General features: G+C 49.2%; 1 long non-coding RNA gene across 1 annotated transcript; it reads left to right on the top strand.

Moving 5' to 3' along the window:
- The first annotated feature begins 15,418 nt into the window (after positions 1–15,418).
- LOC119089214 lies at positions 15,419–32,400 on the top strand. The gene is made up of 3 exons (XR_005093083.1): positions 15,419–15,644; positions 31,603–31,779; positions 32,054–32,400. It is a non-coding gene; the product is annotated as an uncharacterized LOC119089214 (long non-coding RNA).
- The last annotated feature ends 39,354 nt before the right edge of the window (positions 32,401–71,754 follow it).

The raw sequence follows: 71,754 nt of genomic DNA, 5'->3' as shown, positions 1-71,754 counted from the left end.
AATTATGGAAGTCTGGGAGAGGTAGTACCTGGGTAGAGGAAGTTGGTCACAGGAGGTGGGTTCTTGAGGTCATATTATCCCTGAGTGCTTCCTGTCCTGCTTGCTGTTTTCCTGTCAACTATGAGAGGAACCAGGCTTCTCTGCCAGGCCTCCTCCGTGAGGGACTGAATCGCTGAGACCGTAAAATAAATAAGCTAAGTTATTTCTGCCAGCTATTTTCGCGTAGTGATGGAAAACTAAGGATACAGTACTCAAGCCTGCTGGGTAAATGGTTCAGAATTAGTCAGGGATACTGGCCAAGCAGAGCCTTTCTGGAATGTGGGGGAAGACAAGACAAGAAAGTGCAGCAGCCAGGAGGAAGAGGTGAGAGAAAGGAGGATGGGTGGTGGATGGGGTGAAGAGTCACAGGCTTCGGGAAGGATCTGTGAAAGCCCAGTCAGAGTGAAGGGCTGTGAATGATGACTTCGGAAACTCGGGGAAAGGTGTGGTTAAAGAGGAGCTGGGCAAAGGCGGCAACTGTGACGTAAGGGAACCGAGGGCACAAACGAGGGACCATGTCCCCGCGCAGAGGTCGGTGTTGCCGTGGCAACACTGGGGGAGGAGAGGAGATTGGGAATTGAGGTCAGCACTCCAGTGATGTGATGCAGCTGTAAACCATACCACTGGCTGTAGGTAGCAGCTGACAAGGACAGGAGGGGGACGGCGTGTGACATGGTGAGGACACAGAACTAAACACAAGCCCCATCTTCACGTTGACGGAGAGTACCATTGCACTCAGGGACAACCTACTTGTCTCATTTAGGGGTCACCTGGGTCATCGCCCCAGATGGCATAAAGGTTTAAACGGTACTGCCACATCCATTATGGCAAACATAAGCACTGCCCGGTGAAGACCTGTGTCATCTGCAACAAGTGTGCATGGCCTTGTGGTAGAAATGGCGTTTAAGAGCAGGTGTGTGTGTGTGTGTGGGGGGGGGGTCATGCTGTCCTGGATTTGAACCCCACAACCCCACAAATCCCTGGCTATGAGGCCTCGAACGAGTTTCTTCTCTCTCCCCTTTTCCTGTCAAATGGAGTAGAGCCACGTTGAGGGTTACATGAGCTAATCCCAGTGACCAGGAGATGAGCCTGGAGGCAGCTGTGGCTGTTACTACAGTACAAGGGAGGGGGATATTCCAGAGGTCAGGGGATTTGCCTGAGGCCACACATCACAGTGACAGATTCCATTCACATGTGGTCAGTTTGACACCCGGAGACTTGTGTTACAAAGTCACATGCAACACATGCAACACATGCAACCCAGGTACAACTACTCAGAAAACATCAGTTGTTCTTGTTCAGCTATTAGTAAGTGGAGGAGTCTGGGTGACCTTTATCCACTGTGTGTGTGTGTGTGTGTGTGTGTGTGTGTGTGTGTGTGCATGTATGCAATCATACATGCATGTGGTGGTTTGAAAAAAAAAATGGCCCCCATAGGCCCATAGGAAGTGGCACTATTAGTAGGCGTGGCCCTGTTGGAGTTGGAGAAAATGTCACTGGGGGCGGGCTTTGAGGTTTCAGAACCTCAAGCTAGGCTTCGTGGCTCACTGTCTCTTCCTGCTGCCTGCGGATCCAGATATAGAACCCTCATCTCCTTCTCTGGCACCACATCTGCCTGCATGCCATCATGCTTCCCGCCATGATGATAATGGACTAAACCTCTGAACTGTAAGCCAGTCCCAGTGAAATGCTTTCCTTTATAAGAGTTGCCATGGTCACAGTGTCTCTTCACAACAATAAAACCCTAACTAAGACAGTGTAGTTGAAAGTTTTCTCTGGTCTGCCTGCCTCGAGTCTCCTCCATGTCTGCGGTCAAGAGGTTTTGATGAAATGCTGTGGATATCCTCTTTTCCGTGTCCTGCAGGGGCCCAAGTTAAACACACAGAAAGCAAATGTAAAGACACGGTAGCACAGCACGGCGGTTAGATTTATAGATTTATTTAAGAATAAACTTGTGACTACTGAGCGCTCTGCTGCGTGTGCGGTCAAGGCAGGCTCTAGTACATTTTGCTGTGGGTCATGGCTAGCTCTTATATCTTAAATTAACACATGACTATTAATCTATATATTGCCACAAGTTCCGTGGCTTTACCTGCATCCCATTACATGTTGCTCGTTGGGCGCTGGCTTGCATCTCTCCCTTCTGCCTTTCTTCGTTCTGTCTATCTGCTTGTATTTCCTGCCTGCCTCTAAGCTGCCCTGCCAGAGGTCAATACAGCTTTATTTATCAACCAATCAGAGCAACACATAGTCACAGCATACAGAAAGACACCGCACAGCATGACAGTGGGTGTGCACCTGTGTGTATCACTGTTTACCTTATCCCCCCAGGACAGAGACGCTTACCAAATCTGCAGTGAGGTCAGCAGCCGGCAAAAGCCCAGCGACCCTCCCTCCTCTGCCCTCTCACAGCCCTAATTGTTACACAGGTTCTGGGGGTATGAACTCGGGTCCCCAAGCTTGCTCAGCAAACACTCTTACCCACTGAATTATCTCCCCAGCTTCTTTCACACAGTCTTTTCTGTCAAGTTCTAACTGGCTTCTAGTAGGCAGCATCAGTGCTATCTGGACTCTCCAGGACTCCCCAGGGCCTGTGAAAACAGGAGAGGAGACGCATTCACTGAACTTTCTGTCGGCCAGCTGGTTTCACCTTCCAGATCAGTCATGGGAACTAAGCTAGAGTTCAGCCACATGCAGGCCTCGCAGGGGGCATCTTGAGCTCCAGAGGACATAGATCGGAGCTTTACTGCTAGTGTGTTCCATACACAGCGTGTCTGGCTTCATCGTGTCGTCTGCTGTGACACAGGGACAGCAATTGCCTGAGCGTCTCCTAAGATTGAGGCGAGGCCCAAATGAGATGATGTAAGGGAAAGTTCTTCAAGGAGCAAGGCACCCTGTCAAGTTCTAGGTAAGACAGGCTTTCCCTGGAGAGGAGATCTGGAGTTGGTCCCGGGAGTCTGGCTTTTTCTTATCTTGCTCCTTGTGGGGCCTTGTGGGCAGCTGATCCCTGCTCCTCCCTGTGTTTTCTCGGCTCCACCCCGTCCTCCGCAGCTGTGAGGTTGTGTACAGGCGCAGCCCCCTCAGGGGACAGAAGAATTGACTCCCTAGGTGAGTGAGGAGCTGCCTTTTTCTCCATCCCTTGGGCACTGAGCAGAGACTTGGAGAAGTAGAAGAGCTTTTCCTATTTTTGGCTTGGGAGACTACTCCGCTTGGGAAGGCTAGGACGAGATGACCTGTCGTAGGATCACCTTTGGTACCTGGTAGACATAGCAGTGGAGGAGAGGCGGGCCTGGGAGGAGGGTGGACATCATCCTTCCTTTCCTGTACCAGCCAGTGTGACCCGAGTGATGGAGCATTGTCAGGTTTGAGTTAAGTTTCTGCTCCCGGAGGTGGCAGAGGACAGGAAGCTCCAATTGGAGACCAAGGCTTCAATGTATGCTGGGATCAGTCATGCGTTTCCTCTCTCGCTAGGCTTGCAGCCACCCTGTCGCCTCCAGAAAAGTCTGGCTGAGTTCTCAGGAAGCCAATAAGGCAACTTAGTCATGCCAGGGCATGGGAGTCTCTGACTTTGTCTTTTCCAGGAGTACCCAAGGGGGTTTTAATATCCCCTCCACTTTTTCATCTTTCTTGGAACCCGGTAGAAGCAACTGGAACCCCTGAGAGCCATGGGTCTGGAAGGAGGCAGACAAGGAAGGAAGATGGGGTTTATCTGAGCCCCGACAATATACCAATTCCAAGCAACTCCTAACCAGTCCCATTCAAGTTATGAGGAGTCTTGGAACCAAGAAGACCTTGAGAGTGGAAAGGGAAGTCAGCAACCATTGAGTCTGACCTCCATCCTTTGCTGAGGAGGAAGTGACTCGCTCGTAGGCCCAGAGCTAAGTTTGGTTTTATATTGCTAGGAAAGCCATTATCCTATAGTAATTGTCCTTTGTAGGCAGTGGTGTCTTGTGACACACCGGATTCCCTCACTGGGGGAATGACAGTCTGTAGAGCCTTGTGGACCACGGGGGCCCAAGGCTCCCCCATTGTGCATCAGCCTTTGGAGTATCTGCCTTCTCCACACATGCTTCCTGTGTTCTTGTGCCAGCTGCACCCCTGCCCTGCCCCCCAAATCCTTCCACTCATTGCCAGATCTCCCCACCCCATGTTGTCTCTTGGCACCTTGCCCTCCACAGAATTCAAGGGATCACCGGGAATAAGGTTGTCCAATCTCAGACGAAGGCTTGGCTTTGCCTGGGGTTACCAGCTGAATTGTGCTTGCCACACTGTGCCCGAGGGAGGCCTGGCACAGACCCCCCCCCACCAGAAGAAACCAAGACCGTTGATACCTCAACTGCAGATCTCTGCACTCCAGATCTGCAGCAAACCTGCTTCTGTTGTAGAAGGTACCCCATTTGTCATGGCCTAGGGGACAATGTTGTTCCATAGCCTCCCGGCTCCGGAGCGCTTCCTTCCTATCAGGAGCTTCTGGGACCAGGAAGTGGTGAGGAACCACACGGGCAATCTTGAGAGAAACAATGAGAAATGACCAGCCCTCTCTCTGTGAGCCAGACAAACTGAGGGCCCAGAAACTTGTTCTTAGGGCACCTCGTTCTTACTGTGCTATGTCTTCTGGAACTTCACGGGGTCTCGGTTTCTCTGTCTCTGGGATGGGAAGAATCATGCCTTTCTGATTCGCCTCACAGGCTGTAGTATGGCTTAGGTAATCAAAATGTCTGAGTGCTTTGGAGGCAAGTCAGCGACAGGGTAAACAGTGCCCATGCTCTCTCTCCCTAGTGAGGACATTGGCTACTCGAAATAATCAGCTTAAAATGGAGGAAGGTTTGTTTGAGCGATTTCGAAAGTGTCAGCCAGTTGGCCTCACGCTTGGGCCAGTGGTGAAGGGACACTTCATGACAGAGAAACATGGCAGGAAAGCTGCTTACCTGATGATGGACAAAAAAGAGAAAAAGGGAAGGGCCTGATCCACTTTCCCCTCACGGGCAAGTCTCCTAGGACACAAAGACATCCTATTAGGCCCCGTCATGATGCCAAAGGTTCTGTCCTATTCCAATAGCAGTGAACTGGTTCTAAGCCACTACCACGTGTCCCTTTGGAGGGCATTCCCGAGCCAAAGAGTAGCAGAGACATTCCTGGTAATGTCACAGTGAGCTTAAGGAGGGGTCAGGGTTGGTCTGTAACGTGGGAGTTATCATTACACGGGCCCAGGGTCCCGTACAGAAAACCATGTGGTGGGGAGACTCACCTCGCTCACATTTCTTCAGTAAAGAGAGAGAGCCCCAAATCAAGCCATCCTCAGGGAGACATGAAAGGGTTTTATATCTGAAGCCAGTGTCTTCCAGGTCTTAACTGCTTTTCTAAATTAAAAGTGTATGTGTTTTATGGAACAGTTCATACACACACACACACACACACACACACACACACACACACACACATACACAGAATTAAAAAGAATATGTTCATTTTGGCTAGTAAGATGGCTCAGTGGGAGGAAGTGTTTGGCTATGCAGCCCTGACAACCTGAGTTTGATCCCTAAGAACTCTGCTGAAAAGAGAAAAGCCAATTCCTAATAACTGCTGTTTGACCTACACACACGCACTGTGCCATGCCCATGCCTGTGTTCGTGAACACTCAAAGACAATAATATTAAAACATTAAAATTTCCATTGTCAACACTAAATGCATACCCTTCTAGTCTCTTTGGTGTCTATATATTTTTCCATGAAACCCAAATACTATTGTGCGTAATTTATTACAGCTTATTTTTAAAGTCAGCAAGGCGGGCTGGCAGGATGGCTCAGCAGATAAAGGTGTTGGCTACCAAGCCTGGAGACCTGAGTTTGATCCCAGGGGACCCACATAGCAGAAGGATCAAACCAACCCTTGAAAGTTGTCCTCTCACCCGCACTGGTGTGCCGTTGACACATGTGTACACGCACACACATAGTAAATAAATAAAATGCAATTTTAAAAAAGCCATCAAGTCAACAGTGTCTCCTAAGTATCTTCCCATATTGTCCTAGAGCTTTTCCTGAGACCAGCAGGACTTACTAAGGAGTTCTAGCAGTCAGTTCTAGAGTACCCCCTCGGTGAGAGAAAGTGGAAAAGTCACAGGAAAATGACCCCGCCTCTCAACTCTCAATTGGGCATCACTAGCTCTTCCCCAGGTTTATATTCTCCTGGGTCTTCGCGCACATGCGTGCGTGCGTGCGTGCGTGCGTGCGTGCGTGCGTGCGTGTGTGTGTGTGTGTGTGTGTGTGTGTGTGTGTGTGGTAGGTGGGCTTCAGAGAGGATCCTGGATTTAGTGTCAAACAATTCAGCTGTAGCTCTGCCCCCCACACACATTGTGAACAGGAAATTCAAGGCGGGGGACACATTACCATTAATGGTGCCATCATGAGTGAAAGAACAGCCATGGTTTCTTTTTTTTTTTTATTCATTTCTCAGCCATTGTTTCTAAACTCCCAGCTGAATAAAGGATATGTTGCCTGTTATGCAAGGGAAAAATATATCAATTATTGGGGGTGGATCATAAGGTACCATGAACAAACGAGGATCTGGGAGTTTGCAGAAGAAAAATCATACTTTGGCTTTGAGACATGATGAGGAGTATGAGGATGAGACACTCCAAGAGACCAACAGGCTCCAGTTTCGGGGAGAGTAACTCTTTTTTTTTTTTTTTTTTTTTTTTTTTCGAGACAGGGTTTCTCTGTGTAGCTTTGCACCTTTCCTGGAACTCACTTGGTAGACCAGGCTGGCCTCGAACTCACAGAGATCCGCCTGGCTCTGCCTCCCGAGTGCTAGGATTAAAGGCGTGCGCCACCACCGGCCGGCTCGGGGAGAGTAACTCTTAAAGGTTCTGAGACAGGGTCTCATGGAACGCTGGCATCAGACACACCATATAGCAGAGGCTGGCCTTGAACTCCCCATCTTCCTGCATCTACCTTCTGAGTGAAGATCAGGATTTAAAAAGCCAGAGGGGGGGGGGTGTTCCTAAAGAAACGGTATTTGTTCATTCTGCACGGGGCAGGCTTCTAAGTAAATGCCAACTCAGTAAATCCTGTAAAGCAACTCTGTGACAGGAACAGAATTAGAATCCCCATTCTATTATGAAGGAAACTGAGGCACAGAAAGACTGGAGTCTTTCTCGGGGGTGGCGGAGCCTGAGTCTAATTTGGCTTTCACCCTAATGAGCTCATCTGGGCCTAAGTCGTTCATGGTGGAAACCAGGGCATTCCAAAACGGGTGGAATGTGAGGACACTACCATAATGTCTGTTTGCTGTTGTCTGTGTGGAGACCACTGTAGCGAAGGGGGTACTTTTCCTTACACACAGGGAGAGGCCCAGAAGACACTTTGATTTGTGGCAGCGTGGAGAGCATGGGAAGAGGGAGGAAGAGAGGCAGCAGCTGTGTCCAGTCATCTGTGCTACCCAAGGAGGTGACCTGTGGTGATATTGTGTTCCCCAAAATGTTGTGCACCCTAATAAACTTATCTGGGGATCAGAGAACAGAACAGTCACTAGATAGATATAGAGGCCAGAAAATGGTGACACACACGCCTTTAATCCTGTCACTTGGGAGGCAGAGATCCATCTGGATCTCTGTGAGTTTAAAGCCACACTGGAAACAGTCAGGCATGGTGGCACACGCCTTTAGTCCCAGGAAGTGAGCCTTTAATCCCAGGAAGTGATGGCAGAAAGTAAAAAGGTATATAAGGCGTGAGGACCAGGAAGTAGGCTGGTTAAGCTTCAGGCTTTCGAGAAGCAGTTCAGCTGAGATCCATTTGGATGAGGACTCAGAGGCTTCCAGTCTGAGGAAACAGGATCAGCTGAGGAATTAGCAAGGTGAGGTGACTTGTTCTACTTCTCTGATCTTCCAGCGTTCACCCCAATACCTGGCTCCAGGTTTGTTTTCATTCATAAGACCCGCTAAGATTCCTGCTCCAGTGACCAGGAAAGAAGCTGCCTGCTCCTTGTTCCTGCTGTTCCTGGTGCGTTTCTCACCACCAGCCTGGTCAGGAGGAGCTGTGACTGCTGAGCTCTCCCACTGAGGTCTGAGGTGCGGCCTGGGGCCCAGTGTGGGGTCCTGCTCTGGCCATAACTTGGTTTGGTGTCTTTGGTGCCTCCTGGTTCATACGGCAGCCACAGCCACCAGCTTTTTCTTCCTTTCCTACCCACTCTGACACCCTGCCCCCCATCCAAGCATCGCCTATAGCCTATCAGGTGACAGGCAGGATGGCTGGAGGGAGTGGAGATTATGGGCTGGCACTCTCTTGGAGGGTGTTTGTCGGCTTCCTGTGACTATGACGAATAGTAACTTTTAAAGGGGGAGCGGGCTGATTTGGGCTCACGAGTTTGGAGGTTTCTTCTGGTGCTCAGTGGGGCCTGTTGCTTTTGGGTCTGGCGGCACACCACAGACAGGGCGCACGGTGGATAAAACCACTCACCTCACAGCCAAGAAGTGGGAGAGAGTGGGGTTCTACAACCCTCTTGGAGGGCAGACCCCCCAGTGACCCGAAGACCTTCTCCCATCAGGGCCCTCCCTGGTTAAGTCTTTACAAATCTGGAACCAGGCCTTTAACATATGGAATTTGGGGGGTGGTATTCTAGGCCTAAACTACAGAAGTCGTAGCAGGTAGAGGTTGCCCTTAGGTTCTCAAGAAGTTTGGAGGGAACTGTGTCCCTTCTACTGTGCTGTCAAATGTGGGGTGGAGAAGAGGGTGCCAGCACGCTATGGTTACCTTCCTGCCACCGTGGGAAGCTGCTGGGGGAGAGGCTGGCCTCAGATGAACCGGGGCATGGAGCAGCATTGTGTGAAGTATGAAAGGCCATCAGAAGCACCTGCCTGTGCCCTGTGAAACAGAGCCAAAGCCTCCCCTGGGCCTGCACAGGCACCTCGGATGCTGGCATCCTTCATTCACTGGCACTGCTTGGACGACTTCTGTGGGTGATGGCCCCAGGCTTATATTCTAGAGAAGGACCAGCAGGGTGGAAGGTGCTGGAAGTTTTCCTAGCCTCGTGGCAGGGGGAGGTGCTTGCAAGGAGTGGGTTCGCTCAGTGTGTTCTGGGTGTCAGGGCCTGAGGTCTCATAGCACAGACTGTCCCTGCAGACTGCAGGAAAATGGACCAGTCACCACCCTGTCACATCAGTGCCCGCCTCAAGGACTAGGGAGGATGCTGGGCCTGTCGGAAAAGGTTGCATGGATACCGCATGCAAGATACCTTGGAGACAGGTACCCATAGGGAACTCTGTCTCTTCTCCATTGTGGGACCTTTCCCATGGAACACACGGACACACAGACGGATACCCCTACATCTGCCCTACTGCAGGTACTTCTCTACAGAGAACACACACACACACATACACACACACACACACACACACACACACACACACACGTACTTTATGAGCCGATGCAACTTTAAAAAAATGAAGTTGGAAAGAAAATTTAAACAGATCAAATTAGAGATGAACGTCCAGTAGGTTCCCATGTACCCATCTCCCAGATCCTCGACGATCAGCATTCCAGCGCGTTCTCTCCACCTCTCCTCAGTGCATTGTTCCACTCACTCAACATTCTCTGAATGTCTCTCCTCATGCCTCCCTCTCTCTCTCCTTAGAACAGCCCTGTTGAGTTTTACCAGATGGTTATGATTACTCTCTTTTTTTTCAAAGACCAACCCTGTTTCAGAGAGGCCAAGAAAATTTCCAAGGTCGTAGATCGAGGGGTGGCAGAGCCATCTCCCTCAGGCCTTCTAGCACCTAATGGTGTGTGTGTGTGCGTCACTAGTCCTTTTCAGTCATGTTAGGGTGCCGGCAGAGTGTGTGACTTGTCGGGGACACAGCTGGTTTGGGGTCTCTGGGACTCCTAGTTGATCGGGTCAGGCCTTCCTTTCAACCCCTGAGTGTGTGTCCTGCCCCGCTGCCAGGCCCTGTGACTTGGGGGATTAAGGAGAGAAGGGAAAACTCGGCTTTCCTAGGCCTCTTTCATCTGTGGCTTCCTTGGATCATGGCTGCGGGATGTTTATGAAACTCTGAATCAATTTGAGGCACAGAGATTTTCAATCAGGGAAGCAGATTGCGCTGATAGGGTCAAAAGGCCTGTCGCCAGCCAGGATCGCGGCATCTGACATATTAATTTGAGCTGTCAGAACCAATATGTGTAACCGAGGTGTGGAGGCACAGGCCCCTGTTTCTGGAAAGGAGTTGGGGGGAAAGAGAGGGAGGGGAAATACCACCCTAGGAGGGCCTGACATTTCACAGATTCCAGCCGAGCTAGGCTTGCCTCCCGTGACCACCGTGGCCCCCTGCTCGCTGGAAAGGGCAGGGGGCCAGGCTGGAGGTGGTGGAGGCTCTGAGCTTCTCAGCAGGGGCCTGTCGCTCTGTAGATAGAGTTTGCTTGGCTTGCCATAGACACAGCAGTTCTCTCCTCTTATCTGCGCCTACCTGACTTCCAAAGGCCTCTTGCTGGCAGAGGAGGCAGAGCTGAGCCCCAGCGGGAAGCGCCTATTCCTTAGAGCCTTTGATAGTGGCCTGTGAACTGGCTAGCCAGAGTCAAGCCTCTGGAAGACGACTGCCTGGGCCAACGCCACACCCATATCACACTTTGGGCCCTTAGCACTGCTTTCCTGTCTTCTCTCTCCCACTTCTCTTGGGGTCCCTCCTGCCTTTCTTGACCCTCTGCTCCCCCAATTCCTTTCAAACTTCGGTGAGAAACTGTGCCATCCCTTCAAGGTCCATACCTTCCCTTGGCAGGAGCTGGATGCTGCTGTCCGTGGTTGATGGGAGGATCCATGTGAGGATATGGCCTGAGATGTCTGTCTGTATATGCTGCTACTGTGTAAGCAGCCTGAGCAGCTTGTCTTCTGGGGTTGTATATGGGAGTCAGGGTGGACCGGGGGAAGCTCAGTGGTACTCACACTTCCTATGTGAGTGCATGAATGTAGGTCACAGTGTGACCAAAATACAGCAGGGAATTCCCTGGGTACCGGGCCTGGCTGTATTGGTGATCTCTGTGTTGGTGATCATGTAAAGAAAGAGTTGTTCCCTATCCAACAGAACAAAATTCATACTTATAAAACTAGGCATACGGATAGCTTTTGTTACCTCTCGAAAGGTGACAAATGTCCTTAGAGTGACATCTGGGCAAAGATTCCGAAGCTTGAGTACCTTGCACGCTGCTGAAGTCCCTGGTGGGAGGTGGGAGGAATTCACACTCCTGTCAGGGTGATTACAAACGGATGACCACCTGGGTCAGCCTCCATCATGCCTGGCCCTCCCTTCCTAGTGGTGAGGACTAATTTTGATCGTCCACTCGATTGGATTAATAAGTGCCTGAGATCACGGAGGCGCATCCTGGGGTGTGTCTGCACAAGCATCTCCATAGAGTGCTGGATCCTGAGGGCCCCGACATGTTGAATGGGGTTCACCCTTGACAGAGTCAGACTGTGACATTTTTGGAAAGTAGTAAAGGGTGAGAAGTGGGGGCTATTGGAGGCTGTGGGTCTCTGGGGGTGCCTTTGGGGTCACCAACTTCTGTCTTTGTGCCTATTTTTCTACCCTGTGACCATCATGAAGCCCCTGAACCGCAAACTCCTGCTACCATGATATTCTGTCTTAACAGCAAGCCCAGAAACATGGGACCCAGAGATCATGGACAAGACTCTCTGAAATGTGAGTCAAGAGAAATCTCCCGCCCTTTTTAATGTCAGGTATTTGGTTACAGGCGCGAGAGAAGTATGCCATACCCGTGGGTAAGATGGCAGTTTCTCTGGGCCACCACTTGTTGGAAGGCCTCATTTGGGGACTCGAAACTCCATCTATTCTCAGATGGGTCTCCTCTCTCACAATCTAGCTCCTCACCTGTCAAGTGTAATTTATAATTGCATTTTACCAATAAATTTGGCAATCGGACCACAGAAAATTGAAAAAAACGATACTATAGAAAGTGCTGTCTGGGGCGATAGGTCACACAGCTGATAGAGTGGTCGACAGACAAAGCAGGAGCACAAGTTTGACACCCAAAACAAACATAAAAAAAAAAAAAGGCTGGGTGTGGTGGTGCGCTCTTGCAGTCACAGTGCGAGGACGCAGAGACAAGAAGATCCCGGGCTCTCTGGCCCACCCCAGAGTCTGCTTGGCAAGTTCTAGGTCAGTTAAGAAATCTCATCTCAAAAATAAAATAAAGTCTAAAAAATTAAGAACTAGAGAGAAAAAAAGGCAGGTGGTGCCTACAGAATGGCTCCCGAGAGCACACCTATGAACCTGCACGTACGTGAATAGTTGTACACACACACACACACACACACACACACACACACACACACACACACACACAGGCCAATGAATAGTTGTATACACACACACACAGGCCAATGAATAGTTGTATACACACACACACAGGCCAATGAATAGTTGTATACACACACACAGGCCAATGAATAGTTGCACACACACACACACACACACACACACACACACACACACACACACCACACAAAGCCAAGGGAATCAGTAGGCCACTCGATGCCAGAGGCATTTGAACCTCACATCATAGTCTTGACCAGGCATGCCTCATCTTCTTCTGGAAATATGGAGCATGGTCATGAAGTAACATTGGTGATGGTGAGCGAGTCGGGCAGAGCGTAAACATGTGCATGGATCTCTGGTTATAGTTACGGATGCACAGAACAAGATGGAAAGAAATACACATCAGGAGGAGTGGATCTGGGGGAGAAGGGGCGTAGAGAGAGGGACTGGGAGGAGAGGAGGGAGGGGAGACTTCTGTCAGGACGTAATATATGAGAGAAGAATAAATGAATGAATGAATGAATGAATGATTTAAAATAAAAGGAAAAAAGAAACACACGTTTTTACAAATGGTCGCCACTGAAATCTTTAAACCCCAAGGCAGTCAGAACCCTTGAGTTCCTTTGCTCATGGTCCTCTTGGAGACTCCTGGGGACCTCTCTCTCTCTCGTGTGACACAGAAGGACACACTTATCTGTGAAAGTCTCTACAGTCCTGTTCTTGCATGTTGGCCGATGTCAGGAGGGGAACAGAGGGGAATACGTCACTGTTGCGGTTGCCATCTTGATAATCTCCTACAGGTCAGCGTGTTAAAGGCTTGGCCCTCGCAGTGGCCCTCTTAGGAGGTAGTGATCCTTTAAGTGGCGGGGCCTAGGGGGCGGTTTGACATCATTGGGGTGATACTCCCGAAAGGGATTGTGGGAGGAACTATGTGCTGCCTTACCCCAAGGCCAAGTCATCACAGCCTGGAATCTCCCAACGGTGAGCCTGAACAAAGCTTTCCTGTTCATGAGTCGACCACGGGCTGAGGTATTTGTTGTAGCGATGGGAAGTCGGCTGGCACAGTCGCCGTTCTCACTTGAGGTTTCCTGAGTCCTGCCTGTGAGTTCCGTATGATGCGATTTGCTGCGAATACTTCCTGCTTACATCTACATTCTGAGCTGTGCAGCCCTGGACACGCTGGCCTCTTTAGGCCTCACGTTATTCGTGTCTGAAGTGAGAGAACCACCGTGTTGACCTTATAAAGCTTTGCAAAGTTAAATGAGAACCCAGGTAGGATGCCAGGCACAAGAAGTCCTCAGCTGCATTAGTTATTCTTACGCAGGAAAGCCGGGAAGAGTCAGAGCTCGGATGGCTTTCTAAGTTACTGGAATTTAAGGGAGGGCCCCCTTCCCCAGGTGCTCTGGGGATCTCAGCCAAGCCAGGCTCTGCCTCCTTGACACATGCTTTCCCCATCCAGTTTACCTTGGCACAAAAGGACAATTCATGGGTATGTTCACATCCTGGCCCTCAACATCAATCTTCCTTCCCAGGCATGTGGTGACAGCTCCTGGGTCTACTGGACTTTGGTCTCCGAGGCTCCCATTAATGTTACTATAGGAAGAAAAACCTGGTGTATTTGCCTTCACCTGAAGCATATTCCATGGGGGAAGGGGTGAGAGGTGGGTGCCTGAAGAGAGGGAGGCGGGAGAAAGATCATCTTGGGGGCAAATGCCATCTTAATATTGAGGGTTAGGGGCTTTGCCAGCAGCCTGGCATAGAAACACACAGGCCAGCCATCTTCCAACGGGGCCATCCTGTGCCAGCACTGCCTCCAAGGGAGCCAGGGGAGGCTGCCTCTTCCACAGGTCTAGACGAAGACTTGTGCTGGCCCTGGGGAGGAAGGGAGTGAATATGTGCAAAGCCCGTGTTTGGGTTGGATTTTTTTCTCAAGTGTCACATTTCCCTCTTCTTTCACTAAACAAGTGTCTACTGGTCATCTTTTGTCACCCATTCCCAGCCCCAGTGGTCTACCAGATGGGCTCATATGAGCAAGTCCTTCTCTTGGGTCCTGTTGAAGTTTGAATTCCCAGTTGAGATCCCAAGAGTGGATGAAGAGAATCATCCTATTTCTTTCCCAGATGTTTAGATTTGGGTCAGAAGCCATGGTGAAAAACAAAACAAGCCTCAGGGAAACGGGCTTCGTTTTTTTGGACAACACCCAAGAGGCAGTGGGAGTGTGAGCAAGGTTTCTTCATTCACTTATTGATTCATTTGAAGAGAACGTATTGATTCTTTTCAGCAACAGAGGCAGTGTTTACAAGATCAAACCAGTCAATAATTCCAGCATGGATTGGGGAGGGTGGGTCATGAGGTTCTGCCCCTAGCTGAGGAGCTCCTGGTAAGTGATGGCTGTCGGGAAGGAGGAGGTCCTTTGGGTGGGTAGGTGGGTGTCCACCGGTAGCTTGCTAATGCTCATGCAAGCAGCATTAATTGGACTTAATGGGTTATTAAAAAAGGAAAGAACGTGAAGATATAAGGACGTATTTTGGAGGGGGTGCCCCGAGAGAGTAGGAAGGGTGAGGTTGGGGTGGATACGATCAAGCTAAGTTGGCTATAGGTATGAAACTGTCAAAGAATAAATACAAATCTTTGAAGGAGAACTGGTCTGTTTAATGAGGTCATATCAGAACCATTTTTATAAGGATTGGAACTGAAGTTCACAGAGATGCATTTGTTGACTCAAGGTGTCCGTGCTACTGCAGGGTGTTGGCTGGTATCCCAGCATCCTCATTTCTAAGCCATAGGTCAATCATGGCCTCGCTATGCGCAGCGTTTATGGAGAAGCACAGGCAGCCCTGAACTTGCAAATGAGTCCTATTCTTTTTTTTTTTTTTTTGGTTTTTTCGAGACAGGGTTTCTCTGCGTAGTTTTGCGCCTTTCCTGGAGCTCACTTGGTAGCCCAGGCTGGCCTCGAACTCACAGCGATCCGCCTGGCTCTGCTTCCCGAGTGCTGGGATTAAAGGCGTGCGCCACCACCGCCCAGCGAGTCCTATTCTTGAAGTTCACTGGGAAGTCAGTTGTCTGGAACGTTTTCCTCTATGGAAACAGCGCGGTGCAGATGGTGACTAGCTTTCCAGAGCAGCCCACCGTAGCCTGTTGAATCCACAGTGTGCTAGAATTATGAAACTACCTACCCTACTGTGTGTTAACAGACTGCAGACACAGGATATTTACTGCTAACGGGACAGGAGAGTCCTCTGTGGGGAATGGATCTCCTGACCTTGTTCCAATGGAACGCAGAAGTCGGTAAGTGAGCAGAAATGGTGTTTGAGTAAAGAACGGATTTCACCGGTTTACCGCGATCTCATTACAATGCAAAGGCCATGAAAGGTTTTCAATCGGCTTTGTTTTTCTTTTCTTTTCTTTTCTTTTTTCGAGACAGGGTTTCTCTGTGCAGCTTTGCGCCTTTCCTGGAACTCACTTGGTAGCCCAGGCTGGCCTCGAACTCACAGAGATGAGCCTGCCTCTGCCTCCCAAGTGCTGGGATTAAAGGCGTGTGTCACCACCACCTGGCGGTTTTGTTTTTCTTGAGACAGGGTCCCTTTATATAGTTCAGGCTACTCTGAGCTCATTATATAGCCTAGGGTAGCCCTGAACTCTGTAAGCCTTTCTGGCACTGGGAGATGGCCATGCGCCATGATGCCTTTTTTTTTTTTTGTTATGTTTTATCTTGTGTCTCCAACACATAGTACAGTGTGTGTTTGATAAATTATTGTTGAGTTAAAGAAATAGACTCCAGTTTCATGGATTTCCCAAGGAAGAGGCCCTCAGACACTTGCTTACAACCTAGTTACTGGTATTTAGCACGCAATTCCAACAAGCCTGTTGCTTTTGTTTCCAAGCCCGTTTTTTATGTAGAAACAACAAAATGAAAACTGATGGAGACGGGTCACACCAATGACAGTGAGGGGTGGCCAGCATTAAAGGAAGAGACAGAAAGACTCTAAAGCTGACATGAACGGCGAAGGCCCAGTTGCCTGGGATCATTTATCTCAGCAATCCCGGGAGTCATTATTGCAAAATAAACACTAGTTAGTGCTCTCCAGTTTATCACTGCTGTTTAAGGAGGGAGGAAAATATGCGTGGAAACTGTAGGAAGCTTAATACAAAGCTATGCTTTTTAAAGAAATAAACTCTTGCTATCTGGGAAAACCCTTTAGATCATGGAGCTCCCTGGCCTACGACATCAGCAAAGCTTGACTAGTATGCTTAGTTGCCGTACAGGCTATCTGGAGCTTCCGTTGGTGTTCTCGTCATGTTCTGACTGGAAATACGATCGGATAACAAATAGGAAAACTCCACATAAAGCAAGGAAGAAACGGACATGGCTTGGGGACATCGGTCTATCATTCCAGCTATTTGAGGGACTGACACAAGAGGACCGAATTACCTTGTCCAGCCTGGGTTACACAGTGAAAGTCAGGGCCCTGTCTCAAAGTGAAAAGTGAAAAGAGGGTTGGAGGATATAGCCCAGAGTTAATGCTTAGCTAGCATGTGTGAGGATCTAGGTTTAACTCCCAGTAACGTGTGTGCGCGCGTGCGCGCACGCACCCCCCCCATACAAACACACACACACCACACACCACACACACACCACACATACACACACCACACACACACACACCACACACACACACCACACACCACACATACACCCACACACCACACACACACACACAAACACCACAAACATACCACACACACCACACAAACACACACACACACACACACACACCACACATACACACCACACAAGCACACACACACCACACACCACACACCACACACACACACACACACACACACACACACCACACATACACCCACACACCACACACACACACACAAACACCACAAACATACCACACACACCACACAAACACACACACACACACACACACCACACATACACACCACACAAGCACACACACACCACACACCACACACCACACACACACACACACACACACACACACCACACACACACACACACACACACACACACACACACACACACACACGTACACACACACACCACACACATCAAAGAACCTGGAAATGGCTGGTGTAGATAGGAGTGTTTCTCAGATGACTCCATGTGGCCTTTCTGGTGGCAGAAGGTAGGAAGGGAACACTTTCTGTGGAGTGTACATGTTTAGGAGAATGGGATTTAATGGCAAAGCACGGGATTCAGATCAAGAGAAACCTTCATTGAGAAATCAGTTCATCTGTGCATTCATTGTGTAACCTTGGATGGCATACCAGCTGCCCTGTGCCAGAGAACCTTCTGGGTAAAGTTCTGAGGTTTCACTGAAATAGTGTGAAGGGTCTAGTAGTGTGCTTGCCACGTAAAACATACTCAACAGACGTAATCATCTCTTCCGGTTTTCCAGAGTCATCCTCTCCCATCTGGTGTTGCATTTATACATGTGTGTGTCTGTGTGTCTTAACTCCTAATAACTCTCCTTTTCAGCATCTCATTTATTCCCTGACCGTCTCTACGTCTGATGATCAGGTGGGTGGGAGGACATAGTCTAAGAATATTTCACCTAGATATTTGAAGTCCCTTACTCTTAGGTCAAGTACCAGTGCTGAAGCATTGTTTCTATGGATAAATGTGCTTTGGATGTGCCCGATTTCATCTGGACTCCTGTAATAAAATTACCGTAGTCTAGGTGGCTTAAACATGTGTTCCTCAGCATTTAGAGCTGTGGATCCCAAGATGAAGGCATTGGAGAATTGGTGTCGAGGGACAGCCCACTTCCTAGTCCCTAGATCCTTACATGTTGAAAGATATAAACTATCATTCCAGGGTTTCCATAATAAGGAATCTTATTCATACCCTCATGACCTAACCATGTCCCAGTCTACCTCCAAACACCAGGATGACTTTGGGGGTTATGTTTCAATATATAAACTTTGGGGCTACTAAACATTCATTCTGTAGTGGCTTGGCAATAGGAAAGTGAAGCAAAGCCTCGTGTACCCTACTCCTCTTACTATGACCAAAATATCTATTAGGTGACGGTCCACACGAGGCAAGGTGCACTCACTGAACAGAGCTCTCTTATCAAGTCTGTCACCTGCCATCGCCTGGAGGCAGAAGCCAAAACTTTTCCACAGACCTTCCATATACCTTAATGACTGCATGAGTTTGAGCGTTGTAGTGAGAGATTATGCATTACCCAGATATTGGGGAGACCAAGGCCCCATAGCTGCTGGAGTATTGTGATCACAATGACTCAGTCTCTCTCTGGGCATTGCTGGTGGGGAAGGGAGCTGTCTCACACAGGTTGTATCCTCTCCTTAGAGGAAGCCCTTATCCTTATAGCTTGGCAATACGTTATTTAAGGATGTGGTCCTCTTGTCTCAATATGGGATGTCTCTGACACCATCCTAGCTCCAGAACTCTCCATGGGATTGACTAAGGTCCTTGTTTGCCTCTACATGCAGATTGACTTTCGCTTCTAGCCAACCTGCTCCCCTCATTCTATCCAAACTACTTCCCGGTGAATCACCTACTGGCTAATCACACCTTAAAGTCCATTTCCTGGGGAATAGACCTGGAACACGGGGTACGAGATGAGGTTCTGGGGAGCAGATCCTGAAAGAGAACCTGAGAGATGAATGATCCATCTGCCAGCATCCTGTGAGGGTCCTGTCTCTGAAGGTAAACTGAGTGCTAGCAGAATCTAGGACAGAGGAGGAGCTGGTGGGAAGAGGGATGGGATGTAGGAAGAAGGACCTATTTGGGTAAGTATAATGTCGCAGGTATTTGAGGGGTTTGGGGGCAGTGGCAACTGAAAGGACAAAGGGAACCTAGCAGTTAATGCACTGGTGACAGAAAATGGAAGCTTGATCACTAGCTTCAAAGAAGGGTCTTCTTTAGCGAACATTAAGAAGCTTACTGCTTAAGGTTATAGAAGGTAGAAGGAGGCAAGGGTTAGGCTCAGGGCTTTAACATTAGGATGGTGGAGCTCCAGAGAAAGCTGAGTTCTCCTTTGTTGCCGATCTGTTGGGCCCCAATCAAGCTCTGCTGGGAACCAATGGGTCTGAGGATTGGAGTGGGGACATTCGAGTTGGTGCACTAAAGAAATATCTAATACCGGTCTCCTTATGGCTCAAGGCTAACACTTCCCACTTGCTTGAACACAATGAAGGTGCCTCCCATCTTCCAAGACAATGTTGATTCCTCCCAAGACTTAACGTTCATTCCTTCTTGGCCACCAGCCTAGGCTCTAGGCATAAGGTAGTATAAGACAAGCTGTTTGTGAAAGTGCTAGGTCTGCCATGAAGAAAAAGAATGTTCTTCCAAGGAGCTGCAGGATTTACCCAGCATGCACCACCCAAGTGTGTGGAGGCCTGGTTCTAAACATGCTAGATCAACAGATAGAAAACATACAGGGAATGATGGGTTGTAGGCGTTGGTTTGCTCTTGCCATGGGAGCATGTTCTAGTTCAGGGTTTAACCACATACTAAGGACTGGAAGACTGAGCTGACATCTTTCTAGGGTGACTCTTGGGTGTTAGAGAAGTGAAGGCCTATGTTCAATGAACTAGAAGCTCTGGAACTCCCATGCAGGCTGTGGGGGAATGAATCAACAGACTTATAGACGTGGAAATGCTGGAGTAGTTCTATCATGCTAGAACACCCTCCGCTTATGATCTAAGAATCCACAGAAGGGGGTGTCCCAGGATGCTACCCTATTTATCAAAGTGGTATTCTAATCACTGAGTGCCATGAAAACTCTAAGAGTTGGAGTTGTCTGTGGGCTAGGAATAATGGCATAGGATGTTGCTGTAGGACTTCACTCTCTTATATACATCTTATATACATCTCTTATATACAGTCTTATAACATGTCTGGAAAGATCTGTAATAGGAGAGGGCAGATGATATCAGCTAATAATCAGGAGCAAAGTAGGCACAACCATCATTAGGAGCAAGGTGAGAAGTCACAGAGACCTGTTAATAATTACTTAGCATGGTCCCCAGGGGCAAGGTCGCCAAGCTGAACATCCTACAAGGGTATTGCAGAAGCTACACAAGCAAAAGATGATTACTCAGGGGACTAAGGCCAGTGCCCTCATAAGTTATGATTCCTCGCTCAGTTTCTAGACCTGAGCCAGTGTTTGGACCTGGGATACTCAACTGAAAGAGAGATCAGGTCTCTAGAGGAAAAGACCGCAAGATACCATAGTAAATATGGTGTCTATAATTTCTTCAGTGCTTTCTCAAAGGCATGCGTGACCATGCACATGGATATCCTTATCTCAAGGAGCACGAACTACTCAGAATTGTCAAAGACTTTTGGAGACAGGATCTAAGTTGGCAATGACACCTGGGAAATGAACAGATCAGTGTCATCTTTCTGGCTAAGTTTCATTCACTCTGGGCTCCCTGGGATCTCAGACACTTCCCTCACTGTGTTCCTGGAGGAATAATTGAAATAGACTTGAAGGCAGGATTATAATTTTGGCTCTTTATCATATTTGGAGGAGCTATTGAATAAGAATGTTCAAGTGGTCTCTGACTTATCCCCCACTTTCTGCTCCAAAGAGTAAATAAAAACCAATATTTTATGCCAATGGGAAGGAACTGGTGGAAGTCAGTGCCATTAAAAAAAAAAAAAAAACCTAAACCATGTAGGGTTCGTTGTTGTTTTCATCATTTCCCCTTTAGTTCATCAATCTAGTCCCCACAAAACCCAGATGGATTCTGGAGGATGACAGTGAACTACCCTAGACTCCTACTCCTAAGTAGGAACCCTGGTTGTCACTGCTCTTCCAGATGTGGTCTTTGCTAGACAGATCGCACAGCCTCAGGCATGGAGTGCACGGCCATCAGTCTGGTGACACATTCCTTCATAGCTGCAAAGGAGTAGGATCAAAACATCTGTGTACTGAGATCATGACATTGTACATTTGTGACTTGGCCTAGGAATACATGGACTCTTCTGTTCTGTGTCAAAAGCTAAGAGACCTGGGCCATCTGGATATTCCAATGGAACCGTATGTTAGTCATTGTATTGATGCCATTTTGATAGTCATGCTGAAGATTAAAAAGAAGCAGTGATTATACTAGAGGAATTCACAAGACACATGAGCTGTAAACAGTAGGAGATAACCCTACCGATATTTAAGAGCTTAGCTGAGTGGAGTTTTTGGGGTTCAGTGATCCAGAACATGCTGACACGTCTCTATCCTAAGGAAAACATGATTGCATCTCTTATCCTTTACAACTTACAAGTAAGAACAACACATGGCAGGTTCCCTGCGAACTTGAGGTAGTGTGTTCCAGACTTGGCACTGTAGCTTTGATCCATTTGGCTATTGACTCGGATTGCTATTCGCATTCTGTGAAGACGAGGGCAGCAAGCGGTTGTTCAGAAATTCAGAGGTCCCGAACCCTAGCTTCCTGGATCGTAAGACCAGACGGACTCCATAATGTTAGAATATTAGTTCTGTGGAAGAGAGGGGAGTGGGTGTGAAGTCTGACCTTGGTGTTGCATTAGAGCCCAGTTAGTCCTTTGTGGGAGAAGCACTTGGCATGATGTACATGCTGGCAGAATCACCCCACTCCCTGTGTTAGCACAGTGGCAGCGATGGAGAATATATCACCCCAAAGCCCTTGCTGCCACTCACCCACGAGCTTGCCTTTTGCTGCAGCAGAATGTTTACAATGGTGACAGAGGATTCCAGTACCAAACTCCCTTGTCTCCCCAAGAACTATTTGGTGGGAAGTAGATTGCTTTATGCTCCCTCTTCCCTAAAAGGGGCAATGACTTATATTTGCTGCCATTGACACATGTTCCGGGTATGAGTTTAGCCATTTTGCCCACAAGATCTCACCTTATACCACTATCTGAAGACTAGTTGGCTCTGATCCACCAGCATGGTCATCTTTTCAACCCTGTCCTAGACCAAGCTGTCCAATTTACTGTAAAGAAGAGGGTAGCAATGGCCCTGAGACCATGATGTCTATTGGTCCCGTCATATACAGTTGTTGGTTTGATAGAATCCCTGGTCTTTGCAGACACAGCTGAGGTACCACTGGTGATACCCATGAAGATGAGATATTCCTCTGGGACACAGCATCCTCTGAAGTTAGTGATTGCTGCGGCACATGTCTGCAACAGACAGAATGCATATTTGACAAGGGGGTAAAGTGTGGTAGGTGCTACTCTGCTTACCATCGCTTGGTGTTACCATCTGGGGAATCTCTCGACAGCCTCATGTACGGCTAAAGGTTGCATGAGGTTGAAGGTCACTGCTCAGAGCAGAGGACTTGTAGCCATAGGATTTCTCTGGTCCTGCCCGACCCGCAATCCCACAGATGCTTATAAAATAATTACTCAGAGGCTTATATTAATTACTAATTGCATGGCATATGGCAGGCTTCTTGCTAGCTAGCTATAACTTAAATTAACCCATTTCTATTAATCATTGCTTTGCCACATGTTCCGTGGCTTACGGGTCTGCTAGCATGTTGTTCCTTGGCCAGCAGGCTGGCGTCTACCCTGCTCTCCTTTCTTCTCTCACTATCTCTCTTGGATTTTCCCACCTGGCTCCATCCTGCCCTGCCATAGGCCAATGCAGCTTTATTGATCAACCAATCAGAGCAACACATCTTCACAGCATCCAGAAAGACATCCCACAGCAAGGGCTTCAATCAGGAAACAAAGCAGACACCCCACTTAGCTCTAGCTTTGGTGGCTTTAGGTTCCTTATACCAAGCAATGAGAAAGCTGGAACAGAAGTCTTTCCGGGTGTCACCGAATCAGGTCATCAGCACAGATAAGGCCCCGGACACACAGCACGGGACACAGAAGAATGAGAGTTTTTGCTAAGTTGTCTCTGGGCAGATACCAATTGTTGATGTGAAATGGACAAGCACAACACTTACAGCCTGAGATGGGCACATTGGCCTGGTCAAAGAGGAGGATCTGGACTACCCCACCAGGCCACGTAGACCAGTAAAAGTGCAAGAGAGGGCAAGGAGAATCTTGAGTTGGCAGTGGAAGAGATGGCGATGGGTCTCAGAAGCAGCCCCAAAGCTGGCTGTCACAGAGGGGGCTACTGCTCCTGCTGAGAGGAGACCAGCCAGAAGAAGAATGGTTGGCTCACGGCAGGTGAATAAATCCTAGTGGCGCACACGTGGTCCATAGCGACCACTGTGAATCTTCCTGGCCCCTTTAGAACTTACAACACGGACCGCCTGGGAACACAGAGAAGTGTTTACTTAGGGCAGTGGTTCTCAACCTGTGGGTCGTGACCCCCAAATGACCTTCTCACAGGGGTCGCCCAACACCATTAGAAAACACAGATATGTATATCACGATTCATAACAGTAGGAAAATTGCAGTTATGAAGTAGCAACAAAAGTGATTTTATGGTCGGGGGTCATCACAACGCGGGGAGCTGTATTAAAGGGTTGCAGCATCAAGAAGGTTGAGAACCCTGACTCAGGGCCTTGCTTTCCAGGGAAACATGGTGTTTAATTCACACTGATATAAATGCCACAGGAAGATGTATCTGCGATGTCACGATTCTTTTCCCACTCACTGTTCTGTCTCTGGAGCCTGAGTTCTTAAACCTGAGCAGACACTGGGTCATCCTTTGAGAGTAGACTCTCTGTGTAACCTTTCTGCCCTACAGGCTCCAGCATGGAGCAGCATGTTTGCAAGGGTGGAAGATTGAGACCTTAGACAATCCTCGTTAGCCATGGAGGTTCGGATACAGTCTCTGTCCTAGTTAGGTTTCTATTACTATGACCAAACACCAAAAGGAACTTGGGGAAGAAAGGCTTTGTTTTGGCTTGCAGCTCTCAGGGCACACTCCACACTGAGGGCGATCAGGGCAGGAACTGAAGCAGGGGCCGTGGAAGAACACTGCTTACTGGTTTGCTCCTCAGGCCCTTCCTCAACCTGCTTTCTTTACGACTCAAGACCATCGGCCCATGGGTGGTACTGTCCACAACTGGGCTGCCCACCCAACCATTAGTCAAGAGTGTGTCTCAGAGGCTTGTCCACAGGTCAATCTGGTAGGAACATTCTTTCAATGGAGGCTCTCTCTTCTCAGATGACTCTAGCTTGTGTCAAGTTGACAAAGACCTAACCAGCACAGTCTTCAATTTAGTCTACCTAGATGCATGCGTATGTGAACATGTGCATGCATATACACATTAATTCTGAAGGCTTATTCCCAAGATCTCCTTCTAAATCCTTTTTGAAGGTTGAGGCCCAAGGAAATGAATTCTTGTCTAGCCATTTCCTCATTTCTCTGAGAGGATAAACTCCACTGAGCAGAGCTATTGGATCCTGTCCCTCCGAGTTCTCTGCCCTGGGCCCCCACCTCTCTGGCTGGCACATCATCAGACAGACTCAGTCCCTCAAAGTCAAAAAACTTGTCTTAAATGGGATTTGCTGGTGGCTTTGTGTTCTCCATGTCCTCCCTCTTTTGTTTTTTGATTTATCGTTTTTAATCAGCTCCAGTCAATCATTCCCTTTCTGTCTTGCTCACCATAAACACAACCCCTTGCCAAAAAAATTATGACTGTATTAAATGATTTTATTACAGTAAACTGCAGATTGTACAGTGTAAACACAGGTGCCGTTCAAACTCCACACCCTCCAGCTCTGTCCAGACTAGCTTAGTGAGGGGGAGGGGGGAGGGGGCACTGCAGCACGCGGGGAGGGGGGTCAGGGGTCAGGAGGTCACGGTGTTCAAGCCTTAACCACAGAGATGAGGACACACGGAGCCTCTGGGATGACGCTATTGGTTTCAGGTCACACACACACACACACACACACACACACACACACACACACACACACACCCTAGTGACAGAGTCACCCCTGAGTCACATGGTTTAAGATCCTTGGGATGTCACTTTTCCTTTATCCCCCTAAGCTTATTTGGGGGGGACTTCATTCCAGGACGAGTTGGGAGGGATTCGAATATGGCAACTTGCAAAAGAGTGAGTCTGACTCTTTTTGCCCTCCCACTAGGGGGGTAAATATGATATAGGTAACAAGTGAATAGGTCTTCCTGCCTTCTGACCAGGGGATGGAAGTCATGAAGACCTTTCATTCTACAAGGCATTGTTCTGGGGACAGGCATGGGGGCGTCCCTGGGGAGCAGACATAGCCAAGGGAGGGGTTTCCTGGGGCATGGCATTAGTGAAGCTGCGCGGACCAGCGTCCAGTGACAGAGAGCGGTAGAATGTCCAGGCTTTTCTTGAAGGCTTTGAGGCCTGAGCTTCTGGAACATCTTGCCCAGTCGCTGCTGACAGAACCGCGGGGCTTGTTTTCCTGTGGTATGGTTATAACAGAAGAGTAAGAAACATTTGGGGATAATTTCTCCAGGAGACTGACTCTGAATAGGCTGTCTCACTAAGCAGGAGAAAGACACTGTCTAAGTAGATGGTTTCTATGTGGAGGGGACTTGTTGAGAGAAGTGAGTTCCATTCGAACGTGTCACTCACGTTTCATCAACGTGACAAAACACCCGAGAGAGACAATTTACAAGGACAAGGATCTGCTTTGCCAGCTTTAGAGAGCTCTCGTCCATGGCTGCTGGCTTCATTGCTTTTGGGCCGTGATGAGGTAGAGCATCATGGGGGACCCTGTGGTGGAGCAAAGCCATGCCTCTAGTGGGCAGCAGGAGGCGAGGAGAGACCCGAAAAGAGATACACCTTTCAAAGGCATACACTCCGGTACCCCACTTCCTCCAGAAAGTTCCACCGCTCACGGCCCATTCAGCTACAGACTCGAAGTGTGTTGTCCACTATGACATTAGCACCCTCAAAAGCGAATCATCTTTTAAGGTGTCCTTCCGAACACTACTGCATGGAGGACCAAGCCTTCAAGACAGAAGTTTTGAGGGGCATTTCACATCCAAACCACAAATAACAGTGGACATTCGCCATTGATAGCACCCATTTCCCAGCCATTTAGGAAGCAACACACACACACACACACACACACACACACACACACACACGATTGTTTTTCTTTTTTTCTTGTTGCCTCTCGACCCCTGTTAACAGATTCAATATTCAAACTAGCTCCAAAGGTTACACTTGCTTCCCCAAATTTTAATTTCTCCTTCGTTTGGGTAAGTTTGGGCTGCCTAGAGAAGACATTTCTGCTGAGCTGGGACTGCGCGAGAGAGGCAGGAACACAGAACCCATCTGTTGAAGATGAGAACATAAATAGCCCCCTTTAAAAATAAATCTCCACTTTTAACTCTGCAGATAAAAATATCCGAATAAAGGACAGTTCTTCATCTCCACCTTCCCCTCTGCTTGGTCGAGCATTTCTAAGTGGAGGCTTTTTTTTTTTCCCTTCTCTTTTTACAGGTTTCATTTTGGCTTTGATTCTAGTGAGTTTACTGACAGATTACTTCATTTTAACTATATGGCTTTCCTGTCTAGTGGGAGGCATATTTCTAAGTATCATATTTATCAAAAGAGCCGTGCAAAACAAGGGCCAGAATTACTCTTTTGATGGTTCCCCCTCTAACTACAACTACAATAAATTTTGTGAGAACGAATGCCCAACCGGGGACCTTTTATGTTAAAGCCGAGAACCAGGGTGCGGGCACTGTCACGTTCAAGTCTCCACCAGTTAGGCTGTTTTCCTCTTCTTCTCCCCTCCCTGGGCAGAAATCTCACATCTGGTCTCACTTGCAAGGCTGGTCCTGGACTCCCAGGGGCTCTATATTTTCCCCCTATAACTTTAAATCAGAAGAGCATTTCAGTAAATCACAGGGACACTTATTTATTGGACATAGTTTGGGTCTCTTAAAGCATGGAGAATAAATTTAATGGAGCGTTCCGAGCGTTCTCCAATCTTTTGAGGGATTACTTGGGGAATTTGTCAACTGCACCGGGGCCCGGCAGCCTGATCCAGGGAGATGGGGATGAAATGACGGGAGAATCTTCTCAGAGGACCCAGGTGGATCCTAAATCACCCCGAGGAAGATTAATCTAAGAAGCCAGTTGCCAGCAAAGTTGATGGGCAGCGTTGCCGTTTATTTAATAAACTATCATTTCAGCTGGAGGGCGACTTTAATCTGAATTACACTTTGTTCTTGTCATCCACTGTTGCCAAGTAATTTATGGAATACCATAGCATGTTCTTAACCTCCAACGGCAGAGCGGGGAGGAGACAATGGAGGCTGGGCTAAGAACAAAGAAAGATGTCGAAAGGAGAAGGAAGGGGAGGTCTGGGAGGCCTGGGGTGAACGGAAGAGCCAGGTGGAGAGGGGCAGGAGGACAGACAGGGAGCCTGGATGGGTGAGGATGGGCGGCTGGAGTCAGAGGTGGACAGAGAGTGGATGGGTGGAGAGAAGATGGGTCAAGTGGGTGGGTGGAGAGAGGGGGTGTGTAGAGGCGGTCTAGTCCGGTAGGAAGCTTCAGTTCTTGGGGCCTTTGAGAAAAGAAGGTTGTCAGGGCTGGTCTTTCTTCCATTAGGAAAATAGGTCAGGGTGAGTTCTATAGGCTTGAAGAATCCAGGGTTCTACGTGGTAGTAGGAGTATTTCTACAGGAGAGAAAGATGCAATGTGGACAGCTGATGGAGTTGCAGGGTGGGATGGGCGTCAGAGACAAAGAGATCTTTATGTTTCAGAAGGGCTTTACTGTGTTTGGAAGCATAGGAAACAATAACTTTTTTTTTTTTTTGGTGATCATTAACTGTCACAGCTGCCATAACCACACCCTGAGACTGTGGGTCTGTCGATCCTGATGTGTTCTCCTCCTAGTCTTAGTTAAGGAAGCAGGGAGGCATGCTTGGTTCTAGGACACCATTAGTAAGGTAGCCGCGGTGTAAACAGAAGCATGGCGGGGGAAGGGGGGGTGAAGGTCCCCAAGCCATAGTTGGTCAGGGGCTCAGGGGGTGCTCTTTCAGCCATCAGACCCTTAGGTTTGGCTTTCTGGATGCCGGGGAACAGCTGCTCTCCATCATTTCTTGGAGCATCTCTGGCACTGTGGGAAGAAGGTTCTCATCCTCCACGTGCCTGTCTTACACTCCAGTCCTGACCCCAAGGCAGCCTCCGAGACAGTGGCTCCTCCCTTGTTATTTCACTCTTTCCCCTTTCAGCTTAGGGAGGCCAGTCCCGGCCTTGCACCTCCTGGATGGCAACGCCAACGCTGAGGATGGGTGGTGAGAACTGGGGTGAGCGTTGGGTGTGGGGTGGACCCAGACATGGCGGAAGAGGCCGGGGAGAGTCAGGATGACTAGACTGCTAGCCTGGGAAGAACTCCGCCATTGTCTTTCTTGAACGAAACTCAAAGCAGAGTACCAAGGGAGACCTCTGTCTGGCCCTAGGCTCTCATGGAGGTTGGGGTAGGCACGGAGAGGGAAGCAACTGTAGGAAGAGGGCGTCACTGGTCAGCACTGTACTGAAACCCCGCCCTTCCAGTGACTGCTCCCTGCCTTTGCTTATGAACCTTATAATTTAGCTCCGTCCTGGACCCCTCCCTGTCTCCTCCTAGTCCTGTGCTCTGGGCCCCCTGCAGGGTCGTGGGCACACTGGAATCAAGCTACCTTTTTTCAATCATTCGTTTGCCCCTGCACACACTTCAAGGTTGAGAGCAAGGTTTATGTTTTCTCAGAGCATCCCCCTGGCCACTCTGTTCTCCCTGACCAACTGTGGTCCAAAGCATACCAGTTTCCTATTTCTTCTGTTGGTTCCTTGATCCTCTGACTGTCTTATCTCCTGATTGGTAAGTGAGGGCCTGAAATGGGTGAGCTCAAAGGTCTTTGCAGTTCTAGGATCCTCCGTCTATTTGCTTGACTGAGTAAGATTGACTGCACATGCCTACAGGAGCAGGAACAGCATCTTTTCCTTATATGGAATCCTACAATGTTCTAGCACAGGACGGGGCCCTGACTGAGTGTTCTACAAGGGACTTACTTGGTTTACCTGACTTCTAGATGTCCTTTTCTCCTAGTAGAAGAAGTAGAAGTAGCTTAGGTGTCCCAGAAGCCTGTTCGTGCTAGGTCTACAGTAGAACTGTTCTGCAGTGGGTGGATACGGGGTGGGGTTGGGAACTAGGATGTTTCTGCTTTCAGTGTGTTTAGTAATTTGTTCAGGGGAACTTTCTCGAGACAAGGGGGAGGGGGACACTATTATTAAACGACCAGGGCTCTTCCCTGTAGCAAATGCGTTTTGTAGCACATTAGAAACAAGTGCCCTGGTGGTACAGGCCCATAATCCTTAAGTTCAAGTTTTGTGTGGGGCTCCAAGGCAAGGTCAGGGCCAGCCTGAACAACTTCATGAGACCAAAGTAACCAAGGGGAGAGGGGGCTATGGCTTTAGTGGTAGAATATCTACCACGTGAGACTGTAGATTCAATCTCCGGAACTGCCAGGAGAAAAGATGATCTCTTTGATTCATATCTGAATCCCCGCCCCCAAGACTTGGGCAGGTCTCTTGATTTGTGAGTCTTGTTTCTTCATCTCTTTGTCAGTGATCCCGATAGATGCCCTGTCTACCTCAGACGGTTGTTGTGGGGACGGAAAGACGAGTGAGCACGTGACAAGGCTCTCTAACTTGTGACGTTAATAGCGGTGCAGGCCAAGAAACATCTCAGCCTTAGAGGTCAAAAGTAAAACACAAAGAAGAATAGAAAAAGAGGCACCAGGGGTTTCTTCGTCTCTGTCTTGCTACTGGACAGAAAAACAAACTGTTTTTGTTTTTGTTTTCCTGGAAGATACTGTTCGAATTGCTTTCCTCCTCCTCCCCCCAAAACATGGAAAAGAAAAAGTCGAGTGTGAAGGAACATTCTGGTATATTCTGAAAGTTGACTCTGGAAGGAGAGGAAAACACGAGCAAACAAAAGCTGTCACTCACTGGCAAGCTGCTTCCCCTGGGGAATAATCTCTGTGAAGGAAAACGAAATCTCCGCCGCGCCTGCCTTGAGCTCGGTGCAGACAGTGCGGGGAACGGGGCGCCTCTGCGCCACACCCTCCCCCACCCCCAATCCGGGCTTTTACTGTCTTTTTAGAGTTGGCCTGCTGTCTCCCAAGTGAGGACTGCCTCCTTGTCCTTGGGTGCTCCTGTGATTTGTACAAACAGGCGCATCCAGGGGTGTCAGAGCTTGTGCCCGGGTCTCCTAGGGCTGTGTCTACCCTCTGGCTGGCTGCCACCCCCGTGACTCCTCATCCAAGCTCCGGCTTTCTCTTTGAGCTCATCCGTCACCCTCACCCTGCCTTGTCAACTTTTGCCCCATGATTCAGAAGTTAGAGGGACCCTGGAAGCTGGCAACGGGGACTCCAGCCTTCTAGAAACCTGTTTGTGTGCAAACAGACAAAGGCCTTCCCCTCCCCACGCGCACCATCCCGACTTTCCAAGATGATGATTGAGTTTTTCCCTCTTCAGATTGATATTTCTGCCAAGGCAAGAAAAATCCTTGTTGAAGTCTAGCAGGAAATCCAATAAAAATTCTTCAAAAGATGGGCTTGACATTGAAAAACAGCAAAATTATAAAATAGGCCTTAGAAAAGAGAGAGGAGAGTTATTGTATCTGGCACCGAGCAAACGCCCCGAGACCCTGTCCAAATGAGCCATCGCAGATTGAAAGTGTTTAGCTTCCCGTTGATTAAATATGGAGAAGGACCCAGGGCCTGCCAAGCCTCGGGGATCCAAAGTTTGTTTTCAGTCAGAATGTGTTTTCAGTCAATGGAAAAAATGGTCGGCCTGTGCCGGGCTATGTAACCGAGAAGCCCCAGGTTTGCAGTGAGTAATGGCTGTGAAGCAGAAAACCATGAGGGCTGTTAATCATCCCTCGCAGGGCCCTGTAATTTCACTCAGCGACTCAGGAGGCTTGGACCACGCTCCCACCCCCTCTCATTTTCTTCCCCCCCCCTCAGCTCATTTTGCTCAAGAGAGAAGAGAGGAGTCCTTCCAGTGCTGGGCCCATGTCTCAGGAGTTCTTACACCCCGTTTTTCTCCCCTCTGCCCACAATGTCCCCTTTTGCCAGCGGCTGCTCTGAGCGTTCAGGGCAGATGTGTTCGCGTCTATGGGGCTCTGTCAGGGGAACTTCCCTCGTCCCGTGAGGGCTCTGGCACCAAGGTCTGGAAAAACCCCTTCCTCCCCATTGCCTTCCAAGGGCGGTCTGCGGAGCGTTCCTAGATGCTCTTGAGTGGGCTTGTCTAGTTCTGTTTCACCGTATTTTCTTTCCCCTTTCCTTTTCAGGCAGGGTCTTGCTCTGTAGCCCAGGCTGGACCCGAAACTCTTGGGCATGCGCCACTCTGCCTGGCTGGACAGTTTCCATTTCTCCTGGGCTCTTACGGATCCTACCCCATTCCCTTCCGATGAAGAGGCTGAGCACTCTAGTTACTGATGGCGTCGAAGTCCTCCCTCAATGAGGAGGTACGTGAAGGCTGAGGGAGGGAGAGGAAAGTAGAGGGGGGATATGGGAGATGGGGAAGAGAAGGGAGGGAGGGAGGGAGGGAGGGAGAGAGAGAGAGAGAGAGAGAGAGAGAGAGAGAGAGAGAGAGAGAGAGAATATGAATCTGACTCTTGGAGATGGCTGCTGGGCACGAGGCAGGCCTGGAATTATGGCAGGCCAAACCTCCTTTCCTATTAAAGGCCGCCCACACTCTCTTTTCTACTTTCTCGAATGCCCCCTCCCCTTCTTTTCCAGGACCGTTTACCCAGCAGAAGCAGACGAGCAGCGAGAGGGTGCTGGTGTGGTTCTCGCTCTTTCCTTGTCTGCTCGCAGGCGCGGGTTCCGGAACCTTCAAGGTCACCGTGGGTGACCATCAGCTTCAGGCCCCTGTGTGATCCCCCTCCAAATAACAGTCACTCAAGGGTCCCATGTCACTGAACTCCGTTTCAAATGGCAGCAAGAGGCCCAAGGGAATACTCTTCTGGGCGGTTGTTTATTTCAAACGGGGGTCATTGTGGGTGGGGCCTGTCTCAGTCTCTGGGCACGGAGGCGGCTCAGTACTTCTCAAGGGCACCAGCGTTCAGTTAAAAGAAGTCACTTCACCCAGGTGGTTTTTTTTTTTTTTTTTTTTTTTTTTTTTTAAGGACTTGGCAAATAAACTGAAGTAAATTCGTAAATACATGGCTTTAAGGCTACGGCATGAGAATGCTTGGTGGCTTAGTGGAGACACATTTTTCTGCAGGGCGAGCAAGTACGGCCAGCAAACACCCTTGAGTGACCAACGGCACTAAGAATGGAGAAGGAGGCAGCTCCACAGGACTGGTCTGCCCCAGAGAGCCAGCTAGAGAGGCTCTGGGCAGGGCCAAAGCGAAGTCAAAAGCTGTGGACAGGATGATGGGGTGTGGGGGGGGCATGTTTGGGATGTAGTCTTTCTGGGGTAAGTGTTACTGTAAGGAGGGAGAGGCAGATCGGAACGGTATACAATCCACTGCTTCCATAGGGCTTTCCTCTCAGAAGCCGTCATTTAATGAGTAGTTGCAATGGAACGGCCTTGGGCCAAGAGCTTTATACGTCACCCAATGTGCAAGCTCAATCCTCTCAATAACTCTCAGGAATGTTCCTTATGTCCCTTCATTCCCATAGGAATCTGAGAAGAAGAGCTTGAAATGATAGAGTTGGGATTCGAACCCAGGTCTGTCTTGTTTCATGTCCTGAACCACACACACACACACACACACACACACACACACACACACACAGAGAGAGAGAGAGAGAGAGAGAGAGAGAGAGGAATCTGGTGAGTATATTATGGTCAGTTATTCTATGGCCCAAACATTTGGAGAGGATCCAGTAGGGCACATCTCAAAGATTCTACTTGGCAAGATGAAGAAAACCAGCCGCCCATGAAAACAGGCGTCAGCATTTCAAATAGCTAGTACGCAGCACCAAAGGCCTTGTGGGTAGCAGCAGGACCCAGGTTGGGGAGGGGGGGTTCAGTGGCAGGTCACTGTCATCATCAATCACTTCCAAGCCTTTTGTCCGCAGGGGAAGGGTCTGAACTAGGCACCAAGCAGAGCAGGTGAACCAGCAGTTTAAAGGAGTCACTGGGTGGGCGGCGGCAGGAAGGAGCTTTCGGTTTGGGGAAACAACCTCCCGTGGGGAGGGATGTGCTGTTCCTCGGTCCTGTCCCCACGTCTGAGGAGAGCTTTGCAGGTCACAAGCCAGGTCATCCCAATGCTGAGTCGCTCTTGACGCTGAGTTCTTCTGCCTCTACCCATCGCTTTTTGGAATATATCTTTTACCACAGCATTACTGTTCTAGAAGGTACTAAGAAACACCTTGCTACACTTGATTCAGAGAAACTTAGAGTCCAATGGGAAAGAGGATAGTCAGGAGGGATAGGACATGTGCACACACACGCTTGTGCCCTGTGTACATGTGTTCATGTGTTCACAGAGGCTATGCTATCAATGGCTGGCTGGGAAAGAAGCTCATATCATCATCCTTTGCCAGAAGGAGACACACTAACACAATGAACTGCAGCAGCTTGCTGAGGCTCCATGGCCAGAGGCTGGTGGGGCCAGAATTCTGCCTCAGACTGCCAGGCTCCCCCAACCCGGGGCACACTACATAACTTCGGTAGAGGAGATAAAGTGTGTGGGGGGTGTGGGGGGGGGGTGGATTCATGAGTCGAATGAAAACTGAAGTGAACAGGCAGGACCCAGTCACCATGGCGAGGGAAGAGGGCAGAACCAAGCCAGGCTGGAGATGAATGGGGAGAAAGCTTTGGAGAGAGCGGGAAGTGTAGACGATTTGTGAGGGGCCTTTCTGAGGTGGCCTGGGTCCACACACATCCTGGTACCCGTTGGGGAGAGAGCGGGTGCGCATTGTGAGAGGAGATGGTCCTCAGGGAGCACAGGAAAGTCGGGACGAGATTGGGTCTGTTCCTCATGAGGGGGTGGGGTTGGTTGGGCGCTGAGCGGGAGCTGGCACCGCCCAAGGAACAGAGTGCCAAGGGACCTGCACTGCAGGCCTGGTTCTGTTGGAGGCATCTAGGCCAAGGTCACCAAGCCAAGTCATGTCTTGGATTCCAGCGACCTTGCTCTTTAAATAAAGGGATTAGGCCAGATAATCCCCTGACTATAAAGTTCTGTGGGGAGAGCAGAGGAATGGGGTGTGGGGGGGTAACCAAGGACAGAGTGGTGGTGGTGGTGGTGGTAGTGTGTGTGTGTGTGTGTGTGTGTGTGTGTGTGGCAGAACCCCAAAGGGATGGGAACTTGGAGTTAGAATGGAGAACAGGGAGAGAGCTTAAAAACAAAACAACAACAAAGTCTTCCACTTTGTTTTGCAAGGTGGAAACCGAGGCACAGGAAGGCTAGCTGCTTCCCGAGTCAGGTGGCTAGCTCCTCATTGGTAGGATTAAGACCATCAAGCAGGCTCCGGCCTTTAGCTTGCTGGACTCACCTGGGTCCGATCCCCTCAGACTAGAGCCGGTGGGGGCAGATTTAAACCAAGAGCAAGGTTGCAGAGGATCGAGGACTAGACTGTGTCCTTACCCACCAGACTCCGTTTCCCCAGCACAGGCTGAGGAACGGTGGCCGCCTCAGGTGGGTCGCTCTGTAGCCACAGGTCAGAGCTGCCGCCTCTGCTTCCGGTCTCCGCCCTGCCCAGCCCTGTCTCTGTGGGGGTCCCCCCTTGCACATTCATCTATAAAATGGTGGGGCAGACTCTGCCTAGGAGCTGAGGCCCTAACATCCTAGAAGCAAGTCATCTGGAGAGGAGGTTGAAGCCTGGGTGGGCGCTGGAGCTTATGCCCAGTGTGGTGGCAGATCCTCCTGGCCCGTGCTTCTCTCTAGGCCCAGAGTCCTGCTCCTTCCACTTCCTGTGGCCGGCCTGGAGGAGTGGGTGGTTGGTCTGCAGCTTGGGTTGGTTGGGTGGAGGCAGCCAGGCTGAGTGTGGCCTGAGCTCTGACACTTGTGTGAACCTCACTGCCTCTGGGTTCCGTTTTGCATGCTACTCCAAGGGAGGCTGGTAAAAGTTAACTGGCCTCCCCGCCTTTAGCCGGCTAGGGGGTCAGGGAAAGGTCACTGAAACCTGCTGGATTGATAGTCTAGGAATCTGTCTTTAACCCACGTCTTCCATAGTGAGAGCTGGGCTCTTTTTCCTAGGCATCCTTTTTTTTTTCTAGGGGCCCCTTTTCTGTGGGCCTGTTCTCCCCCAGCCTTTAGACCCACATCTTGGGGAGTGAGTGGGCAGACTCTGGATGGATGACAGGCCTTGGAATTTGGGGGCCTGGCCAGGTGTGACCCCAGTCTCTGACCCCTGGTGGCCTGGAGGGTAAAGAGGTGAGAGGTGGAGGGGGCGTTGGGAGGAGGCCACTGGCTAACATTTACCAGGACCTTTGAAGCTGTAAATGCTTCCCCGGCCCCTGCTGGGATCGATGGGGTCAGAGTTCACAGGCATGGTTGGCCTGGCTCTCCAAGGGGGCTGGAAATCTTGTAGGCAGATGAAGTAGAGACCCATGTGATGGGACATTCCCCAGAGGTGGAAGGCTCCTGGGAAATGCTATTTCTGGTGTTTGCTTGGATCAGGCCCAGCCACTTGGAGGCCTTGGGAGGGGGAGACAGAAGTTGTTTTGTCAAATGCTCACTTGTCTCTTGGGTAGGTTTTCCAGGTTGTGTTTGGTCACACTAAGCTCAACTACTGGAAGATGTAGGACAGCCTCCTTGGCCTGCCTCTACCTGGGCTGCAGTTATTTATTTATTTATTATTATTATTATTATTTTGGTTTTTCAAGACAGGGTTTCTCTGTGTAGCTTTGCGCCTTTCCTGGAACTCACTTTGGAGACCAGGCTGGCCTCGAACTCACAGAGATCCGCCTGCCTCTGCCTCCCGAGTGCTGGGATTAAAGGCATGCACCACCACCGCCTGGCTTGGGCTGCAGCTTTTAGTTGACCTGTCCTGGACTGCCTGAGGCTTCTGGTCCCACTTAATGTTCTTTATTGCCCTGGTATCCCTCCTGTTCGATTTTTGTTTTGTTTTTTGTTTTTTGTTTCTCAAGACAGGGTTTCTCTGTGTAGCTTTGTGCCTTTCCTGGATCTCGCTCTGTAGACCAGGCTGGCCTCGAACTCACAAAGATCTGCCTGCCTCTGCCTCCCGAGTGCTGGGATTAAAGGCGTGCACCACCACCACCCGGTTCGGTTCCCGTTCGATTTTTTCTGCATACCCGGGCCTTCCCCTTCTCAGCACGAACTCCTGTTTACCCTGTTTCAGCACCTCTTGCAGGAAGCCTTCTGGGAATGGAACCTGCTGCTGTCCTGCTCCAGCGTATTCATTAAAGTGCTCACCCAGCTAAGATTGATAATGGTGGGGCAGCCCAGTTTTAAGCCACTGCACATAAAGGCAGTCCCGAGTCCTTCCTTCAGAGAGCTTGTATTCTCCAAGACAGTAATAGCTAACATGTATCCAGCTCTGCTTGAGAAGTTTTATATGGACCAACGCATGTAACCTGTAGACCATCTCTTTGAGGTAGAAATATCCTCCACATTACATGTGAGAGACTCTACATGTGATGGTCATCTATTCTAATAGGGCCCTTACCACAGACAGACCCATGAGATAGGTAGTAATATTTTTCTCCTTTCTACCAATGGTGGAATCAAGATGGAGAGGGGCCAAGACCACAGAGCCAGCCAGTAAGCAGTGGTGCGAAGCCGATGAGCCCCAGCCTGCCCAAGTACAAGTTGCCGCCTTATAAAATAATACTGCTGTGTGCTTCTGCATAGTGTGTTTTTTCTTTTCAATTATTTATCGCATCTTCTCCATTATCCTAGGAGCTTGCCCCAAGGTAGTGTGACCTTGGCTTACTTGTTTCTAGTCTTTGAACACCTACCATATTGGGTAACTTAACTGGCATCCAGTAACTGTCTATTGATTGACTGATAGCTGTAGTGGCTGGCGATAACGACACAGAAGCTAATATTTATATTTCTTTTTATCTATTTATTTAAAAAATGAAAATTACGTTTATTTGTATGTGTGAGAGCACATGCACGGAGGTCCGAGGACAACTCGTAGGAGTGGTCCTGTCTTTTACCTTGTGAGTTCCGGGGACTGAACTTACGTAGTCAGGCTTGGTGACAAGTTACCCATGGAGCTATCTTGCTGGCCCATAAATATCTTGCTGATATTTATGACGCATACTCTGTTAGTCTCAAAGCTGGTTATTGCTAACCACAGATTGGTTTTAGTCCTTAACAGCTGTTATAGGAACTAACCTTTAGCAAGCAGACAGCTAATATGTGATGATAAGATTTGAATTACAGCTTTCTCTGTTTCAAAACAAAAATCTGTGTATTTTTCCCACCACAGGCTTATTTATGGGAAGATGGCCTCCGTGGAAAGTCCCAGGGTGAAGCCACTTGGGCACTTGCAATTTCATCCCTACCTGGCTTGGTGGGGGGTGGGGTGGGGCTGGGTGGACCTCTGTGGACTGAAAGAAAGGCATCTGGGGGAAACTGAGGCTTTGGCTGCAAGCTTACACCCACCTGCTCTGATGTCTGAAGTGGTTAAAGGGCAGCTGATCCCATTCCAGATGTTTAGTGAGCTTTTTATCATTGCTGCTGAATTGGTCACATTCTGCTCCAGGGGAACAGCTGGATTCAGAAGGAACATTTGCCAGTGGCATTTGCCACCAAGGAGGATGATGGCAGAGTAGGTGCCGTTCTTAAGGCCTGGGGCAGAGACAGAGGGTTCCTATTCTGGGTCTATTTAGTTCCTTTGTTCTGACATCTGTTTTTCCTTCCTATTTCTTTCTTTCAGTCAGGAAGGAAGAAGAGGGTAGAGTCTCCTGATTCATCTCTCAATGGGTCCAGTAGACTGGACAGATGGGTACATGTGAGAGAATGGGGTGCAAGAGGTCTGATAAAAACACAGATGCCAATCAGGTCCCCACTCTGTCAAGCAGAGCTTCCAGGGCCCTACCTCTCCCATTGGACAGCATGCCAAGTTCTCAACCCCTTTGGCTAATCTCCTATTTTGCTTCACTAAGAGTCAACATACAGGCAGACTGCACCCGAATGGACTAAGCCTCCTGAAGTCACCGGCAGGTAACTTGATAGATGGTTGAGACAGTGCCCATGGTGGGAATTAAGCCGTGCCTGAGCCGCAGAGAAAGGGGAAATAACCTTGAGTGACTGTGGTGAGCAGGAGACCTTGTTCCCATGAGGCTATCACCTGCTCTGGATCTGCCGTGCAGACTGAAGGCTGGGTCTAGTGTCTGCAGGGTTGAGGGTGACATTTCTCTCCCAGCCTCCTGCTCCAGAGGCAAGAGCCATGTCTCAGGGGCGAGGCCTGAGGCAGAATGATAGAACTTCTGGTCCTGCTCTGGTTAACAGGATGGCCAATAGGGCAAAGAACTACTGAGAAGGGTGTGGCTGACATTGTTCTCCAGTGTCCCCGGCCCCAGAGTCTCATCTCCTGAAGGAACAAGGGTCATGGTTGAGAGTGACATTATCAGTCAGAAGTTTATGGGCCACATGCTGACCCTGGCCAGTTCCAGAAGACAATGCTGTGCTGTAACAGTGGCCAGTTGCGAAGGAGAGACTTTGAGGTCTTTTGGTTTGATGAGCATTGTGAGCGCTCACTTCAGATAAGCAGAACAAACGAGCCACAGCCCAAGTGGGAACTGGTTCTGCCCCTTTTCTTTGCTTTTCTAAGTCATCAAAGCCAAGTTCCTAAAGCCTGAATGTCTCGGTACTTTCTGATGGTTTCATTGTTTTGTTTATTGTGCTTATGACAAGTGCTAACAGACCGCTTTCAAAGTGTGTTGATGTTTCAGTTGTTTTTGAATGGCCCTTCTGTTTTGCCGCATCTGGGCAGCATTAGAGTCTGGCTCCAGGGAACAACTGGGTTCCTATAAAAGTATACCAGGTCCCCTTATGTGGAAAAACTGGCCAGGACAAGATCAGACACCCATCTGGGCAGGAACATACAGCACAAATGTGAACATCATTCAGCAGCCGCAGAAGCCAGGTCAGGCTGGGAGGCGGCCAGTGAGCCCTGCCAAGTGGACTGTGGGTGTTCTCTTTCTGTTTACGGACACATTGTGATCTTCCTGAGAGAGGACACCAGCAAGCAGAGTGCCTGGCACTAGGCAGTGCCACCAAATGTTTATTGTCCCTCTGTCTTCTCAGCTCAGGTTGCTTGTCAATCACCAGCCTAATGTCTACATAAGAGGTTCCTGAGGACTGGCCAAGGAACCAGAGCTGGAGTGCACAGGAGTCTAGAGTTCAGTGGGTTTACTAGGAGAGACAGGCAGACCCTACCTGTTCAATTTCTGAGCTCTCGTGAGGGATCTTTTGCTATATTTCTCAGAGGGCTGAGGTGGGGTAAGGATAGGGTGAGCATGCTTCCTCCAGACCCCTTCTTGGGGCTTTAGAGTTGATTCTTGGTGTTTCTGTTCCGGGTCCTGTCTGTCTTCCTTCACCGTCCTTGCTCTCTAGGGTGTTAGAACACTTGGCTAAGCAGGCCAGGCTCCAACCAGCTTCCTCCAGTGGAAGAGAGTCTTTGGGTGCGGGTGAGGCTTCCGGGAAGCCATGGTTCGAAGGCTGTCTCCATTTCCTTCCTCTCAAGCTGGCCCAGCTTCCCTTTAGCTCATAGACCTCCCCAGCTCATAAACTGCCCTCTCCTGGGTTTCCAGAGTTACAGGGCCCTGTCCTAACTGACCTCTCGTCAACTCAGGAGCTCATTTTGAAGAGGTCCCCCACTCTGGTGTATCATCATTGCCCCCCCCTACCCCGCCCCGCCCCCACTCACACTCATATGAGGAATCAGAAGGGCAGAGACTGACAGATGCAAAGTGAGCTTGGATGCTATGGTTAGAGAAGTAGGTCATCCTGATGAGGGGAGACATTAGTGGTTCTAAAACAGGCCCACGGAGGCTCTTACATCTGAAGTTGGTATATTCATGTCCATAAACACATTGGGGTGGGGCGGGCACTACCCTATCTGATTGGTGGCAATCGCTGGTCTATATTCATGAGGCCTCGAGGTTCTCAACTCTTCCTTAATCCTTTATGGGGACACTCCCTAGCTTTTGCTTCTAAACGTCAACTATTGTATCAGTCAGCTTTCTGTTACTAGAACAAATAGCCAGACAGTCAATGCAGAGAGAGGAAAGGTTGACTTGATGCGTAATACCCTTTGAAGGTTTCAGTCTGTGGCCAGGTGCACATGAACTGAAACCCATTGAGAAGAGACAACAGATCCTGTCACGTCTTGGCCTCCCCAGTTCCACCATGGCAAGGATTTTGTGGGTCCCTGTTCCTACAAGGGAACAAAGGAAACTTAGATCTGGGGCCTGACAGACTTAGATGGTGGACCTCAGAGAAGCCGAACACTACATCCACAAAGCAGGCATGTCTACCAGGAGGGCATTTCTTGATTCTTTGGGTGGGCTGGGTGGAGAACTGTGGTCTTCAGTTTGACGCAGTGTGTGTATATATTTGTGAACACTTGTCACTTGGAAAAATTTTCAACTTTATGTAGCAATTTCTTTCTCTCCAGGGTCTCTCCTTGTGTGAAACTTTAATTTTATAGCGTTGGCTGTTAATGCATCATGGGTATGGCCATCAATAAATATTTATTGAGCTTTCACTGGGCACAGCATGTTGAAATGGAAACTATATATTTGACTCAAAAGGAGTTGATGGCAGGATGAGAGCCGATTTGAGAAAGAGTGGGAGAAATCTCTGGGAAGCCTTTCCCGATCCTGAGATTTTTGTGACTTTGTAACTAAATCTGTCAAGGTCCACGTGACACACATAGGGTTGCCAACGCAGGAGAATGGGGCTTCAAGAGACGCCTAGGCTGTGACAAAGGCCATTTAGAGCCTGCGACACCGCAGCCAGCAGTTGGGTCACGTCATGTAGGGACCCAGAGCTTCATAGGGATGAAGGATCCCTTTGACCGTTCCCATGACGCTCAGTGGAAGGAACACTGCCGTTGGAAGGATGATTGCCTTTGATTACGGAATTCGAAAGGAGCATAGAGTTTGGGAACATTTGGAGTCCGATGATACTTTTGAGCCTTCTCAGTGGCAGCCTGGCAGGCAGAGGGCCTCCATGGTGGGAACGCCCACCCCGAGTGGTGTGGATTGGGAGGAAGGCTGCATGGGAGGGGGTCTGCATGTTTCTGAAGGAGCTCTAGTGAGTTAATCAGATCAGTAACAGCCTGCCGGCCTTCTCGGCAGTGACTCAGGCCTCCTGAGGGGTTTTCTTCATCATTATGGAGATGAACATGGCTCCAAGGAATCCTCTTGAACCAGGGTTTGTGTTAATTGCCTCCATATCTATGGGAAGATGGGCAGGCCATGGATGGGGCTTCTGGAGCAGGATTTGGGTCCTCTTCGGAAAGAGGCCTTGGCTAGCGACAGTCAGAGGAAGACTGGTCTGGACCTCAAGGGGTCAGGATGCTCAGCTCGCAGGGGTCCAACAGTCAAGCTGGTATTGTCAACCAACATTCTTTTTTGTCCCAGAAAGAAAGTGAAACAGAAAGCGGTGAGGTCAAGGGCCCTTGGCAACGCCATGGGAACAGATCCACAGCATCATGGTGAAGAAGAGGCGGCGAGTATGGGTCTCTTGCCTCTGGCTTACTGTTTTTCTGCTGCCCTGGGGCAGGGGCAGGGGCTGATGAGGCAGAGCTGAGCTGTCTTCTTTAGGGAAAGTGATGCTCAGTGTATCCCGACCTAGTTTCCCCTCTGAGGTGAGGCTGGAAAACAGTATGCGTAAAGAGATGTGCCTCGTGCCTGGGGCCACAACTTGGTGTCTGATAAATATTTGTGTCGTTGTACGGAGGGTGTCTGCTGGTTAAAGGTGTAGGAACAGGGGCACTGGCTGCCTCCAGGTCACAGTGGTGGTGAAGAGGAGAACCATGAAGAGTTTCCTGGCTCAACACCCTTTCTAGGCCTCTCCACAACAATTCTTTGGTCAGGTGACTGAGACGGGAGCTCTTCAGATGCTAGTACTGGCTGTAGGGGGTGCTTTATTGGTGGGTGGTAGAGGTGACTCAACTTCCTACTGCCTGGGATGGCTGCCACTTGGTGAGTGGCACAGCCCTGGGAGCAGGCTCTGAGGCTAGTCAGATCTGCTGCCACTTGTCCCACAGTCTGGGTGGGTGTGGTTGTCTCCAGGTGGAGTGGAAGCCATATGGGCCAGGCAGGGTGGTGCGCCCCTGGCGCCCTGGGATTTCTGTGTGGCTTTCCTTCCAGCCTCTGTTGGTGCCTGGTCCGTCCCCCCCCCCCCCATAAAGCCATTACGTACTGGGAGAATTAATCACGCCGTTGGGCAAGCACACATGGCACTTTCATGGCAGCTTTGAAGCTAATCTGTCACTAATGCCTGCTGGATTATCATGATTTCTTGCAGTTGTGATTCATTAACTCAAAGCCTACTAGTAATTTTATCAAACATCCTCCATCACCGTTTGCCCCGACACGCCTGCCCACCCCCACCCGCTCCTCCATTGTGCCGTGGCAATGTCACAACCAGCAACCTGTGTGGTCCCCAAGAAAGGAAGCCCCAGGGAGCTGGGCATGTCCCCGAGCCACAGTGCCATTCCTGAAATCGTAGCTTTAGAAAGTTTTTTTTTTTTTTTAAATTTTAACTTATTCTTCAACAGTTCACACACACACACACACACACACACACACACACACACACACATATATATATATATATATATATATATATATATAAAATACATTCTGGTCGTACTCACCCCATTCCCCTCTCTTTTCCTCCTTCCACCCCCTCCATCCACCCTTGGCTTCCTCCCATAAGTCCTCACCCCACTGCTGTGTCTTTTTTGTTCTGTTTTTTGCTTTGTGGCCCACTGGGGTTAACCAGGGCTACTCTCCCAGGCACGGGTGTGGAGCTATCCCCGCAACACAGCGGCTGCATCGTGGAGGACTATGACTCCCCTCCTCCGACACCTTCGACCGACTGACCGCCATTAGCTAGCTCCCTCGAGAGGGGCCCACAAGCCCCTCCTCCATCATGACCGAATGTGAAACCTTTGCTTTTAAAAAAAGGAAGACAGAGCCCCGTGGACGGATGAGCTGCAGAGACAAGCACCCACCGCTCTACAGGCGTGGGTGGGCCGGGGGCGGGGGGAAACCTAGGGATTCTGTGAAAGACATCTGTCTCTCCTTCCTCTTGCTTCTGACTCATGGCGAAGAAAGTGGGCAGAAGCTTGGACCCTGGCTGGGCTGTGGTTATTGTTGGGCCAGGGCCGGGCAGCCCTGACAAAACTCCTTGGTGAGGTGTCTCAGCCAGCAACGCTTCGCAGGCTGGCTATTCTCTGCGGAGGTCAGCTTCAGGGCACGGCTTGATGGATGGACTGTGAGTAGGCAGGGAAAAGAAAGCTGGGGAAAGGGGTCCGTTGGGGTGGCCAGAGGAAGTCAGTGGAGGCCAGGGGCTCAGGCTGTGCCCTGCTGCCGGGGGAGACTCGGGGACAGCATCGTGGCCCTCATTCTGTACCATCCATCAAGCACGGCTCTGATAGCTCGACAATCTGTAGCCCCCCACCTGTCCCTTCGGCACTCGGGCGCGCACCAGCTTTGACCCCTGCGTCCTCATTTAGGGCCCCGGCTGCTGCAGGGGGTTGATGGATGGCTTCTCCTCCCACCTCCACCTCACCACAGCTGCAGAAACACGCTCAGGTAGAGGCAGGGTCAAGCCCAGGGCATCCCAGTGCCCCAGTGGCCCAGGCTGAGTAGCAGTGTTCGTAAGAGCAGCAGCAGGTGATGGGGAGGGGGGCGCACCGCAACAAAAAAACGAGTGAGGAAACAAGGAGATAATTCCAACTCCTTGAGGAGGAAAGGTGGGAAAGGACCCAAACCCAGAGGGGCGGGGGGAAGAAAACCCAACAACCCTACTTTACATCCTGAGGTCTTCCAAGATTTCTGCAAACGTACAACGTGGTGTGATGTCTTCTGTGCGCCACGACAACGTTGTCTGCTCCTCTCCATCTGTGTTTTATCACGCCTGTGCGCCTTAGAACCAGGGAAACGAAAAACAAGTTTAAAAAATACATAGATGTGCATAGACGACAAGGACCGGGAAAGAGGGGCCGGGTGTTCTGCAGCTTGTGGGTTTCTTCTCTGTTTTGTTTTGTTTCTGACGGTTGTTTGCTGTAAGAAAAGTACGACAACCATCCTGAAACCACAGCGTGACAGTCTTCTCCACGGGAGCAGAGTGAGAAGCCGGGTCAGCGGTGGTTCAGCCCTGTTTTCTAGGCAGAGAGGGGAAGAAAAGGAAGGATTGGATTCTGCTTCTAGATTACCCTCTCCTCTTTTTCCTTCCTTTCTTCTCTCCTTAGATATTTTTGAGATAGATCTTGCTAGTGTATCCCAGGCTGTCCTTGAACTTGCTATACAGCTCTGGCCATCCTTGAACTCCCATCCCCCTGTCTCAGCATGGTAAGCTTGTTCCCTGTGTCTTGTTCTCGGCTCTCCTGGGACTCTCTTTGCAAATGAGGAAACCTGTCAGGTGGTTCGGCAAGGGAGGCTCCACAGAGAAGCCCCCTCAGAGGCTCAGAGACCTTTTGAAATAGGAAGTGTGTGGGCTCCTGGACTTAGGACACCTGTGTATGTGTGCCTTAGAGATGCCTGGATCTGAATTCAGAAAATTCAGGGCAGCTTTGGTGAACTCACCGCCACCCCGAAGGTCGGGGTGGGGTGGGGAAAATGTCTTTTCTATACCACTGAGCATCCCAGCACCTGCAGCTGGGTCCCAGGGCCCCCGAGTCCCAGAGCCCCAGAGGACTTTCTTCTGGGAACTCCTCTGAGTAGGAGGGTCTTGGAAAGGGAAAGTCTCCGGGCTACAGAGCCTGAGGCCCTGGGAATTTCAAACAAATGAAAGCGAGGAATGGGAGGAATATGTGGAGAGAGGGTTGAGAATCAAGAGAAAGAAATGTAAGAGTAAAAAGTAAAATTGCAAGATCTGGGGAAGGAGAGTAAAAAGAGGGAGAAGGAGGGAGGGAGGAAGGGAGGGAGGGAGGGAGGGAGAGAGAGAGAGAGAGAGAGAGAGAGAGAGAGAGAGAGAGAGAGAGAGAGAGAGAGAGAGATCCAAGAGCTAGATGTTCACAGGGCAGGAAAGGGGGGGCAATTTAATGAGGGCAACTTGAAGGCCAGCTTTAGCCAACAGCTGGCGGGGAGCCTGGTTTGATCTTCTTGTGAGTTGGGCGGTTTGATTAATTGTGGCCTGTGGCGGAGGACAGACACCTGGCCCTGAGTTCTTTGATCTCAGGCTTTCTCAGGGCCGGTGGGAGGGGAGCTTCGAGAATATGCTACTCCCAGGGCACTAGAGGCCTCCAGCCTCCCTGAGAAGGAAGCCAGCCGGGAGACCAGGGCCTTGGGAGAGGCTGGAAGGGTCAATGTGGGGTGTTGGGGTGGCTGGGCCAGCAAGTGGGAGCTACAGAGGGCGTGAAGTGTGGGCCCAGAGAGGAAGGTGCGGGAAATAATGTGGAACGGAGGGAGGCCATCTTTTGGAGAAAGTTCTGCCGTGATTCAGACACCTTAAGACAACCGTGTTCCTGTGGGAGACCTAACTGAATTTGGGGGAGGGGACACAAAATCATGCCCCCCCGCCCCCACTTATGGATACAGGGCTGGCTCATTTATTTAAGGAGTAAGCTTCTGAAGGTGTGAGGAATGGGAGAGGCAGGGCTCCATTGAACTTGCTTCATTTTATATATGTTGGATGGAAGCAGATTTGAGAAAAGAAAGGGACATATTGCCAAAAAGAGGAGAAAGAGAGAGACAGAGAGACAGAGACAGAGACACTTCAAGAAGAAGGAAAAAGGAACTAAAACCTTAATGCCCTTAAAAAAGAAAACCAAAAAAAAAAAAAAAACCCATAAATTAAATCTTTGGACTAAATCCATTGGTGTTTTGCCAGTTTCAAATAATAGTGTAACTTGATTAAGAAACTTTGCAGGATTTGAAGTTACTGGCTTCCCTGAGAATTCTTCTTAAGTCACTATCTACAGCAGGCTAATTTGTTTGCAGAGTTTTAAATTTTCTGCAAATCGGTGATGATGTTCTTAGCTTTGCAGCCATATTTGAAGGATTCTCTCTCTGTGTGTATAGGGCTGGGGCTCGAACCCAGGGCCTTGGCATGATAGGCAAGTGCTCTACCGGCGAACTGTCACTGGTCCTCATGGTCACTTCTACCGTGTCTTCGACTCAGAATTTTGGGTCAACTTCAAACATTACCCTGAAAATACGTTGTTGTTGAAATAAAGTTTGTGAATGTGTGCTTAAGAGTAAACAGTTCAAATTCTGGTCTCCTTTTGGGCCATACAATTGCTATTCGGCATCACCTCACACACGTGGGGTAAGAACAATATCTCTCAAGAGTCTGTAACCACAGCACTCCAGTTGGGGAGGCAGAAGGGTCATGAGCTCGAAGCCAGTCTTGACTACGTAGTGAGTTCCAGGCCAGCATGAGCTACACAGAAAGGCATTTCTTGAAAACAAACAACCAAACACCAAAGAAAGAAGAGAGGGAGGGAGGGAGGAAGAAGGGAGGGAGGGAGAGAAAAGAAATGAAGACGAGACTGTCTTGAATCACTCAGCAGGACTCAGGATGTAGCTTGTTAGGGATGCAGGCTCTGATGACTTAGAAGCAGAGGAATTCCAGAAATGCAGTGTACATTTTCTGGTGGGACTGGAGTTCTGACTGAGGGAAGACAGCCTGGTTCTTGAGGCAGCTGTAGAGGGATGCACAGGGCACCCGTCTGTAACCTGAAGGTCCAGATTCAAACTGCAGCTCTTTGAATCCATCTTGGGCTGTGTGACCTTGAGCCTGCTACCTCCTAGGCACCCTGAGTGCCAGCTTCCTTGTGTAGAAAGTGAATTCAGGAAAAAAAAATCCTTGCCTCACGGCCTCCTCGTCACAAAGATTAAATGCATTAGCCTACGTAAAAGAACCCTGTAAATGATGAAGCCTTCAATTAACGGTTGGCGTTAGAATTACTGCTTATATTACAGAAATCCAGGTCTCTTTAAATACTCATGTTGACAGCAGGGATGTTTTCATTTTAGAAAGGGTTTGCACAGGGAGGGCATTAGAAAAAAGGGCTCACATGCTACCTGCTCCCCCAGGGGCATTTGCTCTGCTGTAATTATTGTTTACTAATAAGTATGTTTGGCTCATAAATGTCCTATTAAACTGGTCTAAAACCCTTCACCAGGCTGGCCTGCCTTTTCAGGCTGTGACTAAGCAGGAGCCCCCAGAGGCTTCCCTGAGTAGTGAGTCTCTTGGACTGTGGAATTTTGTACCTGACCCTGAGAGTCCTCAACTCAGTGGCAGCACCCCTTAATTGCTGTCCTGGCCACTCCCAGCTCCCTCCCCACTTCAGCTGGTGTATAAAGGGAGTATTGCATTCCACTAGTCTGGGTGTCCTGCGTGCAGCTTCATGGCTGCTCATTCTTTCTTGTCAGTCGTCATCTGGTATGGGGATGTAGCAATCACTATGGTGGGTGGTACCTGGAACTCAAGGCTTTGGGCTTAAATGACTGCTCTGGGATGGAAGTCCTGCCGTCTCCAACACTGAGCAATGTTTACCTTTCTAGTGTTGTCATGATGATAAAGAAAGCCTTTGAAAGCTCTCCACCAGTGACACTCAGTAGATGCTCAGTGAATGGTTATTCGTTTATGCTGATGGTGTCTATCTTGCGTGAATTGTAATTACTGGGGGTAGATCAAAATCCAGAGAGCCTATACTCAGATCGTCCTGGTCTTGTCATTCTGAAATTAAACCTTAGCATCAGTACTGTCTTCCTAGAGTTTGCCAGGATTCTGAAATACTAGTGCTTCGATGTGAAATGCTAGTATTCCACAAATATTAGAGCCTTCAATGTGAAGGCTCCTACACAACAGTGTGTCTGCTCATGCCCAGTGAGGGCTCTTAACCACTGAGCCACCCCTCCGGTCCTTAATTTTTAACAGACATACTATTGTCACAAAATGTGGAGCTCAGTTTTGAGCATTAGGCTTCCTTCTTTCCTGGTCCTTATACCTTGAGGCAAGTAGCAGTGGTCACACGTAGACACACTTGAGCATCAGTTAAGGCTTAAGGTTGCGCTTATGGGGCACCAATCCTGGATTCTCTCTCTCTCTCTCTCTCTCTCTCTCTCCCCCCTTTCTTCTGAATCTAGTCCTGATTACTTATCTACATTGCTACTAGGAGATGTTTTCTAACAGCTCACTGTCTTTTTAAATTTTCTCATGAAGAACACTGAAGACCTAGGTGCGAGTTCGTGTGAATATTTGTACCATTCAAGTGGAAAAGCGGTTCCTAGGTTGGACTTGTAAACAGCCCCAATATGGTTAGGTGCCCAAATGGAACCCCTATAGCTGGGTTGCCATTGAAATAAATAGAAGCTAGGCTTCTAATGAAAGGCAAAGCCTGAGGGTGAACTAGTTAGAGAGATGCTGAACTGACCAGATGATCAGAACACAGAGCTTCGGACAGTCCTCAGCCTGGAAGAGTCCCCTCATCACAGATGACGGGAACGTGTACAAATTAATGTCCCTGTCCTGACACAGTTTCAGAGAGAGATGCTTGGAGAGAGATGTTTGGGGGCATTACAGTGGACATTGTTAGAGTGTGGTTTTGTCCAGGAAAATCACGCTTACGCAATATTGTGTGAGTTTATGGCATAATAAGCAGAAAAGGGATAAACCAGAGCATATGTCTTCGATAAGGATCGGACTTTGTGCAATGGAGACGTCTCTGCGTGGACCTGTAGGACGAGACCATGGAAAGCATGGGCCTGGCATGCGGTGAGGCTGAGTGTGTGCACCCATGTACCATGATCTGGTTAGCAGACAAGCAAAACAGGTAGCCATGAAAGAATCCCTGAAGTGACCTATATCACAGAATTTCGCTGGTCCAGGAAATGATCCGTCAAAAGTTTGCCATTTGACTGAAAGATGGTAGTTGATGCTGGAACACCACCACAGGCATGCCTATGTTTGATTTTTTTCTTCTTTTTTCTCATGCCTTTCCTCTCTCACCCTCCCTCTTTCTCTTCTTCTGAGTCAGGGTCTTCCTGTGTAGCTCAGGCTGGCCTTGAAGTCATGATCTCTTGCCTCAGTCTTCCAAATACAGGGTTTCTAGGTCTATAGGGTTGCCTTGACTCATGATTTCAGTTTTGATTGAACTATCCGGCAGGGCTAACTTAATTGCTCAGCAAACAGTTTCTCTATTTCAGGTTGAGATCTGCCTCTGTCCCCTTTTATTGTCTTTGTGAAGCAAGGGTTATTAAGAGACAGATGTCTGCACAAGATGAACCCAACTGCCAATCATCGGCAAAGGTCCTGCCAGGTCGGGGAGCTAGGCAAGTGGCCCCTTTCCTTATCAGCTTCTTACCTTGAGGTGCCACCCACTCCAGCAAAACAAAGAGAGTACCGGAAAGCCCTGGTGAGCTGGCCTGAGCAGAGCACATCTGCCTCCAAGCTTTAGAGTCTAGGAAGTCTAGGGCCTGGACGCAGGCAGAAATTGACTGTGCTATTGCCCACATCTTTTTTTATTGCTCCTTCTCCCGCTGATGGTCCCTCCCCTCCTACCCCCTCCTTTGGAATCCTGGTCCCACGTGCTACTCTCTCTGTTTCATTTGGTTGAGAATTTGCTGTTTTCCCATAACCCAGTCCTGTTGCCTGTCAGAGAACCCAAAAAGCACACAACTTTCTGGGAAGACATCTAATTAAATTCCCCAAAGAGGGGATAGGAAAGCCCCCTCTGAAACACACAGATGCGACCTCATAGGGCATAACGGTCGCAGTAAGGAAAGTGTGGGCATCGATCGGCCTGGGGAGCTGGTAACATGCTGTTCTTTCTCAATGTCCTCTGCAAAGGAGCTGGTCCTGGGTTTAAAATAGCCCTCTGGTAAAAGCAACTATTTAAAGAGTATTGGGGTATGAGAAATGCAAAACAAAGTGTTGTTGATTAAAAACACATGGTTTGTTCTCGAGACGCGAGTAGCCAGCAAAATCAAATGTGACAGTGTTTTGGCTTTTTCTATCCCACAAGACATCATGGTGATTTATTAGAGTGATGTCAGCTGTGGTTAAAAAAGTTTGCTGTGTTGTCTTAATAAAAAGAGGCTTTACCTCGGAGCTGTCAAATTCTCCCTCTCCTCCGGCTCAAGGCAGCAGCTGATGGGTCCTCCTTGGGCCTCCTCTGGGGGCTTCTCTCCAACGGGCAAACCTTAGCCTTTTGGAGAGTGCACGAGGTCACAGGGCGCTGTGTGACTCTGCTGGTCATGTTGAGGGTGCTGCAGGCGGATCCCAGGTTATTTCATTTGCAGGGCCAGTTCCTGTCTCTAACTTGGAGCAGAGACACGGTTGGGAGGGCAGGGTGGTGGAGTCTTTCCAGGAAGGGTGCCCCACTAAGGAGAAAGAGGGTCTGGCCTTCCAGAGCTAGTCCAGATGGTAGGGAGTGTTGATGTTTGTCAGGGTAGATAATCTGCTAACAGATAACAGCGAGTTGGACTGTTAGCAGAACACAAATGTTCCATGGCTTACGGTGGAAGTGATATCCTAAAGCCCATTGGGATATAATGTCAGGATTCCTGTTGTTGTGAAGAGACACCATGACCATGACAACTCTTATAAAGGAAAACACTTAATGGGTGGCTTATAGTTTTAGATGTCTAGTCCATTTTCATCATGGTGGGACATGGCGACAAGACTAGCCGACATGGTGCTGGAAGAGCTGAGAGTTCGGCATCTTGCAGGCAACAGGACGTGAACTGAGACACTGGCAGTGGCCTGAGCATCTGTGAGACCTCAAAGCTCACCTCCACAGTGACACACTTCCTCCAATAATGCTGTACCCACTCCAACAAAGCCACACCTCCTAATAGGGCCACTCCCTTTGGGGGCCATTTTCTTTCAAACCACCACACCCATGTTCAGTTGATAATCTAAGCATTGGATGTACCCAGCCTACCCAACAGCCTAGCAACACCGGTATTGACAATTTCTCCTTATGACTGCATGCCTACCTGGGAGCAATGCTTAATTGTTGCTGGTAACATTTTAAGTAAGTATGGTACCTCTGTCACTAATTGGGAAAAGACCAAAAACTCAACATTTAAAATACTTTCCACAGAACGCTGACTTTTGTTGGGTGGAGACTCTGTGTCAGGCTAATTCTTAGTCGAAACCCTTTGGTTATGGAAAGAGAAAGTCTAGCAATTCAGACAAGCAGGACTAGTTGAGAGGCCGCAAGAGTCCAGCCTACTGGTGCCATAAGGACAGGCCATTTAGGGCATGGCAGTGGGCCTCCCCAGGGCTGATGCTGCATCTTCAGCCTGCTGTGGACCCAGGAGTCCTCTTGCATGCCTCTGTGATGCTCCAGTCTCTTCTCATGGCCTTCTTTTCTACAGCATTGGCTTGCTCCGCATACCTGTGCCCAGGGCTGAGGAGCACACTTGTGTTGACGAACCATCACCACTTTCCAACTCAGTCATCTACCTCTGGTCCAATGGGCAGCAGCTTAAGGACTAGGGACAAGGCAGGTGGTTCACAGTAGAGACATTTCTCTGCGAGAAAAGGTCCAGGAAGCCATATTGGGACAGGCTAGATACACCAAAGGTATCTGTTGCCCGCACTGGGTTTCTGTCTTAGGAATAGGACTTGCTTGTGAAGAAGATTCTATTCTTTCTGTGCCCAGTGCATCTCCCTGCCTTCCCCCAGGAAGGACAATGATGTTCATGGGAAGATGAAATCCTAGGCACAGTGGTACAGGCCTGTAATCACCACCCTTAAGAGGCAGGGGCAAGAAGATTAGAAGTTTAAGGCCAGCCTGGGCTACATGAGACCCTGTCTCAAAGCTAACCAACTGACCAACTGACCGACCAACCAGTGGATACTTTAAAAACTTTTCCCCATTTTCACTCAGAAAGTGACGTGGTAGCACTGTTCTTTGTAAGTGAACAGTACTGTTATCTTTTCCCAGGTACAGAAGAAACACACAAGCGACCCCAGAACACTTGGAACTAACAGAAATACAAAGACGGAAGGGAAAAGCAGCCATAATCCCAGAAAAATGGCTGCTGACATATTGGTGTGTTTCCTTCTACTCCGTTTTCTTTAAGTAGCAGCCCGAGGCTTTGTGAACGATCTGTGCTCAAGATCTATCTTTCTACTTTAATTATATCTCTTCAGATGCCGTAAGACTTTAAGATAGCCTTAAATTGATTCCCATAATTTCCCCCCCCAGCACACCAGATTGTTTTTCCATTGCTCTGGCGTCGATATGTGTTCAGACCTTCATGCTCCCACCTCACTTTTGTGCAAGTCACCTCTCACTTCCCCGCTTCCCAGACCGCTATAACTTAGGATGCATTGACTCCCAAGTCCCTTCCGCTCACATGATCTTTTAAAGCCACATGCCTGCCCCCATCCATCCTCACTGATCTTTGTTACTTCTTGCATGAAGGATGAGTTCGAGACAGTATTGACCCTGTGCTTCTGCCCCATTACCCATGATTTCTGACAGCCCTTGGAGTATCTGGATTGCTGTTCAGCCCCGTGAGCATCGGGATGACTTCACTCCCCTTTGCAGCTGGCACACCTGGACTCGATCTTCAGGTCTAGGTTCGGATGCAGCGCCTCTGAGAATCCACTTCTTGTCTGTGCCCCCCCCCCCCTTTCAGAGCCCTTCATCATACAGCAGTTTGTAGTTACATCACCATTTGTGTGGTTATGACCTAATATCCGTGTCCCTGTTTCTTAGGCTATTTTGTGAAGCTTCGACAGAATTTCACAGAGTGATAGTTTTTAAGGAAAATACATTTATTTCTCATGATCCTGGTGCCTGGGAAGTCCGATATTAAAGTACTGGCATCTGGCAAGGACGCCATGCTGCATCCCCATCCTGATGGAAGACATCAGATGGTAAAAGAGTTCCTAGGGGGGGGGGGAGGACGACCACTGAAGGAGCTGAGCTTGATCCTTAACCAGCTCAGCCCTTGGATAACTACCTACACAGGGTCAGAGCCTCAGCAATCTGGAGGGCATTGCCCACATGACCCAATTCCCTTTTAAAGTCCAACCTCCGAGCGCTGTCACAGAGGCAATCAAATCGGAACATGACTTTGGGATAGGGCCTTTATTTTGTAACACCCTGATAGACGCGTCCCAAGGCAGGGCAAGTCCATTTTGTAAACTGCAGGATTTGCTCCTGCTGGCAGCCCTCACCTGGCCCCCTTCCTTCCCAGTCCAGCCCCATGGGTGAAAGTCCACGGAGTTCATGGCATATAGAGACTGGCAGCTGCTGAGGGCCAACCTTCAACAATCGGTGTGTAAGACAGGCTCCTAAACTGTCCAGTAAGGTAGACTTCCTGGCAAGCAGGAGCCCTCAGCATGGCTTTGCTTCTTGGCCTCTGACATCCGATGGACAAGTTCACTGTGGACAGAGCCTCTGGCATCGGACTCCCATCAGCCCTGTGCACTGATCTGCTGCTCTGAGAGACCTTCTCTAAGTTAGAGAAAGGTTTACTTCCCTTAAAACAGTTAAGTATCGATTGCCTCTGCTCTCCAGACAAACACCAGGTTCACTCAATAGCCACTTAACACACATTGGCATTCTATATAGCAGTAGGGTGCCAGGCACTGGGTGCAGGGAGCTGAGGAAGGCACACAGGGAGAGCTCAGCTGGGAAACACCAATTGCAGCTCACAATGTACGCTCCTGTAATTGCAGCTCACAATGTACGCTCGTGTAGCTGTCTTGACTGGTCACAACAACTTTGTGATGTTCCTGTCATTGGGGCCATTTTACAGTTCAGGAAACGGAGGCTCGGTGAGTTTGCATTTGAGGGAGCTCCAGCTCAAGGCCACATGTTTTCACTTCATCTTCAAGGGCCTTTCACCTTGTGGGGCTGACAATATGAATTCACTGCTTCATACAGTCTTGGGCTGCAGCCCCCCCCCCTCGAATCATCTCCCCCAAAGAACTTAATTGCAGAATGTATGATGATACCCATGCATCTTGTTTGAACCTAGTCGCACGAAAACAGGCCTGCAAATTGCAGATGGTCTTCCGACTGCTAACCAGGAAGGCCTCAGCCTTGAAAGTGGACTCTAGAGAGGAATTCAGGGTGGCTATTCATCCTCGTCACCAGAGCTGGTGGCTAAGCTGGGGACTTTTATTCAGGGACAGTTCAGGAGGCACGTTCCCATCAACCACTGTACAGTGAAAGATGATGGATGTACTGATTCCCAGCACTGAATGTCTGACATTAGGGCATCTCAGTAAATGGTTTCATGGTTCACATTTCAGGGTACTCATGACCCCTGGAAAAATTTCATTCTAGTACTGACAGATCTATAGCTTTCTGGTGTACTGTATAAGGCAAGTAATCTCTGCTTCCTTCTTTGTAGTTTCTGCTCTCTGGTCTTGGCTAGGATGGGCAATAAACACGGTACCTCTGCTCGGGGGCATTCTGTCACCCTTTAACTGTGCAGGGAGTCCCAGCTTGAGCCTCCACCTGCCTTAGACATGTCTGAGCAAGCCTGAAGAGCTGCAGCGTGGACCTGCTAGGACTGTGGAGCCTCCTGGGAAGAATGGAGGAGTCAGGCACAACCCAGGCCTGGTAACGGGATGTTGCTTGTATCAGGAAATGAGCAACTGAACACTGTGTGTTGAGTGGCCACAGCTGCATTCATCCATAACTCAGCCTCCATCGAGCTTCTTAGGAGACCTGTGGAATGAGCAGGATGTGTACAGGAGAGAGAGAGAGAGAGAGAGAGAGAGAGAGAGAGAGAGAGAGAGAGAGAGAGAGAGGAGAAAAGAATTGAGCAAGGTCTAAACTCAGCCCTCATTGGATTTCTTAGGTGTGTGTGTATGTGTGTGTGTGTGTGTGTGTGTGTGTGTGTGTGAGAGAGAGAGAGAGAGAGAGAGAGAGAGAGAGAGAGAGAGAGAGAGAGAGCCTGTGGTTTAAAGCAGCACATGGCAGTTACTGGGAAATGAGCTCAGGGATTGGCCTTGAGACTAAACTACAGTAGAGAGGTCCTGCCCTCTACTTTATAGCACAGCCTAAGCTTCCTTGACCTCCAGCACCTCTGAAGTTGCAGGGACTTTAGCACCCAGCAAGAGGTGGCTGTTTCCAGGGTCCTAGTCAGGGACCTTAAGCAAGCCAAGGGGACAAAATGATGAGTGTATACGATTTGTGCAGCTCTCAGTCCTCATCAGAGCAGCTCTGTGTAGTGGGTGGCAGTGAGGCAGACGCTCAGAACTTGTCAGAGTGCAGACAGTACGTGCCTGTGGAGTGCTCATCTGTAAATGAGGCATCCGTCACATCCTCTTCCACCAGGGCTCAGGGAATATCCTGGAAGATAGGGCAGAAAGACTGTAAGAGCCAGAGGACAACTGCACTCAAAAACTCACAGCAGCTGGGGTTGCTGGCATGATGCTTGCCCAAGATCAAGCCAGTCAACACTCTAGCAAGGAGGGGCTCATGAGTCCCCACCCCTAGCGGAGGAGCTAGTTAATCATTGATGGCTGTCAGGGGAGGGAGAATCTTCAAGGGTGTGCTCTCTGGTAGATCAACCATAGTCCAGTGGGTAGACACACACCCATGGGTATATGGGCAGCACAAATTGGATCTTGTAGATTATTGGTTAAAAAAAAAAAGAAGAAAACAACATGAACTTGGGGGTGGGGTGGCAGAGATAGGTATAGATTGGATCTGGAAGGAGTTAGGGGGAAGAGTAGAGGATGAATATGATGATAACATATTGAATACATGTATGAAATTCTCTAAGAATGAATTAAAATATATTTTAAAAGTGGTAGATTACCAGAAAACTCACTGTGTAGGTGGAGTTTTTCATCAGGATTGCAATCAGCTCTGTTCCACCAGCCACTTCCCAAATAACCACTCAGAGACTTATTATCAATTATAAATGCTTGGCCGATAGCTCAGGCTTATTACTAACTAGCTCTTGAAATTTATATTAACCCATTTCTATTAATTTATGTACTGCCCTGAGGCTTGTGGCTTTTACTTCTCTTCCCTGTTCTGCTTCCTTTCCCTCTGGCTGGTGACTCCTCTGACTCCATCCTCCTTCTTCCCAGCATTCTCTCTGCCCCAAAATTCCTGCCTAGCCATTGACCAATCAGCTTTTTAATTAACAATGAGATCAATACATATTTATAGTGTACAAAGATTGTTCCACAGCATTCTATATGCCTTGAGCATACTGTAGATATCCCCTAGGCATTCTAGAAATATTGGGAGGTAAAAGTTAAGTCATTGTTACTCATGAGATGGGATGCTCAAGGACCAAGGCCTGGGAGGACAACCATTAGCTTACCAATAGTGGAACATTCTCAGAACCTACAGCTCTGAGTCCCTGTCACTCTTGCTACTTTCTTTTGGAATTACTCCAGACTAAAAAGCCAATACTGATCGCTAGAAAGGTCATAAACAATCCTAGAATTAATCAAGTCTAACATTCTTGTATAGACAAGACCAGTGATTCTCAACCTGTGGGTCTTGACCCCCTTGGGGTTGCATATCCGATATTTGCATGATGATTCATGACAGTGGCAAAATTGCAGTTATGAAATAGCAACAAAAATAATTTTATGCTTTGTGGTGGCACTATGGTAAGCTTTCCCCTCTGTTATGGCGTTTATTTATCCCCACCTTGCACATATGCATCCACAACCTTCTTGTGATCACACATGGTAGAGTTTTGAACCATCTGCCAGTTGAGGAGCATTAGCCTTTAACCTTGGGAGGGGGAGGGAGACAGACAGGTTCTTAGCCCGTTTTATGGGTGCTTCAGCCGTAGTGCGGTTTATTTCCCGAGGTCCGTGATGAGGCAAGCTTCTGGGGACGGAGCATGCTCTCCATGAGAAATACAGGCTGCGCTAGGCCCAAGTGAGAAAGTGATCAATGGCATGCCCACTGTGTGGCACAAGCCGGTAATGCAACACAAAGGAGGCTGAAGCAGGATGGTGGTGAGTGCTAGGCTAGCCTGGGCTACATAGTTAAGTTTTTTTTTTTTTTTCTGTAAAATAAAACCCAATTCAACTGTCAAATAAAAAAATAAACCAAACCAAAACAACAAGGGAGGGAGAGAGAGAGAGAGAGAGAGAGAGAGAGAGAGAGAGAGAGAGAGAGAGAGAGAATGTTATGGTGACTCTGAAACAAGTGTAATAATTGTCCACACTTAGTGCACAGATGAAAAATCCCTAGGAACAACAGACCCCAATTCCTCCTGGTAACACTGTCTGTCCCTAGACAGAAGACTGGGAGGATCTACACAGCTGGTGAGGTCGCTTTGATGCCAGACAACAGATGAAGAATGACGCTTTACGAACGTCGTCTCTTTTTGGCTGGGACTACACCAACCTTGATGGCCTACGGAGGTAGAAATTTCATAGGTAACCCCACCTCCAATCCAGAGCATACCAGTGGTGACCAGGCCAACAAATACATTTGGCGTCTTCCCCGTGGCTAGTTGATGCATTATGTCTGCAGAAGCATGTTCAATGGGAAGCTGAACCTAGATCTGAGACAGAAACAAGTGATGAGCTACTGAAATCAGTCCACAACCCGGGGACGAATTGGGAGGCATGAACATTGGTTGGTAGCATAATGATTCTCTAGACATGTCTGTGTCTTAGCCCTGGAACCCGCAAACATGTTCTGATATATGTTTGTCCTCACATAAGGGTGCAGATGGAATTCCAACTGCTGAGCAGGTGTCCTTAAGATGAAAGGGTGTGCCCTGAATACCATGGTCCCAATGTAATCACAGGAATCCTTGGAAGTAAAACGGGGTGACCAGAGTCAGTGACAGTGTATAAGAAAGAGTTGACTAGCCATTGTGGATGTCAGCTGTGAGCTGTGAGCTAAGGAACACGGGCAGTCTCTAAGCTGGAAGAGACAGTCCAGCTTCTCAGAGTATCCACAGAGGAGCATGCTCTGCCCATGATGTGATTTTAGCCCCATGAGAACCATTTTAGACTTGTGGCCACTACAAGTATAAGATAAAGACACTGTTTTAAGCCACTCTATTTGTGATGTTCTGTTACAGCAGCAGTGGGAAACTCATCCAGACTCTACTGTTCACCTAGGGCTTGTCAAGGGAAGTTGACCTGTGTTTAACCAAAGGATTTTGTTCATCTAAGCTCAGGCTCTTTTTAAGGCCAGAGAAACAATCAATAAAGCTACTAAGACCTCAAGACAATTTCCCTTACAAAGAGCTATCAAAGGGCCACCAGCAGGGGACCTTTAAAATTCAAGGGCACAGGGTTTGTGACTTACCCACAAAGTTAAAGTAGGAAGAAAAGGGAGTGTCCCAGAGCAGGTTTGGAGCTGGGCTGCGGGCCATCTGCTTTTGCCATTTTCTCATGCAACATGTCCTTGGGGACAGAGGGTTAGACTGGTTCTACCCTTGGTGGCCTTTGGCTGTCTTAGCCATGGTGTGATCTCGGGAGGTCTCTTTGATGATCTATAGTTTTAAGTATTTGAAATGTCTCTGAGAAACAAAATGGTGGAAGTCTTCCTCTTTGCCATCTTGTTCCTCTGACCACCCCCTCCCCGACACCTTTTCTCCTTGTTCTTGAGACAGACTTCCATTATGTTGCCCAGCTGGCCTAGAACTCAGTGTATAATTCAGGCTGGCCCGGAACTAGTGATTCCCCTGCCTCAGCCTCCCAGGTGAGGGTGCTACGTGAGACATGTAAATATCAAATAAGTTCCTTCCATGGCCTCATTTGTTTCTCATAACAGTTCCATGAGGGAGTTATGCCAGGCGGGAACCCATTTTGCAGAGGAGGACATAGAGGGTCGGAGAAGTTCAGCAGTTTTCGAAATCACTGAGCTGGCCAATTGAGGAGCGGGAAGTCAAATCCAGTGTCAGAAGCCCCTGTATTTTCTCATGACTGTGACACCTCCAGAGCTATACTCTTGGGCATTCCAAGAACACTGAGCACTAAGAATAATGGTTTACACACTGATATCTATGATTTTCTCTCTTTCCCTGGCTTGGCTACAACCCAGTCACGTGATCTAGGGTAAGTCACTTTCCTTCTCAGAGCCTCATACTTGTAGTCACTGATTTGGGAAAACAGCTGGGATTGGTATTTTTATGAGTGGAAGGAATATTTATGGCCTATGCACTAAGGAAGTTCTCCTGGGTGCTGCCTGCTGAGACCGATAGTCTAGAAGCTTTGGAGTAGTCACGAATGGTCTCTCACACTGCACATTCCTGCCTCCCTCTGCCTTCTTCTCGGCCATAGACTCTACCCCATCTCTTGTTCGCCATTGAGAACCCTTCCGTATGTTTAGACTTTTTCTTTGTTATCAGGTGAGTGCAGTCTAAGAATATATGGATGTCTGGAAGAGAGGAGACCAGACAGCCTTTCAGTGTTTGCATCTCTTCGGAGAACACCACCTCTATTTCCTTTGCCAGGAGCATTCATCTCGCACCCCTGGCTCTTGTGTCTTCAAGACAGCAGGCAGGTGTAAGCACCATCTCTCAGTGACTGTGAGAGTAGTTATCTTTCATATCTGGCATGTGCTGTGACACAAGAGTGATCCCGAGATTGTCACCGCGCCCCCCCCCTTCATCTCTTTCTTCCTGCAAGATAATAAAATTACCAGACAAGCCCGTCCTTCTTCCTGACCTAGTCTGGGTTCACAGATACTTCCTTTTTGAGCCAACAGCCCTAACCTTCCTGCCCAGACTTTGTCACACAGTTAAGTGAGTTACTTTCTCCAGGTCAGACCCCCTACATGCTGTGATTTCTTTTGAGGATGAGCCTCTTGGTTTCCTTTGATATAAAATGGCGACTCTTGGCCACTAGGTGCAATTAGACGTAAGATGAAGAGATTTCGCTTTGAGCAGATTGGAAAAGAAGGATCTCTTCTCAAAGCAGCTGTGGGTGAGATGTACATGGGAAAGAGTAAAAAGGAAGGGAGCAGGTCAGATGGATATGTTCCAGGGACTGGGGACTTCACTCATGCCAGCCCTTGGTGGCCCGTCAGAGCCTAAGGCTTAGATAAGTTCCACACCATGTTCCTTTTGTTGTTTTCTTTCCCTAATACATGCTAAACCTAGAGGACAGTGTCACAGGAGTCAGTGGCAACATTCCTGAACTCAAGGGACATGCTGGGTTTTTTTGGTGGGATGGGCAAGAGGGACTCAGATCTCTAGCAAACAATGAGGAAGAGTTGGGGATCAAGGGCTAACTCACACTTGGCTTGAGTGTCCAGATTCTAGGGTGTGGGGAAGAGCCATAAACAGTTAGATGATGAGAGATGGGTGGTGTTTGACAGGAAGGCATGTGAATGAAGTTGGAGATGGGAGTGTGTGTGTGTGTGTGTGTGTGTGTGTGTGTGTGTGTGTGTGTGCGCGCTATATAACAGCGACACTGTCCATGGAGGTGGCAGAGCTACATTATAAGCTTGGGAATCAGTGTACACAAAGGCCGAGAGGCACAGGAACAAGGCTGGTGTGGGTCTCATCTAGAACAGACCGTTTGGAACTGCAAGAGCGTCAAGCCCAGAGGCACTGTGGGTGCTGGCTCTGCAGGAGCTGCAGCCAGGCTCAGACGCGCCGCTTGTTTCTATGTATATACGCTATGCGTTGGCTTTTCTTTCTTGTCGACCTTCCAGTCACTCCTAAATTCGGTTCCGTTCTCTGCCTCTCCCTGCCTGCCAGTGCTCCACACTCCCAGCCAAACAGTGACATTTCCCCAGGCACAGCCTGTGCCATTTGAGAGCCCCAGATACGCTTTGTTTCAGGGGGTTGACGCCTCCCGTCTCCTCCTATGGTGCCTGGGCATGTGTGGATACAGGGCTTGAACCCCTGTTACCAAGGAAAACAATCACTCACTGGGCCTAGGGTTGGTAGGTGATTCACAGAGTCCAGCAAATGGTCCCTCTGTCCCACTGATGGCCGCACTTGGGTGGAGGCAGATCCATCAGCACATTCAGATGTTCCCTCTGGATGTTCCAGTACTTTTCTGGGGGTGCTGTGGGGGGATGGGAGGTTTCTCCTACTCACTGTTCTGTGTGGGGACAGATGGCCCCAGGACTCCTCTCCAAGTATCTCTCCCTTCTCCTGATCCAATGGCCCTGGGGAGATAGTTCTGCCCACTCTTGGGCTTTCCTCATCTACCTCCCAGGCACAGGAAAGCATTACCCGCTCCCAGCTAAGTGTGGGACTCGCTCCCAAGGGCCAGATGCACTCTGCCAACCGCAGGAAGGGCCAGAGTAAAGCTAAGCAGCTTCTGGCTGTGCTTGACGCAGGTCCCTGGATAGATTCCTTACAGATTCCCTGAGGCTTGTCCAGCCCTTCACTTCTAGAGGCCTTTTGGGTTTCCGTCTTTATGACTGGCCCCTGAAGAAGCCTCTTCTTCCATGTTGTTGACATATGGACATGTGAAGAAGACAGAACCGAGAATGGAAGCTGGATTTCGATGTCAGTCGTTAGAATGACCAGCCTTTCTCTCTGTGAAAGGTCACTGTGGTGGCTTGTCTAGGGATGACCCCCATAGACTCTTGTGTGTGAGTGCTTGGCCCATAGGCAGTGGCAGTGACAGAACTGTGGCCTCACTGGAGGAAGTGTGTCACTGTAGGGGCGGGCTTTGAGATCTCATATATGCTCAAGCCACACCCAGTGTGACAGTTCACTTCTTGTTGCCTGCAGATCAAGATGGAGAACTCTCAGCTCCTTCTCCAGCACCATGTCTGTCTGCCCACAAGCCGCCATGCTTTCTACCATGATGATAATGGACTAAACCTCTGAAACTGTAAGCCAGTCCCAATTAAATGTTTTCCTTTGTAAGAATTACCATGGCCATGGTCTCTCTTCACAGTCGTAGAGACCCTAACTAAGACAGTCTTCATCATCCCATCTTTTCCAACTCGCAATTTTTATTTTATTTTATTTTTTCAGAGGAGGGATGCTTAAGGCTCTTCCTCTCTTGGAAGTATAAAGTCCCAGGCCTCATTTTCAACTGTCCCTACGATGACTGAAAGGAGTTAGGTTGGACAGGGCTGTAGGAATAGAGAGACGGCTGGAAGTCTTATGCTGGGGACGTGCTCTGAGCTGCCAAGGGAGTCTGTGTATCGGCTTCCAGGCAGCAGCATACAAATGCATGGAGGAATTGGTGGGACTGAGCGGGGCCAGGGATGAGGCACCAAAAAGAAATGTGTCCGTCTAATTTCCTAGTCTTATTCATTTCTATTAATATGATCTCCAGTTCTGGGGATTCAATCCAGAACCCTTCCTTACGTGAGTCAAGTGCTCCATGGCTGAGCCCCAGCCCAGCCTAGAATAGACTCCCAACAATGGGTCCCACCTGTTTCTCCTCCTCTCTCCACACTGTCTCTCCTGGAGCTGCTTAGGCTGGGGCTGGTAGGAGAAAGGACAGAGCTTTGGGAAGGGTGCCAGTGCTGACAGGACAGGGAGCTGTCAGCAAGATGGAACCTCTGAAGCCGAGGAGGGGGTGAGCAGGAGGCACCCTTTCCTAGGAAAGGCTGAGCATGACTTGCTTGGTGTTGTGGATGCCAGGCTGACCTCTGAGTTCCTGACTTGGTCTTGGAGATGTCCTGTCTGAAGCATGCTGGAGTGGAATCCTCTCACCCGGCCCATTTGCTTAAATGCAAGCAAATAAATGCAACACTTTAAAGACTGTCAGTACTGAAAGGTTGTCCATTGTCATTGAGATCATCCAGAACTGAGTGGAACAACATTCCTAAAGCATCCGCTATGGCCAAAACTTTGAACTTGCGCCTCCCATCGCAGGGCCGCTGCTGACAAGAGCTGTTATTATATTGATGGGCATGTTCATAGAGTGCCTTTCATGTGCCAGGCATGCTCTCATCCAATTCCACAATAACCCTTTTATTTCCAACTGACAGACTAAGGAAACAGACTTAAAGAGCTTGAGTAACTTGCCCAAGGCCATGTAACTACCTCCGCGGCAAGGCTGCGCCCTGGCCTCGGCAGCCACCCTCCACCTCTCTGTCAGGAAATCCTGAGCTGGGAGCCACCACAGGCAGCAGTATGAAATCAGATGCGTGTGTTTGCAGAGACCACAGTGACTCTCGGAGGGTCAGGAGGAGGAGAAAATGTGCAGGGGTTTCTGAGGGAGCTAAGACTTGGTTTGGATTTAGGCAGATGAAGGATGCTGCAGATATTTCAGGATAGATTAAATTATGTGAGTGAGTGTAAGGCATGCGAGGATCAGGGAGGAGGTCACAGAACAGCGGGATGCAGCTTAGGGAATGAGTGGGAAGGAAGGCAGAGGATACATACCCCTATCTGCTAGGGTCCCCATCCGTTCTCTGTATAAATATTCTTTTTCGAGGCTTGGGGGGCTAATGAATAAACCCATCTAAGTCCCCATTCTTCAATAGTAAAGCAGAGCTTATTGTTTTAGGATTTTTTTCCTCCTGCTACTATAACAGAATACCCAATGCTGAATAATTTATATACAATAGAAGGCCATTTGTCTCTCACTGTTAAAGCTGGGAAGTCCAGGAGCATGTCGATGGCAAATATGAGGCTCATCTCAGGGTCAAAGGCAGAAATACAATTGTGGGCAAGACAGAGGGAGAAACCAGGCCAAACTCTTTTTTATTTATTTGGCTATGAACTCTGAGATCCTCTACCTCAGCCTTCAAGTTCTCAGATTATAGATGCGCACTACCATGCCCAGCATTTTAACACGGATAATTTCTTATTTTACTATTTATAAAGATTTTATTTTTAATATGTGCATGCGTGCGTGCGTGTGTGCGTGTGTGCGTGCATGCGTGTGTGTGTGTGTGTGTGTGTGTGTGTGTGTCTGCTGCAGCACTTGTACAGGTGCCTGTGGAGAACAGAAGAAGTGAGACTTCAGGCAGGTCGTGAGCTGCCCTGCATCGGTGCTGGGAACCGAACCTGGGTCCTCTGGAAGAGCAGAAAAAGTTCTTAGCCACTGAGCCATCTCTCCAGCTCCCTATATATATATATATTTATGTTTTTCTTCTTGGTGCTGGGGCTCGGACCCAGGTCTTGTGTATGTTAGAGAAATATTACTTCAAAAGCATGGAACCCATTCCTGTGATAAAGGCCTTGATCTGCTCATGACTTTTAGGAGTCTTACTTCTTTTAACTGTTATAGTAGCAGTTAAATTTCCCCAGGAGTTTTGGAAGGGATGCTTGAAGGGACTCTAGCCAAGCCAGGCCTGGCAAACATGGCTCCGGCAGGTCTTGCCCTTCTCCCCCATTTCCTCTGCCTTGCTAAAAACCACTGGCTTAAACTCCTAAAGCTGCCCCCAAGGTCTATTCCCTTGTTTGGCCACTTCCTCCTCCCGAGGCTGACTACCAAGGTCCAGCTATCAAAGTATTGAAGTCCAGCAATCAGAAGTCCCTATGTGGCTGCCCTAATTAACATCCCCAATCAAAATTAGACACCTCATTCCTAACACAGGGTTTCCCCTCTACCTTTATAAACCGCCAGCCATTTTCCTATGGACCACGTCTGATCCAGAGGCAATCTTTTGTCCCGTTAGGACAGATGTCCCGTTAGGACAGATGTCTACTTCCCTCCCCCTTGTTCCCTTCCCCTTCTCCCTTGTCCTCTGTCTCCCGTCTTTGTCCCTCTGTCCCTCTGGTGCAAATACATCTTGGTGCTGGGAACATGGTCTTGGGGGCCTGAGCGGACGCTTCTCCTTCCAACACCGGGCCCCCAGCAGGGAGAGCACCTGTCTTGCCTCACTGGAAAGGACAGAGATCATTCGTGTACGGACTTTGACGACGTCTCTGTTTACCATCTGTCACATAAATGCCGTCCGTCCGTGGCTGCCAGTGTTCTGCCCTCAGTTGACACACTCCTTGGCTTCTGTGTCGTCTCTGCTCCCCCCCCCACCCCCGCCCCTTCCTCGGGGCCCTGAGTCATGCATCCCAGTTGCTGCATTCATCTCTCCCCTTCTTTTCTGTCACCACCCCCTCGGAGATTGCTGTCATGACATGCCTGGGCCATTACGGCAGGCTCCTTACTGGTGTCTTGCCTTCTGCCTGTCATCACATCCAGCCACCCTGGACCTTCACAACAAATTTGTCCCCCCCCCCCCCCCCCCCCCCCCGCAAGCACCGCCCTTCCCATCTTACTTCCTCCCTCAAAACACGTAACTCACCTGCGTTCTGAGGGGGAGGCTAGCCTTTGAGCCGAATCACCTACAACCCGCTTCCCTTGATCGATTGGCTTGGTCCTCTGCACAGCCGGTGGCCTTTGCCCTACGAGCCGCCTGTGCCTTCTGCCACTGAGGCCTCGTTCGCCCTCACACCATCATCCAGGACCATGTCGCCTTCTCCTTGCTGTCTAGCTGGGTGCTTTCAGCCGGGCTTTCTGAAACTAGCCTAGTCCCACCACTGTCCTGAGCTCTCTCCCTGCTGGGCAGCGCTTACACTTTCCAGGGCCTTGCTTTTTGGGTCAATGACAGGTCCCCAAGGAAAACAAAAAGTGTCTCTAGATGGTTGCAAATCTTCTGGAGAAAGCCACTTCCTCTACCCTTGGTCCCCTTGGTTCCTGTGAAGGGCCCTGTTGAACATACGGTAGTTAGTCAACACATTTTTTTCCCCTCGAGACAGGGTTTCTCTGTGTAGCTTTGGAGCCTGTCCTGGATCTGGCTCTGTAGACCAGGCTGACCTCGAACTCACAGAGATCCGCCTGGCTCTGCCTCCCGAGTGCTGGGATTAAAGGCGTGTGCCACCACCGCCCGGCCGTCAATATATTTTTATATTTAAAAAAAATCAATATGGGGTTGAACAATTATGATAAGGAAGTAATGGAAGATGGAAGAAAAGATCTCCTTTCAGGAAGGAAGTGGCGCTGGGTAGGGCGGTCATTCATGCTCTGGAAATCTGGGTTCGTCTTCAGTGTTTCTGTCTGGGTCAGCAGCAGCCCAGTCCTGCTTTTGTGCCTGGGAACTGCCTCTCCCACCCTCCTAGAGCTCCTAGTAGAAGGCAAATGGGGGTGGGGGGGGGTGAGTATTGGTGTTTGAAGGTAAGTGATGCACACGATGTCCCTCAGGCCCTGCTAGGAGTTTGTAGTGGGCTGGGAGTGTTGGTTGAGTGCCTTGCCAGATGAGTGTGGAGGCAGGAATGAGGAATGGCAGACAGTGAAGTGCACACAGCCTTTAACACTAATGTGTGGCCGTCCATTATGTCCTTAATGACAATAACAGCAAAACAGTGATAATGATGTGATGGGCAGAGTGAGCAGGATGAATGATGGGTGCGGACATCAAGGGAGCCCGTTCTCCTCCTGGAGAACTGGAGTGCTAAGCAGGCTTTCTAGTTTCGGGGGCCTGTGCGCCATGCTCTGCTGGCAAGACGCCCCTGTGGGACCCAAAGGGGGAGAAGAATCCCTCACCCGGGATCTTGGGGACGTCAAACTGCTTCTTACGCAACAGCCTCCTAATGAGTTAAGTGTAAATGAATCAGAAGCAGATGGATTGGACTGTTCTGGAAATACACCCGAGGTTTAAAAATTAAGGGAAAAAGCAGTTGGCAAAAGGCATTTTGGGGTTTGCCAAGACCCAGAACATTTGAAAAACAGTTCAAGCTTTTTTTTTTTTTTTTTTTTTTCCTTCCCTTTTTCTTTTTCTTTTCTCTTTGGTTGCAAAACCCAAAATGCTGCCTGGAGGCAGTAGAAAGATCTGGGCCTCCATTCTTTCAAGCTGAAGTTCTCCTGCCGTGTGGGTAATGGGCCCCAGACAGGAGGCAATGGGCTATGGAATTGCATGGAGAAGGACTGTCCAGGGGCGCAGCAGCCTCTCCATGTGAGCGAGGGCCCCTGGAGCCTGGAGCTCCCATCGTGGCCTCAGCCCTCTAGGCCGGCTTTGGGCCGTTACCCAGGTCTCAGGTGGTGCCTCTGTCTCTCCAAGACTTGACTCATTTCTGCCAATCCAGCGGAAGCTCGTTTTGAAAGGGAAGTCCTTTCCAATGTTCTAGGTAAGGAACTTTCAAGGTGAACAAACACCAATTCAAAGTGCTTAGTTTTTGTGGGGGAGGGGCCGGGAGACCTTTAAACAATTTTTTTTAAAAAAATTATTCACATTTGGCATAACCAAGGCTTTCCTCTAGAGGGGCTGTCTTGCCAAGGGAAAATAAATAAGAAGCAACTGTCTCAAAGGAAAACCAAATCCAGCGGTTTCTAAATCTGCCGGCTGACGGTGCGATTGCACATCAGATACCAAGCCTTTCTGTGACCTAGCGTGCTAACCCTGCCCTCTTAAGAGCTATGCTGGCTCGATCCACATATATGAAACCAAATGAGTTGGGGACTGTGCTTTTGGTAATCCAGGCTGGACACTGGATCTCTGTTTTGGGAACACCGGATTCTTCGTGTCCAATACACGGTCCACTTGATGAATTTCACTCTAGTTGTCCCTTTATTCCTAAACACTTATCCATAAAGGTTGACACCTTCGCCAAGCTCTCAGACCCTGGCTGTCAAGCGGAGGCACCTAGTTAACCACCCAAGGCGGGCCCAGGCAAGGCTCCAGGGGGAGGGTAGGCTCCAGGGATCGTTTCCGTGTGTAAGCAGAAGTACCTCACATCCCCGAGTGGTGAGTCTGGCTGGGAAGCAGTGGTTCAGAGACCTGGGGTCCCACCACAGCATTTTTGGTCTTCTTCTAGGGTCCTCCATTTCCAAGACACGTTATCCTCCTTTGTGGCTTTACCGGAATCCCGTCTGGCAGAGCAATATTGGTGTTTTGCCGTGAGTCTCCTTTTGCTTTTCTCTCCTCTTCAGGCAGCTGCTGGCTGTCCTTGCCTGCTTTCGATGGGCTGGTGGTGACTCTGGGCTTCTGCATGGTGATGGGGGTCTGGGAGCTGCAGTGTAGACCGTAGGTGGTACAGGCCACACCAGGGCACAGTACAGTTGAGTTCCTGTCCTCTCTGGAGACCCAGGCTGCTTTTGTTTATTCATTTCCCCCTTCATCTGTTGTTTGGTGCTGGCTCATAACTTGATCCCCCAGTGAAGACAGGCCTGGGTAGCCCAACCCACAGAGCCCAGGACGACAGCGGGCAGTTGCATAACTCTGTATTCAGATCCTTCGAGCATAAACGAGACCCAGCGCCTCTTGTAAAAAACTCACAGAAAATACAGAGTCAACCATGTCATTCATCCAAGGACCACTCTCTGTGGGACTCCACAGCCAGTTGATGAGGCAAAGTCTGGTGTCCCCTCATGCCCTCGGCTTTCTTTCCATCCTTGAACTCTGTTCTCCATCAGGCTCTAGGCTGTTCTGTGGTATGTTGTTTATGGCTGTTTCCACACCCCATATGGACTGTAAACTCTCTTAGGACAAGATCATGCTTGTACGTCTCCATAATTCACACAGTGCCGAGTGGAGTGTCATGGACGTGGAATCTGCTTCACAAATATTTAATTGACAGGAAAACGTTGAATTGGGCAGAGCCTGTGGCAGCCCCCAGTTGCTTTGGAAAGATTGGCACCACGTCCTTAATCTCAAAGAGGGCTGCTCTAGGTCTCTGTGCTGGCTCCTCATTGTTATACGAGCTCCTTGTTAGTCCAATCTTTGTCCACATCACCAGAATTCTCCTTATTATGCCGTGTTGAGCTCCTAAGGCATGCCCTAAAATAAAAAAGAAGGCTTGAGAGATTGATACGGTCCCAGCCACATGGAAATCATGCAGAAATTCTAGAACAGGAGGGGGAAAAGTACCTATGAGCTATCTTAGTGGGGCTTTATTCCACCAAGCTCTGGGGTCCATGGTGGATGTAATGGGTGACTTCAGGGCTCCTTGTCTCTACCTAACCTCGAGAGGGAATAGCGTGTCTGTCTGTCCCTGCCTGTTTGTTTCTTACCTGCAAAAGGAAGAGGGCACACCAGATAACGTTTAAACTATGGAAAAGGAAGCAGAGGTCATAGTGATCATTTAGATGGTATGGCTTGTTGAGGCTGAATCAAAGGGCAGCTTACCCCGTAGGGCAGTAGCAGGCACCTCTGGAAGGCAGCGGAGCACAGGGCAAAGCCGCAAGATTCAAAGGGGTTTGATTCAGACTTTCTCCTGCAAGTGTCCTAAACATAATTGAATCTCAAGAAGGCCCTTGTCCTCCACCCACTCTCTTTGCTGACCTGAAGGTTCTGCCACACAACATCTCTGGCTGGGTGATGCAGGACAAAAAGTGGACTCTCCTACAGAAAATAAAAAAGTCAGGATTGTAGATCTGCGCCCCCCCCCTACACTTCCCCCATAAACACCCACAAGCTGCAGACAGAAATCCCACTGCAGTATGCAGAATGGGGGCTAGACCTGGGGATCTGGGTTAAATGGGGGTGCAGTGGGGTTGTGAGGAAGTGATCCAGTGCCCTTTGTGCCTGCCCAGAGGGAGCAGGGTGCCAGCAGGTTGCCTAGGACTCAGAGCTGGGGTAGTGTCTCCTGCCTCACCCTGCATGCTTGATGCTAACGCCTCTGTTCACCCCGCCAGCCAGCTGGGAGCCACCCTGTGATTGATGGCCCCAGCTTGAGTGGAAAGTCCAGATTCCAAGCAAGACAGCTAAGGAGGTAGGAGGGAGAGCCACTTCTAACATCTGCAACAGAATTAAAAATTAAATAAATAGAATTTGTTAGTTTACAAATAGAACTGTTACTTGTTACTCAGGGTATTAACAATCTTCTTTTTGGATTAAATTTTTTATTTTTATTTTTAATTTTTTTTTTTATCCGGTAACACCCGTGAAAGACGTTTGTTTCAGTTGCCAACATTTCTGCAGAACTAATGTGGGTGGATTGTGACAGATATAATTTCTCCATCCTACACTTTCATCAACTTGAGTTCTGTTAAACTATACCCGCTGGGCTTAGCTCCTTTTAAAGTTTCCGCTTTGACAGGTAGATTTATTAGTCTTGAAATTTGTACAAATCAGATGTCACTCGTGGCAACTTGTCAAGATGTCAGTCTGGCGAGGCGGCATGAAAGGCTTTCTGGAGAGAGACAGACGCGAGGCAGGCTTTAGAGAACTCCAGCGGACTCCGTGGAGGCACGGGAGGACCGCAGCCCTTGATCCTGGGGGCTTTACTTTATTAAATATCTCAAGCTGTACAGAGGGGATGGACCTTCGGATCCAGGTCTTGGAGCCATCAAGTCTGACAGTTCCCAAACGATGGCTTCTGTCGCTCATGGTGTCAAGTGTCGCTGCTTATTATGTTCACTTAGTGGCAGAAGGTGAAGGGGGGTGGGGGAGTGTTGTGTGGTTGTGTAGGGGAGCAGGTCTTTTGGTTTCATCGGATGTTGGGGTGGTTCTGGGGACTGTAGAGGTGCACACAGTGGGCTCCTTTGGCCAGAAGTAGAAGACTAGCTTCTGGCCTGTAGGTTTAATCTTCTGGTTCCATTGGGGAGAAGCCAGCAGGGTGGTATGTTGGGTCTCAGGTGTAGGCCTGGGTCAAAGTGTGGCTTTCCCACAGTGACGGGAGATGGTGGTAGTCCCACATGGTCCCAAGAAGACCCAAGGTTCGCTTTCCCAATCTGTGTTCCCCAGACTTCCTAGACTCTACCGTTCCCCAGCCTTCCGTTAGTCAAGGATCCTGTGATTCCGCAAGCTCCATAATTATCTTAGTTTGACATGGCAGGAAATGTTATTAATAGTCAGAAAGCAAACTGAACGTCTTGCCTGGTGTGGGTCGGGAGAGAGAGAGGTAGAGAGAGCCAAGCCATGGGGTGCTGCATGTGGCTTTTAGTCTGTGACAGACTTCACGGGTCCTGGCGGATATGGGTGTCCGGTCACTGGGAGGATGCCCTCTGAGAAGGCAGGTGAGGGCAGGCCAGTACTGCTAAGTGAGGAGGAAGTGATGGCCCGGAAGCTGGCTGTGGACGGCACATTTCATATCCGTCTCTGGTATTTACCTAGTTCTCAGTATTCACACAGCTTCTCTCCCCCGACCCCTTACACTCTTGTGACATTTGAGGAGCTTCATGAGGTTTGTCTTTCAGGAGAAAGAAGACCCAGGAAGAAAGGCAAGTGTAGCCAATGTAGGCACTGTGACTCCTTGTCTTTGGGTCTTTCTCAGCCTGCCTCATGAAGGGGATGTGGGGAGTGGCCACCTGAGGACCTGTTGGGATCCAACTATCACCTCTAGACTTTGTGGTCTTGGTGTTGGGATGAAGCATTCTCCGACTTGAGAAGCCTCAGGCTTCCTCTCTCCACTCCCAGCCCCTTCCTCTCCTCCTCCATTTCATTTTTTGGGGGGCATTGAATTGTTGAAGAGTCTTTTCTGTACGGGTTTCCAGAAACTCTTGCTACAACGCAAATACGTCTTTGAGACGTGACACTCCTTTCCTGGGGATTAGGTGACACTCCAGAGAAATGGAGCAGAGGCCGAGATCAAGGCT

The sequence above is a fragment of the Peromyscus leucopus genome, chromosome 17, assembly GCF_004664715.2.
Source record: "Peromyscus leucopus breed LL Stock chromosome 17, UCI_PerLeu_2.1, whole genome shotgun sequence".
NCBI classification, from domain to species: Eukaryota; Metazoa; Chordata; class Mammalia; order Rodentia; family Cricetidae; genus Peromyscus; species Peromyscus leucopus.
Note: the sequence above shows the minus strand (reverse complement) of the source record. Positions and strands in the feature narration are given on the sequence as shown.